The following is a 72089-nucleotide window of genomic DNA, read 5'->3' as shown; positions in this document are numbered from 1 at the left end:
ACAAAGCTATAAATCCTTTCATCGTCGTGTATTACTTGTGGGGGAGTACCCCCTCGACAGAAAGTCTTCGATGTCCCGGTAGATTTCCGACCTCGCCGCGCCAGAGTCAGTATCTGCATCTCTCTCACTCTCGCTCTGGAATCTGACAAGTCTGCGCAGGGCGGCTGGCCGAGCGTAACGCTTCCGGCGTGAGCGGCCGAGTGGAGAGAACTCACAGAGATTCCATCTTGCTCCGCCTATGAAACCTTTGGTTTTTTCTGAGAATATATATATATATATGCACTGGAAAACTAAACACCCACTTCCCTTACAAAGAAGTGGAAAGTTTGCATGTCTGCAACCTTTCTTATTTTTTCAACTTATTCATCTTCCGCTCAATCAACACATCATCCACACATACACATACCTACTTGCTGCCTTTCTTGGCTGGAGTTATCAATTATTCTTCTTTAATTCAAATTCAAAGTGCAGCCTTCTTGGTAACTACTACCCGTAAATGGCAGTGAGTAATTTGCACACTTGCGTCCTTTCTTGCATCCTTTCTACCGCACACTGTCTGTACTTTGTGCACTAGCTTGCTTCCTTAGATGTGGTACTCGTTTCTTTTGCTCCCACTGCGGAATCCAGCACCCTATCTGTGTAATGAGCTGGAAATCAAAAGATCCACTTCACTGACAAGGCAGTGGTTGGTTGCGTGTCTACAGCCTTTCTTATTTTTCACCTTTTTCATCTTCCACTCAATCAACACACCATATACACATACACACAACTACTTTCTGCATTCCTTAGCTGTGATTATCAACTATTCTTCTATTTCATACTCCTATTCAAAGTGCAGGCCTTTATCGAGCCTTTTTTTTGTAACAACTACCCCGGCCGTAGGCACAGTGAAATTTGCACACTTTCTCCCTTTCTGGGCTGGGGTTATCAATTTTTCTTCAATTTCATATTCTGATTAAAACTTAGAGCCCTTTATTGAGCCTTTTTATTGTAACTACTGTTGCAGGGATTCTGCTCCTACACAGAACTGTGCATAAAGACTTAGGACCTCAGCGAATTACGGTGTTCCAAAACCCACCTTAGTACCCAAACCCCCTAACAGACTAGCAATCAGTGACTCATTGGTTCTTCGTCCTATAGCAAAAACACCAATGACTAGTCAACCCAGAACATGCGACTTAGATTACCTCAAGTACGGTGGATAACAAGAGCACTCTTTCGTTATAGTCTTACACCAGTCCAAAACAAGGAGTAAATAAAGACACGTGCAAGTTTGAAATGTTTATTTCTAACGCCGTAATCTCATGCACAGTACCTTAGATAATACAAGCAAACATATTATCAGAAACAAAGTTGTCAGCATTGTTACTATTCCATAAAATACAAAGGGAGAAAGCATCTTATAATGCTAACGGGAAACAGATTTAAAATATACCTAGATTTCACCCTCCCTACCTACCAGGTTTGTTTATAACTACAGAAGGTATCATAGGATTACGTGGGCGGACCCATACCTCTGGTACTCAGCAGTAGTGGATCAAATTGAGTTCTGCACAAACTGTCAGGATACGAATTTTCTCCAACTGTGTGTAATCATGCCTGCACAGTGCATTATTAAACGCGCCAGTATCAGAGGTGGCCACAGCAGCACATGTGTTATGGCTCAAACGTGCGAGGATCATTCCGAATAACAGACACAGTGTCCAAAATAACCTTGATGTTCCATGCTCTCACTATACACACTAAACTAGAGAGGCAGTCTACAAATGTAGCATAACAAATTATTCTCATGTGAAGCAAAATATTCAGCCTTCTCTAAACAATATCGCAAGTGCGTGTCATGTGCAAAGCAGAGCAGGAAAGCAAAAATGACGTTTAAGCTTCTAATATACCCATGCTAACTTAACACGGTGTGAGTGCAAGGCACAGCCCCACGGCACTATTCCTTGATCGAAGCACGTGATATAAACATGGGCGAATTACGAACGCAGAGTCCAAGCCTGAAAAGCAGAGTCCAGTTCAAATTTGCAAAAAAAATGATTCGCTGTTTCATAGAAAGCAGTAACTAAATAATAAAGAATAGGTAGAAAAATCAAAGAGTCTTATTCCAACAGCGTATAAGCACAGTATGTAGCAACAGCCTCCAAGAGGAAGTCATTGTTCTCATCTGAAAATATTTCAACCATCCAGTTCAATAGTGGGAATGTACATACATGTTCCTCAACGACCGGAGCCTCTATCACCATCGGAGGAAACTCGGGTCATCTTCAATGTAACTGCGTGCCAAGACGTCATGCGCCGCTGCAAAAACATTCCAACGTCCCATTATTCCATGTATCGCTGCTAAGGCCATAATCCCGCCGCCAGAACAGAGCAAGTCATGAACCACTAAGGGGCTCATCAGCTGATCATAATCCGCGTTGGGAGACATCGTACTGCAGAGACACAAATCCAGGGCCCAGTCGAAATCGCAGCTCAGGCAATGGAAGACAGGTTGAACGCATGTGAAAAAGGAAAATCGAAACGATAATCCATAAGCTGCACTCAATGTAGCCAGAGGCAGCGCTCCGTAATAACTAAGCATTCAGTTGCGGAGCAGCAACAGCCGAGAAATATTGTCGTGTGCTGCAGGATGTGCATCCATATTTAAGTAAACAAATTAATAGAAGCACACATCAGCAACTAATGCGAGTATTAAGGGGAATCCACCAAAGATGCTGGAAAAATCGAATGAAAAAATGCTGAGAAGACACCAAATATAGTTTGAAAAGAAGTCACAAGGCCACTGCTTATAACTTTAAAAAAGTAAGGTAACTCCGTAGTCGAGGACACATTAAAGATAGTCTGAATTAACTCCCCAAAATGCAGGGGCACGTCTGTATTTAATAAAGCATGCACTTCTGTGCGGGTGTTTGCTACATGAAGGACAAACGTTTCTCTAGCAGATATAAGAGCAACCTCTTTTTGAGACAATAGCGCTCTTATATGGCTCATTTGGTTGACTCTGCTTTCAAGGTCAGAATCGTTGGCCAGATGGAAACATCCAGCTTCCCATGCAGAGGAGTAAACACAACTTTTTTATAGCAAACCACACACTCAGTTACCATAATCATGTAAGCGATACCTGCTAACATCGCACAACAATCTGCATTATTTCAAAGTAAATAACTCCCGTTTGCCAGTAAACTGAACTTTGTTATGATAGCAGGTGTCAGAGTGCTTTTCAAAACTCAGGCCAAATTAGACACATTTTGATTACAAGAGCCATGCAATTGTATGTATCTACAAATTAAGGAGTGATCTGGTGATATTGTGCAATCCTCGCCATTCAGATAAACTTCTTTTCCCTCCCTCAGGCACCGATATGTAAATGGTAATAACCAAGCTTCATGGAGATAAGTGCTGCCTAAAGATCCATATCTGCCTATAGCATAGTATTTCGTGCAAACCTCAAACTTAAACAGGCTGAAAGGTAACGTTATGATACCGTGGATAAGCCACAGAGCTGAATCGGATCTCCAATGAGTAACCACTTGTAACCATTCTCATAGCTCGCCCTGTGCTCTGATTTGACAGTGAGAGAGTGATCGCACCATAGTTTGTACTGCTAATCATTCTCAGCATACGCTACGAATACGCTTTCACGTTACGCGTCGCATCAAAGCTTCCGTGTGACGTCATGTACGGCGCCCCGTACGCGAAAGACGCAAATGTTTTTAATTGTTTAAAAACATATATTTATGTATTTAATGAACATACTAACAGAATACATTATATATGGTAGTTATGAAAATAGTTTTTTTAAACTTTGAACAATCGAATATTTCTTTTAAAAGCAGTTACACAAATCCCAGTTGAACGTCATGCGTACTCGCATCGTAAGAGTACCATAAGCACAGCGTAAGCGTACGCAAAGCCATGTGACTTTAAAAGAAGAGATTTGATTGGTTCATAGCACTTCCTATTCCAACTGTTGAAAGTTCCGTCCCATTTTAATCATTCTACTTTGACTTTCTAAGAAGGAGCATCTCTTCTGAGAATCTTGTCAAATAGAAGGAAGATTACCATAATAACAGCTATGTACTCATCTTCCAGACATTCTTCAGAGCAATATTTCATTCCTGAAGAACCTCCAAACAAGAGGAAAGAAGCTCTAATTTGGCAGTTTTTTACTTTTCCAGAGGGCAAAAAAAGGTTAATGCTCCAAAAGTAACCTGTATAATTTGCCAAACAACTCTTTCAAGGGGGGATCCATCTAAAAAATACTCCTTTGGCACAGCAAATATGGAGCGATACGTGAAGAACTTGCACCCCAACAACTTTGCTCGAGCTGCAACACGGAGGTTGCAGGACAACCCACCAGCTGCTGCACCAAGCACATCAACTACTGCACCAGCATTTTCAGCAAGCAGTCCACCCCCACAAATTTATCCTAATTTTGCTAAAGTTAAAATTCCATGCATTTATTGCAATAAACATTTGTGTTATGGGGAACAGTCTATTGACCTGATAAAACGCAGGAAGCAGGAGCATCGCTGTCCTCAACATTAGTTTTTTTTTCATTCTTTTGGTCCTGTTGGACACTTTTTGAGTTCCAGTTCAATTTTTTTGGTTTTAAAAAAAATTGTTGACAAAACACAAAAAAAAATAGAAAACAAAAAACACAAAAAAACCAGAATTATAACGTTCTGCTCCTAATAACCACACGGACACGGAGTTAAGAATGTGAGGATTTAATGTCCAGAGCGCCGGGAACGCTACTTGCCATTGCTAGACTCGCGGCAACACCCGTGGCCGCCTACGTTCCCAGAATGCACTGGGCGCACGCTCTGGTAAACTATTGCACGTCGCCACATAAATGTTTAAGGAGCTGCAAAGGGACCCCATCCCCTGGGACTCAAAAAATAAAATTTGGGACCATGTGGGAACCCCAATACCCCCACGGTCCCAGCCAGCTCCCCGCGTTGTTCGAGAGCCGGCATTGCTTTGTCAGAGAGAGCAGTTTATATGCTCCTCTCTAACAAAAAGCAATGTGGTTTCCTACTTAAAAAAGACAGCATATTAACGTGCTCTCTCTTTCAAATAGGAAAGTGGTTTGCTGTGTTAAAGTGGAAGCCGCGACGCTCCGCACTACCATAGCAAACAGCAGTGTCCCGGGAGTAGGCACCCCGGGACACTGCAGGAGCTGGCCCTGGGATGTGTCGGACCCCAGGGCCATCAAGAGCTCCAGGAGGGGGCCGCGCGACCCCCTCCCAACATTAAAAAGCCCTGAGAGGTGGTGGTCCCCGGGACTGGGGGTGCGTGCCGTCACGGACCCCCCTATTTTAAATATTACTGCTCCAGGAAGGTGGTGGTCCCCGGGGCATGTGGGGGGGGGCCGTGAGCCCCCGCATACTTCAAAATAAAACCCTAGGGGGTGGCGTTCTCCGCGGCACCTTACAAGCCCCCCATTGTAGGAAAAAATTGCCCCCGGGAGCTAATTAAGAATAAAACGGACTTCTAGTTTTTTTTTCATTTTCCACCGCATACGAGTACCATACGCGTACACCGCGATCCATGTGGGACCCCCTGAGCAGGCCTAGAGGGTCAACATGTTTCTACCCTGCCCCCTTCCCTTATTTTTCAACTTTCTTTTACAGTTTTCTTGTGACTTGGTGCTACCGAGGCACAAGATGGCTGCCAACACTTTCTGGTTTGGAGTGTTGACAGAGAGTTGACATCCAATCAGCATGCAGCTCGTGCTAGTAATTATACAGATATCCGTACGCGTGCCGTACTTCGTCTCTAGATATCACTATGCTTTTCTCTAGGAACTACTGAACGGATTTACACCATTTAACAAAAAGCACAATCTGCAAACCAAACTGTACCTCTGCACCAACTTTGGTGTAATTCCGTTCAGCCGTTCGGGCTGTAGCCCTGGCTAAAGGTTCCTATGGAAAATTGAATGGGGAAAACTTGTTTCGGACACCCGTTTTTTCTCGGCCCCCACTTGACGAATCACCCCCAAACTTTCAGGGAAGGAGCGGAACTAAGCAGGCCATTTTCTTGGAGACATTCGCAAAGATTCGTCCACCAGCGCAAAAGTTATTCCAAATAGAATGTTGTGGATTTCCTATGTAAATTAGGTCCTAACTATAACTACCTACTGGCAACCGCCAGTAGGTAATATATATATATATATATATATATATATATATATATATATATATATATATTAACAGCGACAACAAGAAGAGGCTGGAGAAGAAAGTACATCAAACGAAAAGATTGGTACAGAAACAAGAGGAATGAAACAGAGGCGGGGCAAATGAATGAAGAACTACAAGTAGTCAACTTATCACAAAGGGACATATCACCAGCAGAAATATCCCTATTAAAAAGAGGCATACATTTCTGTCCAACGCAAAGAATGAATATGGCACAAACTAGAATTGACTTCTATTTGTACATACGAAAGATAAAACTGGCGAAACACTTTATGGAGAGAAAAAATAAACCTACAATAGACAGAACCCCCTTGACCCAACTTCAGAATTGTGTGTCAAAGACGCAAAAGGCTATCTTGCATTACTCAATTTGGAGGCGGAAGAGGAACAGGAAATACATCTAGAAACTGTGATACCCCAGTTAGGGGCAGGAACAAGCAAATTAAAGGCCAAATCAAAATTCTATCCTCAATTAACGCCTGGCAATAAAATTGACATCTTCCAGGAGGCAGTAATACATGAAATGTATAAAATTATCAAAACGAACTATAAAGATAATTTGTCCCAACAAGAACGAGAGGCCTTATCCACGTTAATCAATGATCAAGGGATGGAAATCAAAATGGCGGACAAAGGGGGCAATGTGGTATTATGGGACAGGGACCTGTACACCACAGAAGCAATGAGTCAGTTAACGAACCCCCTATATTATGAACAACTACCAACAAATCCACTTGATAAAATCAAAAGAGACATCGATCAGAGACTAACCATTTGGGAAAGGAGAAACCTCATTGACTTTGATGACAAGAAATGCCTAACTGTAGATTTCCCACGCACGGCAACTATGTAGACCCCGCTAAACCACCAGGGAGGCCCATCGTGTCAGCAAAGGGCTCACTATTGGAACCGATGGCTAACTTTATTGACCACTTTCTGAAACCATATGTTGAGGAATTAAGATCATATATTAAAGACACTACAGACTTTTTGTGCATGCTAACCAACTTGGAGTGGCAGAACCATTATCTCCTGATATCAATGGATGTCGTTGCCTTGTATACCAATATTGACAATGATCTAGGTTTACAGGCTTGTCAACATTATCTAAAACACCGGAACATACATTACAAAGACCATAATGATATGTTACTAGAAATGATTTCCTTAGTGCTGACTAATAACATTTTCTTATTCGGGGATCAACTGTATCGCCAACGAAATGGAGCCGCTATGGGCTTTTACTTCAGCCCTAGTTATGCTTGCATAGCTATGGGCTGGTGGGAGGAGGAGGTGGCATGGTGTAGACAAAACTCAAACTTCACCCAACGCATTGTTGCGTGGAAAAGATTTATTGACGACCTGTTTATTGTGTGGAAGGGGAGTGAAACAGAATTCGAACAATACTTTGAGATTCTAAACAGCAGTACTCCAGGTCTGAAATTTACTTTTGTGAAAAGCAAAGAACAAATAACATTTCTGGATACTGAGGTGTACGTGAAGAATAACAGGGTAGAAACAACATTACACCGTAAAACTACAGCAACCAACGCCACCCTGGAAGCTACCAGCTTCTATGAACCTACCTTAATCTCGAGTATACCATATGGAGAGTTCCTCCGAATAAAACGAATTTGCAGTGAGGAAACTGAATGGGAAAAACATAGCGCAGGTACAATCAAAAGATTAAAAAAAAAAATACGGCAAAAAACTCATTGACAAATGTTGGGAGAGAGCCAATCAAAAACAAAGAGCGGATTGCCTGAAAACAAAACCTGAAGAAAAGGCCACAGAAGAACCGATCAGACTAATCCTAGATTACAGTCAGGAATCAAGGAAAATAAAACAAATATTGAGGAAAAATTGGAGAATTCTACAACCTGATCCTACAATTGGTCAAAAAATGGGCAAACACCCAGTGAGAACGTATGGGAGAGCAAGAAACCTAAAGGATCAATTGGTGCATAGCCATTTTATTAACAAAAAGAAGAGAACAATATGGTTGAAAACTACTGGTTTCACAAAATGTTACAACTGTAAAGTGTGCGAAATCGCAAAACCGACAATAGAAATAACGATGGCAAACAAAAAAAATTGGAAAATAAGGGAACTGATAACCTGTAAGAGTCAATATACCATATACATGATAGAATGTCCCTGCCAACTTCGTTACATAGGAAGTACGATTTGCGAATTAAAAAAACGCATACTGGAACATGTAAGGGCTACTGTGGATAAGGACAGAGGAAACGCAGTGGCTAAACATATGGAAAGCCACCACAATAGCAATTGGAAATTACTCAAGTTTCTGGGACTAGAAACCATGTCCCTATCAGAAAGAGGTGGCAATCGGGAAAAACTGTTGCGCCAGAAAGAGTCGCGTCACATTCTGAACTTTCGAACCACGACTCCTTTTGGACTTAATCAGTCAGAAGAACTGTATATACATATATAGAAAATCAAAAACGAACCTCTCTAATTAACTCCAAAAATTGCCCCACCTAAAACTAACACATGAATTGAACCCACATAGAAGTGATAAAAATTGTATAAATGGGACAATAGGAGAACGAAAGCCCACTGGAGGGCAGGAAGAGAACTCTTGATGTATCCAATGACTGTGAGACACCCCGATATTTTGCATAAACGAATCCGTTGGGTGAAGTAACACAACTGAAAGGAACAATTATCAAAAGACACAATTAATTGTGAATTAAATGTTTATTTGTATGCAATTCAAACCAATCATGATAGTATAAACAAAATGTTAAGGAAGGGATGTTTCATGTAATGGACTACATATCCCAGAATTCCCAAAAGAGAAATGAGAATGATGGTGGTCATGTGTTACATGTGGGTGGAGATTTCCCGTTTTTTAAATAACACAGTCAGCAAACACAGGTTTAACAACCGTGATCAAGGTAGTGGGGAACTATCGAAACGCGTTGGTTTGTGCTGTGCTAAATCGCTGATAATGGATTTAAAAATAAATTAACTTTGTCTGAATACAATTTGTGACTGGAGTAGCGGCTTCGTTGTTTTTCCTTTGGAATACGTTGTTGGAATATATATATATATATATATATATTACGGCTTGCCTAAGCCATGAAGGAATGCCCGCTGCTGTTGCAGACCCGCTTCGACATCAATGTGTTTTACGGATTTGGGGAGGAAGTCAAGCCGGTGCTTAGCAGGGAGCTGCCTGCTTGTAGCTCTTCCTGGCATCTACAAAGCACGGCAGGTGCCTACCAGGACAGCGTAGGTTTTTTAAGGGGGTGCAGTATGGACCCTGAACGCGAAAAGACCATTTTTTGTTTTTTGGAGAAAAAAGTTGCGGGGTGCACGCACTTGGTCGCGCACCCCTATTTACAAGACTGTGAAATACTATAGTGGTGAGAATGGAAAGGGAGCAGGGTGGAGAGTGTTTGATTTTGTAGGTTTCTTGAGGGGTTTATTAAGGATGACAAAAGTCTAAAAGTAGCTTTTTTTTGCAAATACGTTACGTGGTGCGCGCACCCGGTCGCGCACGGCGATCAAAAAACATAAAGAAAGATGGAGATAAATTACAAGTTTGAGTGTTTAGATCTAAGGTGGCTCTTAAAAGAGCCCTTGTGTTAATTGAGTTTTTTCTGCACTTATAAGTAAGTTCCGATGCAGAGTCTCATGTTACAGAGGAAATTTCTATTTCCCTCATCCGTGAAATGAATACCATCTCTCCGATAGATGCCTTCCATGTTGAAACGCAGGTTGTTGTTGTATATAGAACCCATGTTATATTCTCTGAGGAAAGCAGAAACGGATTTATTTACATGTTTCCTTGCTTTCTCAATTTGTGGACAACGTTGATTGGACCAATTCCATTTTTGTCTTTGGCATATATTTGAAAACACCAAGACAGTTCGAGGAAAAAGTGACATCAATTGACGAAAGGTGTCTTTTAGAAGCATTTCCAGACCTACCCCTGTTAATGTGCCTAGATCATTCCCACCACAGTGCACAATTATCAGGTTAGGTTCAGGGAGATGCATAAAAGTTTTCACCAATGGTATCAATTGGTGACATCTTAATCCTCTTTGGCCAATCCACGTAATTTGCACATTTGGTAAGTCAAGGTTAGAAATTTGTCTGTTTGCAGCATATTTTTCACTCCAGTGAATATAACTGTGTCCTACAAGCCAAACCTTCATTTTCAAGGCAGATGCAGTAGTACACCGATGGGTTCTGGAAGTGGAATGGCAAGTAGATGGTGAAAGTCACGATAAAAAAGTGTATGAGGTGTCGTGTTGATGAAAAACTGAAAATGATTGGTTGATTGTTATACCTCAAGATTGAAGACTACGTTGTATGTTACTGTTTTTTTTAAAACGAAATGTTCTATTGGTTGTGGAAAAAAAGAAATGTAAAAAAACAGTGGATAGGCAGGTGTGTTTGCAGGGAATTGCGCCTTTTTGCTTTGATTTAGAACGTTGAGATATGAACTTTTGACCTGTGCCTTCAGGCAGGTGCAGAATGAGCTGTTACCATGGTAACAGGCAGAGAAGGCAGAGGGTGAAGGGTGACCGTTATGTGACTTTGAAAATATTGAAAGGATAACCAAATGAAATGTTAATTTGATTGTGAAATTGTGCGGGAACAAATATGATTGGTTGGAGAGACATATATGAGTGTGTATTGACAGGAAATCTATGCCATTATTCTTTGGTTGCAGTGATAGAAGTATTATTGAGAGCTCCGTCAAACGGCTATCGTTTTGCTACTATCATTGTTCTGATAAAGCATTGGTAAAGGTGAGTGTATAAATGTTTGTTTCATGATGTACCGTTAAATGTGGTTTGATCACTATATTTGATTATTTGACTTACAGTGTCTAAGCAAACACATTTTTGACTTTGTTACGGTTTTATATGTTTTCAACTACTGTTCCATTTTATTACATCACTGTTTTTAAACATTGTATCTTTGTAAATATTAGTTTAAAATTACGATTAATAAATTTGATTAAGGTTAGTGGACTTCAGTCATGTTCTTATGCTATCAGCTACTGTTAGGTCTATGAATTAAATGTCAGTTAGAGACGGATCTGCAATGAATTTTGGGGGGGACGAAAAAAATTATTTTTTGTAGGGGGACATGAACGTGTAATCAGTAGGTAGAGTAAAGCTGGAGGGGCTCTTAGAATGGGTAAAACAAGTGCAAGGCCTACTTAATATTGAAATGGTTCTTTATACAGATGTGAAACGTTCAGGTGCGGCTCTGTGTGTATCTGGGATGTATGTTATCTTGGGCTTCCACAGCAGACGTGAGGGGGGGAAGGGGGCTGAATTTCTGTGAAGTTAATGGGGTTGTGCGCCGTTTTTTCACTTTCTTTCAAGTGTGAATTATAGTTTTGAATGTATTTATGGTATACTGAATAAACGGAATATAAAATGTAATAAAATAGACAGAAATAAATTGAGATTTGGGAGCGTTTGCACATAATTTGTAAAGTTGGATACAGATCAAAAAAAAAGAAATTAGCAGAGACACTGATAATGCAGGTAGAGAGAAAAATAGTAGATTATATATGATATCGTCGACAAAAAGTGGGAATGCTTTAGGTATTTTAAACTTTAAGTTTGAGGAAAAAATTACAGTGTGGTTTGCGGCTGAGGGATGCAGTGGTGGGGGTGGGGTGAGAAGGAGAGGTGTCCCAGTACATTCAAATGAAAAATAGTGACCATGAGGTTGTACACAGGTTCGTGGAGTATATGCCTTCATAAATTGATGTAGAAGACCAAATATATATAGAGGTTTCTGTGTTCCGCCGTGTGACTGTATTTTCATCTCACTCCTGCTTTCCGTATCAGTTGCTTTGTGTTATCTTAGTGTGTGTATGTGTGTGTGTGTGCGTTCAGTCTGGGCTGAGGAAGTTTGTTCTGCAGGCAGACACAGATAGTCACATCAAAGTACTTGGCAGGTTTTGAAAATATTATTTATATAATTGAGATGGCTTTTGGAAGCGTTAGTCAGTGTATGTCGAGTTTCAGAATTACCGCTCGGTGGGCTCCACAGAGCTGAGGATTTGTTGTGTTTCTCTTCTTAGTCCGTTTGGTTTCTCACTTTGTTGTCTGATGGCTGGCAAAGAAGTGTTTGTTATAGTGGAGATGAAAGGGTGATAAGTACTGAAATACGAGATAGCGTGTGCTCTGTGGAAGCGGGGGAGCAGTGATTAACAGTCTGAGTGAACCACAACTGCGGCGGTGCTTGGTTACAGTAATAAATTATTTTTTTGCCAGAGGTACGATTGATGCTATGGTTCACAACCCGCAAAGAAAGGCTTGAGTGACCGTCGCAGGCCAGCGGGTTGAACTATGAATAATTCAGGTTGACAAAAGAAAACATGAATTGAGTACAGCTGAGATTACGTCAAACACATGAATACAGTTTTAGTATACATTATTTCAGTTGTGAATATTGGATAAAAGAGGGAATGTATATATTTCAAATTTTTATTCACTGATGCAGTGCTTTGAAGCGAAGTTTTTGATGTAATACAAGTAAACATATTATAAAGAAAGAAGTGGGCATAGTTACTAGTCCATACAACACAATGATGGAAATGTAGTATGAAGCAAAATGAATAACGTTTAAAAAACATATTGTACAGCCCCGCAATCAAATATATTAAATTATATTGCATGCAAGAAGGTGTCTTTTGATTTTAAGTTCAGTAATCATATATGAAAATGCTAGTGGTTAAACATCACCTCATTAACAATTAGTTTTCTGCATACGAAGCAGTAACAAGCTTGTTGTATGGTATTGTGAAAGGAAATGAAAAACGCGCCAAAAGCGAAAACTTGGCTGGAGGTGCATGTATGTTATTTGCAGGGACGTTCGAAAATCAGTACTCAGAACAACTATTGTATTGAGATAATTTTTTGAAAGGTTTCAGTACTCGATGTGACATACAGGTTGATAAGCTAGGGTAATATTAGGGTAATCATATACTTTTCAGTTATGAATCAAAAATCTTTCAATAGGCATAAAACAAAAGTAGCACATGTGTGTGAGGCGGAAATAAGGAGTAGAAAGGGAAAATGGTGATAAACGATATAAAAAGTCATTGTAACTATACACATTTATCAGGGCAAATTTAACCATATTTTACGCAGCCTTGCTTCGAGAATATTTCAAATCAGATAAGATAACATAAGGTAGTGATTTGTTGAAATTAGAGCATCATGAAATGTTTTGAAGAAAATCGAGTAGGTGTAAAAAAAAATTAACTCACCAGCAGGAAATTGCAATGTCCAATGTTAGTAAAGCCAATAGGTCTGTTTATATAAAATATAAAAAAAAAAAATAATAAGAAAAATTAGGAAGGGAAAAAACAGTCAAGATATCAATGGCTTGCATAACAGTTATCCTTCCATTGAATAGGCAAAGTAAGTGGCAACCGCTTCTAAAAGAAAGTCATTGTTATCATCCGAAAATAAGTCAGCCATCCAATTGAAAAGAGGAAATGAACATACATGGTCATTAATTACCGGAGCCTCTAGTAGCATCAGAGGAGAATTCGGTGAATTTTCAATGTAGCTGTGTGCCAAGAAATCTTGCGCCGCTGCGAAAATATTCCAATGACCCAGAATTCCATGTATCGCTGCAAAGGCCATAATCCCTCCGTCGGAACAAAGCTGTTCATGATCAAGTAACGGATTTATGAGATGATTGTAATTCACTTCAGGAGGTACGGAGTTGCAGAGACATAAGTCCAGGGCCCACATGAAATCACAGCTCAGGCAATGAAATACAGGCTGCACACAGGTGAAATAGGAAAATCGAAACGATAATCCATATGATGCACTCAAAGTCGCGAGTGGCAGAATGCCATACTGGTCAAGCATCGTGTGGCGAAATAGTTCTAAGTGTTCCAGCTCGTTTGCGAAGGCAGGACGGACATCCATTTTGTAATAACGAAAATAGGAATACAAAAGTTGCAGCTGCTGGTAGTAGATGAGGAAGTTCAGAAACATAGATCTGAGAGTATGGAGTGAGAGTAGCAGAATGCCTTTAAATGATTTGGTGTAAAAAATCACCAAACCATTGGTTAGTAGTTGCAAAAAAAATAGTGCAGCTGGGAAGTGGAGGAGCGTTAAAGATTATGAGATCACCTTAGAAAATTGTAAAGGAAGGTCACTATTTAATAAGGTATGCAGTTTCTTGCGAGTGTTAGCTAAGTGAATGAGATATGTTTGTGAACAGTTGCTCGGGTAGCTTCATTTTGGGACAATAAGGCTGTTGTTCAAGTCTTGGGATGGAACTTTGAGTTCAAGGCCGTATTTTGCGGCCAGATGGAAACATCAAGGTTCCCATACGTGGGTGGATGAAGTTTATTTTTACAGAGAGGCATATGCAGAGTGACTATTACAGACTAAAGCTTGTCGTTTAAAAAGTCATAGTAATTGACATTGCTTGAAAATAAATAAATACTGCTGAGTGTTAAGGTAAAATTCTGCATTATAGGAGATACCGGTGTACCTTTGAAAACACATGCAACATTACAGCGCTTCCTGTTAATTAAGTCATGCAATTGGTAGTGCCTGGATGTGAACGATTATGTGCAGCATTGATATTTTTGACACTGTGTACTTATGAGTAGTGGAGAAGTGACGCAATGAAATGATGTTAGGTGAGTGTAGTGTAGTTACGGAACGGAAAACCTTTAAAGAGAGTTACATTTAGTATGGAATACTTTTTATTTTTTAACAAACTTAGGTATGAGAATATTGCTATAGTGTCAGCGGGACAGTAAGTTGAAGTTTGATAAACATTAGTGAGATGAGTAAATTAAGGTTTATTTAACATGTGCAGCTAATAATCTGTGAGAAAAGGCAATAGTCTACAGTCTTGTAAATAGGGGTGCGCGACCCAGTGCGCGCACCCCGTAACTTTTTACGGTGAAAAAAAATGTTTCTTTCGCGTTCAGGGTCTATACTGGACCCCCTGAGAAAACCTACTCGGTTAGATAATCTGTACCTTCTCTCCTTTCCATGTTCTAACCCTTTGTTCAGTAGAATACATTCACTCGCCGTTACAAAATGGCGGGCAACACTTTCTGATTTCCTCCAATTCTAATGTTGACAGACGTTAAACAGCAAATCAGAATTCTGTAAACTGTATATTTTTGCAATTTTAAACAATAGGCAAAATAACTAAAGTTAAAGTTCTGAAACTATCTTCAAGTGTCGTCTGCCTTTGCACCATTAAATTTTATTTATAAACCACGTGAATCACAGTCTTGTAAATAGGGATGCGCGACCGAGTGCGCGCACCCCGTAACTTTTTCAGAAAAAAAATGTTGTTTTCGCGTTGAGGGTCTATACTGCACCCCCTGAGAAAACGTACTCACTTAAATAATCTGTACCTTTTTCTCTTTCCATGTTCTCACCGTTTGTTCGGTAGAATATATGCACTCGCACTAACAAAATGGCGGACAACACTTCCTCATTTCCTCCGAATCGAATGTTGACAGACGTTGAGCAGCAAATTATAATTCCGCTAACTGTAAATTTTTGCATATTTGGAAAAAAAGGCAAAATTATAAAACTTTAAGACCTAAAACTATCTTCATGTCTCCTCTCCTTTTGCACCATTAAATTTTAATTACAAACCACGTTTCCTTTTCATTACACAGGATTGTTTCTCGGTTTTGCACATTCAATGCATAGACACTTTTTCTTCCTTTTTAGTCAGTTATGCGGGTGTGCGTGAATGGCATTGTGATTTGCTGTTTAACGTCAGTAAAGATTCAATTCGGGGGAATTCAGAAAGTGTCGACCGCCATTTTGTTAAAAAACACCCTGCACATAATCTATATGTATTTAGGAAATAAATATAGAAAGTAAGATTGTGTAGCAGTGCATATCAAAAATATTGCATGTAGTATCCTGGTAATGTATGGTAGATTATATTGTAAATGATGATTGATTTTAAAAAAATGTGGGTGAAAAATTTGGTAAATAAATGTGGTTCACAAAGAAATCTGAAACTTAGGCTTTACGATATATATTGGATAGAAAGTTAGGGAATGTATATGTTAGGCATGATATTTGGTAGAATGGGTGTATGTTGTCTAATACATATGTCTGTATTATGTTAAGAAAAATTCTGTTGTTTATTTTTTTTAAAGAGTGTTTGGTGCTGAAAAGCAACAACCTGAGGTGAACGTGAGAGTATACAAACAGAAAATCCTTTTTTACAGGTGAGTTGATAATTTTTAAATGATAATTTTATTTTTGAGCAGATTACCATAATATGCATGTTTTTTAAGAAAATTTACACTGCTTCTCTTTTGCAGGAGGATTTTAAATTCTATTATAAACATGTCTGTACATGCTTGTAGTAGATATGTATTTTGAAATACGGTTCCATTGTTTATTGCTACAACCTTTTTATGGGTCGGGTCCATGTGTTATTTTCTATGCAGTTTTGGTTCATCTATTCTTTGACTGTAAGAGTTTGCTGTTTACGTGGATTAATTCTTGCTAAGTCATCATTATGTCTCTAACTTATGCTGTATCATTTGTGTACAGTCATTTTTCTGAAATTATAGAGGTGTATTATGACATAGCTGTTGGCGTGATGGGCATTTCGGATGCATTTTTGTGACTGTACTATCTATTTGCACTCTATTATATGCATTTGTACAGGTGTATTATGATGAGGTCAGTCGGACGCCATGGAGGGACTTACGGTGGGGCAGGGAGGGAGAGAGGGGGAGGTGTAGGGTGGAGAGATCTAAAATGTGGCCTATAGATACATTCAGGAAAGTATACAATTCAATTAATAAAATAAATTTTTTAGTGTACACAGCATCGCATTTTGGAATGCAGTGCACACTGCAAAATTCATTTAAATAATTAAATTATGTTCATACTACAAATTATCTATATCCTGGTTTTTAGGTCCCTCCACTGTAGACCTCCCCCTCCTCGTCTGCCTGTCCCATCATAATTCCTTCCACGAGTTGCGGCTGAATATGGTTTCATATGGTTATGATGAAATGTTTTCCATTAGATGAAATTTACATGTTGAGTATGCTGTTAAAGGTAAAAGCAACTGCCTCTGTGGGAAGTAGCAATCTGTTTAGTGAATGTTTAATTGGTATATTGTGAGTCACTCCTTCAGTTTGCATATAGTTTGAATCAGTTTGTAGTGGTGAAGTTAGAAAATAGATCTCTACAATTAAATTAGAAAGTGTATACATACTTCTACAGCATAGAAATGCAGAAAACAAATTTCACTTTGAAATGTGTTTTTACAGCATAATTTCAATTAAAGAAATTAAAAGGGATAGTGTTAATGTCTAGGATCATAGTATCAGTTTCTTTCTAAAATAAAGAGGTAGGTCCTATATTAATCAATGTAGTTAATGTCTTAAAAAGTATGAAAATGTATGTAGTTGAAAGATTAGTTAAGGTAATTTTTGGTTAACTAATCATAAACAAGATATAATTTAGTCTTTATATTTTTTTAAAAGGACACAGAAGATAGAAAATAAAAATAAAATGGAACATTACTCAGAAAATATGAATGTCCATTTTGAAATGGCAACTGAACTGATTGAAGAATTAATAGAAGGACTATTTGAAGAGGAACATACAACAGAAAATGAGGAGTTTTTGGACAGCACTTTTGATAGTGCATATTTAGAAATGGTGGAAGAAGAAGAGAGTTTGGAAGAGGAAAACAATAATGAAGTATCTGATGAAATGATGCTACATGTGCTTCTGGAATATGAATTATTAAATTAATAAAATTATTTTTGTTTAAAAAACAAACCTTCAAAACATTATTGTTGTACTATTAATCGGTATTCTCTTTTTTGAGAATGACAGTAAAAGTTGTGATGAGGTGCATAAAAGATTAAAGTTATAGAAATAAAAAGCATTAGGAACAACTACAATACTTGAAAGTTAGAATAGTACTTATATGCCTGAAAAATTACATTCATTCAATACATGTGTAATGATAACACAGATATGGAGTGTCATAAATTTAGAAACAATATTCACTATAGGATCTTCTACTCTGACCAGAGACTGTTTCTTTGTCTTTATTCAAGTTATAAAATCAAGCAGTGGTTATAATTTGTATGTTATATGGTAGTAGGGGTCTATAATATTTTTTAACTTTTTTCCAAACAGATTGTCATTTATATCACAAACATCAATCACTATGCCAACGAGAAATGAAAAAAGAAAGCTGTATAAAAAGACATACAATTTGAAGAGAAAAGAGGCACAAGATTTACCTAATCAACAAAGGACGGAGAAAAACAAGAGTGCTCCTGGTAAGAGCAGCAAGGATTTTTTTTTAAAATTGTGTCAATGGAAAAGTCAATTGGATAATGTTGAAAAGGAAAAACAGTTTTCAGTATCTACAAGGAGAAATGGAAGAAAAAAGAAAACGGTGTCTGAAAACAGTGGTGAGGAAAGTATGTACAGTAAAAGACGTACGAATCAGTTTGCGGAAATAAGGAAACGTATGTTTCATAAGAGAGTTGTTATAAATTTATTACAAAAGGAAAAAGTTTCTAAAGGGAAATCTGCTTTTTATAAGAAAAAGAAATATATAGAGGAAGTTGTGGATGATGCGTTTGAGACAAAAAAAAAATTGTTTATTTTAGTGCTTAAAAGAATAAATACACTAAATAAGGCAATCAGAGTTTTAAAAGCTAAGAGTAAATGGAAGAGACACATAAATAGAACAAATGTTTGTAAAACAAATTCTGGTAAATGGGTGCATACTTCAAATTCTGAGCCATTTTTTAATGAAGAGAGTTACTTTCAAAGTAACGATTTGTTGCATGCAGTTGACACCAGTGGTCGAGCGTATGAAGTGAAGGGTGGCTGTCCTATTGAGAAAGAGAAAATTGAGGTCACAAATCCAGAAGGGGAAATAGGTGGAGAAGTTTTACAGGACGTGTTCATGCTCCTGTTTATAGTTGGAAGTGTAGTAGTATTTGCAGTGTACGACAGGATTCAATTGATTTCTTTCGCAATTTCTTACGTAAGTACACTAAGGAAAGTCAACAAAAAAAAATTGTAATGTTGCAAGAATTAGATCGTTGCAGAGTGAGAGAAAAAACTGGTTTGCAAGGCCATTCTCTGGCTTGTCTTTCTAAAAAAATATGCCAGAGTGTTTTTCATCACTTCAGGATGTTAGCAGTGCATCATACCAAAATGAGAAAATTAGTTAGAAAGATGTATTATGCAAAAAGTCCAGCACTTAAACTTAAAGAGTTAAATAGTGCTCTTTTGCATGGATGTGCATTAGATGTGAAGAATATTTGTGCAGAAATTGAGGTAAGTTATTTTGCTCGATATGAAGAGAATGTAGAAACTGATATAGTTATAGAAGGAAATGTGTTAGAAAATGTTGCACAGTTTAATACTGAAGAATTTGAACAGGAAATAACAAAGTTTAAGGTGATTGCAGGTGAAAAACCAAATTTAACTTGTGTGTGTTGTCGACGCATTCATTACAAAAGTCAAACTAGGTTAGTTGATTTATATTTAAAAAGTGAAGATGAAGATAATACTCAGTGGAGAGAGTTTGCGACTTATTTGCTGGTAGAAAACTATTTTGATTTGGGTTTTGAGCAACGTATTTGTAAATATTGTTATAATAAATTAAATGAAAATAGAATGCCTGCTAGAGCTGTATATAATAATCTTGAGTTGATAAATATTCCATCGGAACTGAAGGATTTAAATACTTATGAGACTATTCTGATTCAATGTGTACATCCTTTTCAGGCTATTGTTCGTATGGATATTTACAACAAGGGGTGGTGAGGGACAGAGTCTCTGAATTAAGCAGAATACTCTCACCCAGTCAAGAGATCAGGGCTAGATCCAACACCGTTTTTTAGCTCATTGCACCATCCCAGTTTCAGAACCTGGCTGTATGCAAATTAGTCTGTCCCTGGCCCAGTGCATCATGGGAACAGGGCAGACCAGACTACAAAAGCCAATTCTTACACTGGGAAGGAAACAAGCTTCCGGGGACCGGTTTCTGGCATTACAGCCGTCTTCGGCCCGGCTTGCTTGAATCCTGATGGTGCAATGAGCAAGGGACTCATGTCTGAGTATACCCTTCCACGCTTAGGGTGGACAAAAATATTTACAACAAGGGGTGGTGAGGGACAGAGTCTCTGAATTAAGCAGAATACTCTCACCCAGTCAAGAGATCAGGGCTAGATCCAACACCGTTTTTTAGCTCATTGCACCATCCCAGTTTCAGAACCTGGCTGTATGCAAATTAGTCTGTCCCTGGCCCAGTGCATCATGGGAACAGGGCAGACCAGACTACAAAAGCCAATTCTTACACTGGGAAGGAAACAAGCTTTCGGGGACCGGTTTCTGGCATTACAGCCGTCTTCGGTGTTGGATCTAGCCCTGATCTCTTGACTGGGTGAGAGTACTCAGCTTAATTCAGAGACTCTGTCCATCACCACCCCTTGTTGTAAATAATTTTGTCCACCCTAAGCGTAGAAGGGTATACTCAGATGTGAGTCCCTTGCTCATTGCACCATCAGGATTCAAGCAAGTCGGGCCGAAGATGCCTGAAATGGCAGAAACCGGTCCCCGGAAGCTTGTTTCCTTCCCAGTGTAAGAATTGGCTTTTGTAGTCTGGTCTGCCCTGTTCCCATGATGCACTGGGCCAGGGACAGACTAATCTGCATACAGCCAGGTTCTGAAACTGGGATGGTGCAATGAGCTAAAAAACGGTGTTGGATCTAGCCCTGATCTCTTGACTGGGTGAGAGTACTCTGCTTAATTCAGAGACTCTGTCCATCACCACCCCTTGTTGTAAATAATTTTGTCCACCCTAAGCGTGGAAGGGTATACTCAGATGTGAGTCCCTTGCTCATTGCACCATCAGGATTCAAGCAAGCCAGGCCGAAGACGCCTGAAATGGCAGAAACCGGTCCCCGGAAGCTTGTTTCCTTCCCAGTGTAAGAATTGGCTTTTGTAGTCTGGTCTGCCCTGTTCCCATGATGCACTGGGCCAGGGACAGACTAATCTGCATACAGCCAGGTTCTGAAACTGGGATGGTGCAATGAGCTAAAAAACGGTGTTGGATCTAGCCCTGATCTCTTGACTGGGTGAGAGTACTCTGCTTAATTCAGAGACTCTGTCCATCACCACCCCTTGTTGTAAATAATATTGTTCGTATGGAGCCTAAGACTGGGAAATTAAATCCTACAGATTTACAAAGAGGATTAAAGGGTAGAGTTGTATATTTGCCACTTGATTAAAAAAAATATGGAGACAATTGGTATTGAAAATGTAGAAGAGGAACCTCTAGTTATTCTAGTTAATGGTGTACCTACAAAGAGTAAGAAAATCTGGCAAGATTTAGTGGATGTTAGGAAAGTGAAAAAGGCAACGTTGTATTTAGTCAAAAATAATAAATACTATAAAAATGTGTATGTAGAAGAAGAGGATGTAAGTGAAGAAGAGGATAATGATTTGTCTTTTGGACAAATTGAAAAAGTCGACTTGTCCAGAACTGAAGAAATTTATGAACATTACAGTGTTCATCCACTGTATTCGAAAGAAGCAATGGGGAATGCTATTGAGTTATTTCAGATGAAAAAAGCAGAAGGAAGTCCTATTAGTGTATGGGGAAAAAGTTTGGAAGGTCGTTGTTTTCCACAGTTATTCCCAACAGGTGAAGGTGCGCGATATGATGATCGACCTATGCAGATTCCTGCATCTGAGTATCGGACAACAAGATTATATGCAGAAGATCCTAGATTTCGTCAATGTATTCCATATTTGTTTCATCTTCTGTTTGAGAGTGACTTATCTGGTCTTTCTTATGCAGTAAACCATATCTTAAAAAGTGGAGTGCATCTGCAAAATGTTTCAGCAAAGGACTTTATGGATAAAGTGCAAGAGAAAGATAGTGTTTTGGATTCTCACCTAATTAATTTAATGGCATGTCAGCGTGGTACTAATGAGTATTGGTACCGTCGTCATGGAGATTTAAAATGCATGCTAAGAAACTTGGGAGCACCAACATGGTTTTTAACTCTAAGCTGTGAAGAGTATGCCTGGGAAGATTTACTTGATTTTCTTCGGGAGGCGAATGTAAATATTGAAAATATAAACTACAAGACACCAGGAGAATTGTGTTCATTGGATCCGGTTAATGTTTGCAGATATTTTAATCATAGGTTTGAAGCTATGATGTCTTTTATTACAAACAAGAAAAATCCTCCGCTTGGTGAAGTTCTGGATTTCTTCTGGAGAAAAGAGTATCAAGCAAGAGGTGCTCCTCATATTCACATGTTACTATGGATCAAGGATGCTCCCAAATTTGGAAAAGACTCCGATGACACTGTACTGTCTTTTATTGAACAATATGTCACTTGTGACATACCTAACAGTACAACTGATAAGGACTTAAGAGGAAAAGTGTTACGGTTTCAAAGACATCGTTGTGGAAAATATTGTCTACGAAAATTCAAATCAAAGGATAAATTCTATACTAAATGTCGTTTTGGATTTGCACGACCGGTGCTTTCAAAAGGAAGAGTCAACAATTTGATGTCAACTTTGCGACATAATATCAGAAGAAGATCACCCAAAAATACATACAATTTAAGAAGAGGTGAAGAGTCCAAATATATAAATGACTACAACCCTGTCATTTTGACCATGTGGAATGCTAACATGGATATACAATATGTTGCGGATAACTCTATTGCTGTGGCTCGATATGTAACGTCTTACATCACGAAATCAGAAAAAACGGAACTGAAGGAGATGTGGGAAGATATTTCTCATGAAAAGAGCCTAAGCAAGAAATTGTATACGTACAGTTTGAAGATGTTATCTCATCGAGAAATTGGCGCATATGAATGTTGTGATCGATTATCATCAGCAAATCTTTATGCGAAATCTCGAAGTATCCTGTGGGTGAGTTTAGGTCTTGCAGGAACACGAAGCCGTGTTTTGAAAACTGTGCAAGAAATTGAATATTTAGCACAGAAAGAACCAGACAGTACAGACATTCTGAAAACAAATATGTTGGATACATACTATCCAAATAGAAGTACTCTGCTTGAAAACATTTGTCTGTATGAAGTACTTGAAAAATACACTTTTAAAAGGAATATTAGAGAGAATGTTGAAAAAGGTATATACGCTGTGATTGGACAGGAAGGATGTCTGGTGAAACAAAGAAAAGGACACCTGATTAATCACCGAAAACTGAGTTGTGAAAATCCAGACAAAAGAGAATTTTACTATTTAGCTCTTTTGCAACTCTTTAAACCATGGCGTACTGAAGAGGAACTACTTGGAGACTTTGTTAGTTATGAAGATTCCTTTAACGCATCAAAAAGTAGTATAGAATGTCCTGTTTTTAGTAATTATCTCAAAATGTTGAACGATGAAATAGAACAAGAAGCAACAATTGCAGCGGAGATTGCTAGAGAAAGTTCACAAGACACTCAAAGTTCTGCATCGTTGAGTTAGGATCCACTGGGAGAACCAATTATCCGAAATGAAGCAGCCACTGCCATGGATGAGGTAGAAAGAGCAATGCAGCAAGCTCAAGAGGATATAATAAACTTAGAAGAATTGGAGAAGGAATTTAATCTTGAGCAAAGACAGATATAGGACGAAGTGACAGAGCACATTGAGCATGGTTTTCGTCATGACAAAAAAGAATGCTCATGTATGTCATTTGAACCTATTCGACTATATGTAAGTGGAGAAGCTGGAACAGGGAAAAGTTTTCTTATAAAAGGAATTACTACATATCTACAGCAAAGAACTGAGTCACCATTGTCTTGTGTTGTTACTGCTCCAACTGGATTGGCAGCACATAATATTAAAGGTATTACTTTACATCGCTTACTGATGCTGCCAGTTGAACATGAAAATAAATTACAATATCACAAGCTATCTGGAGACGCTTGTTATGAAGTTTCTAGAGTTCTTAAAGAAATGAAACTTCTCATTATTGATGAAGTAAGCATGGTATCCAATTTAATGCTTGCTTTTGTACATTTAAGAATGCAGCAGATACTTAAAACTGACTATGATGTCTTATTTGGAGGGAAACATGTCATAGTTTTTGGAGATCTACTGCAACTAACTCCTGTGAAAGGACAATCTGTATTTGAAACTGTTACACATGAAGACACCAGAAAGTGTCTTGGCAGTATTGGAAATGTTAATATATGGTCACATTTCAAATATACTGAACTGATTCAAAATATGCGACAGGCAAAGGATACTAAATATGGAAATATTCTTCAAGATATAAGGATTGGAAAACTAACTGAAGATGCGAAAGAAACTCTACGAACTCGATTACTTTGTAATTTGTTTCCCAATGAAGATAATGTACCTGAGAAAATATATAGTAAAGAGGTAAAAGATAAGTCAGTCATATGCTTGATGCCAACTCTAAAAGAATGCTCAGTTTTCAATGAGAAAATGTTGAAGTTGGAAAATCAAGAAATTAAGAAACTGGAAGCTAAAGATAAAATAGAGCATGAAGGAAGTACTATTGTTTTGTCTGAAAAATTAAAGTTAAAATTGGATACTCTTCAGAAATCTATATCTAAAACTGCTGGCTTAGAGAAGAATCTGTATGTATGTTTAAATTGTCGGATTATTTTACGGAGAAATTTACTTGTAGAAAGAGGTTTGGTGAATGGAGCAATGGGTAATATTGTTGGTTTTGTAAATTACCCAAATAGAGATGAGATTGAATTTTTACGAATAAAATTTGATGGAATTGAGGAAGTTCAACAATTCAGTCGCTGTTCAAGTCGTTTTTTACTTGTGAAAGACTTGTATGTCCGTCGGAAACAATTTCCAATTTGTTTGGCATATGCAGTGACTATTCACAAATCTCAAGGTTTAAGTGTAGATTGTGCTTTGGTAAATATTGGAAATAGTGTATTCAAAGAGGGTATGGGATATGTTGCTTTATCACGAGTTAGAACTTTATCTGGACTTTATCTAATTGATTTTGATGAGACAAAGATTAGTGCAGATTTAAAATGTGTGAAGGAGTATAATAGGTTAAGAAGAGAATATGCTCCAAGTTTACCTCAATATCCTTTAATTAAAAAGAGTACAGTTGGTCAGAAAAGGAGAAATGAGGAACAATGTACTGAAGTAGTAGAGAAACGAAGAAAAAAAGATGAGACTGTCATTGGTAGGAGTAAGAAAAAGGTTAGTACTACAGAGATTGTTGGATTTAAATTTGACAATAGGTCTGGTGTCAACTGCTATGCAAATGTAGTGGTTAAGGTGTTTTTTTTCTAAAAAGTTTACAGCAACAGATTAGAGAAAATCAGGAGCAAACATTTTGTTGTTCTTTAAATTCTGTGTTTGAAAAATGTACCAGTGGTAATAGTGAAGTAGCAAGTGTTTCAGAAGTAAGGAATGTTTTAGACATATGTGCAGGAGTAAATCAATTTTCTCAGAATATTCAGCAGGATTGTCAGGAATTTATTATGTATATGCTTACAGTTTTGGAAGAAGAAGGTGTAGGTATTGATAGTCTTTTTGGGCTATCCTATAAATGGGAACATATTTGCAATAATTGCTCATTTACAAGTAGTACTGAGATACACACAGAAAGATTTATATATTTAACATTACCAGATTGTGAAACAGTGTCCTTTAATAAACTAGTTAAAGATGCGTATCAGAACATGGTCTGCTCTCAATGTAACTCAGAAATGTTATCAACCTTATTTATCCACAGATATGGACAGTATGTAATTTTAATGCTTCAACGATGCAGAGCTGATGGAAGTAAATTGTCAACTTCAATTAAAAATGTTGTGGCTTCTCAAATATCTATTTCTAGAAGAACATTTGTAACTGTAGCAATTATTTTTCATGAAGGGCCATCAATATCATCAGGACATTACATAGCTTATTTGAAGTGTCCAACTGGTTGGATGCTCTGCAATGATAGTCAATTAAGTTTTAAGAAACGTTTGCCTTCTGAGTTAAGAAATTCTTATCTGATATTTTTGGAACCAAAATTTCAGTGAAATTACTTGGTCTAGTCAGAGTAATACTGTAAAGATATGAAACTGTGTTGTTTAGAAATATCATGTGATTGAGGGTGTTCAAATCTAGAAATGAAACTTTTATGTGGCAAATTGATAGTATCAGGTAAGGTTTCCTTAATGTTTATGGTACAGGACATGTTGGAATTAACTCATACTAGTTGGCCATGCGGAAAACAATGAGATATCAAAATGTGGAATTGAGATAAATGTTTTTAGAACATACTCACTCTGAAGTTTGTTGAGAGGTATTAAAAAAAGGAATTAACTCATACTATTTGGCCACACGGAAAAGTATGAGATATCTAAATGTGGACTTGAGATAAATGTTTCTAGAACATACTTACTCGCAAGTTTGTTGACAGTTACTCAAAAAATAATGAATTAACTCATAGTATTTGGCCACGCGGAAAAAAATGAGATATCAAAATGTTTACTTGAGATAAATGTTTTAAGAACATAGTTGCACGGTTATTTGTTGAGAGGAAATTAAAAGTTACTGGTATACTTTAATTAGTTTGTAATTGTGGAGTATGTTGTGTGCTTACTCAAGAAATTGCGAATTAGAGAAAAACATTTAAGACATGTTTTTTTCTAGGTATTTATAGTATGTATAGAGATCTTGTACGGGTTTTTTAAACACAATCATTTTGATTGTGTTTTTTTTTTTCCCGCTGTTACATGATGATTAGTATTGAAATCACTGTTTATAGTGAAAATCAATTTATCTGAGGACAGCAAAAATAAACCATTTAATATGTTGTCTAAGTTATTTTGTTACATTGGATTTAGAAATATGTATTATAACAGATTTCTTTATTGTCTTCCACAGATATTACATTTTTAAGGTAAGTACAACTAATCATATCTGAGAGTGTTGTGTACCTCTGTCTTATCCTTATTTCTTTCATCCTCTTCCTTTGTTAGTGGTGTTTAGACATGTTTATTCCCTTTAACTCATGCACATTTTGCATTTTTAAATTTTCTATGCTGTTTCTCTTACATCTCTTTTGTTAATATTCTATTCAGTCTATCTAACTCTTCAGTTTGTTACTTACGTTGTTTTATACTGAGTCACCTTTATTGACCCTTTATCACCTTTGTTTCCTGAATATTAATTTCTTTGTTTTAGTGTTCCTTCCAATTTGTTCCCTTACTCTGCTTTCATTAATTATGCTCAATTTCCAAACTTAAATCTATAGTTTAGTTCTCTCATCCTACTTCATTTCTCTTTATCTGTCTCTCTTACACTCCATATCTGTTTCTATTCCATTCATCTTCTGTTACTGATTCTTTTTCACTCTGTTTCTCTTAGTGTTGTTGCTTTATTTTATCTATCTCTTTAAGACATTTCAGTATTCTTAGTCTGTTTATTTTACAGACTGTTTGTTTCGTGTATTATCACTGATTATACTCTCATTTTGTCTCTCACTTTACTTTTCTTTAGACAGTCATTCTTTGAGTGCTATTATTTCTTTCAAATAATTGTGTCTCGGTCTTTTTCTGTCCCTCAGTCTTCTTTTCTTTCACTTTCTGTTTCAATCACTTCTACTTTGTTTTGTTTCATTAAATGACACTATAACTTTATTTTTACTTTTTTTCAACAGATACCATGTTTTTTTAAAGATTTTAAGTTTTTCTTTATTACTATTTCTTAGGTAAGTATAAAAAATAAAAATACTTTTTCATCACTGTGTCATTTTTTTGAGTATCCTGGTCATACCAGTGTTGTGTTTTATGTGAGCACTTTCATGGAGGATTGGCTGTACGGTCACAAGGAGTCTCTTAAAAATTAATTTAAGAAATCAGCAACATTTCAGTGAGTCAGTTCACTAATGCGGATGTGTCAAAACATTGCAGGTAAATGATATGTGTTAAAGAACTTTGGAGCATATTATCAAGGGGGTTTTATTCTGCTTTTTTGGCTTTAAAAGCCAAGAAAGCGGAGATAAAATTATCTCTCTAGTATGTAGATGATACTAACACCAGTTAGCGACATCTAATAACAGATAATGCGTATCTTGTGATTCGCTTTGTTTGTGTGTGAAATTTATTATTGTTGACATGCAAAATTAGTATTGCAAGATGTTAGTGACTGGAAACAGTTCCTAACATTGCTATCTCCTTTTACCCACTTTTGAAGATATTTGTGCTATGGTCGAAAATGTCCAAATTCTAATAGCTGCCCCTGAGCAGTTCTTAGTTATGTCATGTAATGGTAGGTAGATAACATGACTAAGGCCAATAGCTCGGTAATGGATGAATATTGCTGACTTCACAACAATATTTATGTATTTGGACCGATTTTTATCACTTAGGACAGTGGTTCGTAAACAATGTTCACCTGTGGATTCCTTGACTTACTCAGCAGTTTACAGTGGTTCCTCACCATTTTATTTAACGGTTGGTAGGTGGTATGTACGTTCTGTTACCTTTCTTAAAGTAATTGGGACACATTCTTTCACTCATCCAATCATCCGTTCACTCATCCAGCCATCCGCTCTCTTAACCAGCCACCCTTTTAGTTAACTGATGTATCCATGCTTTTCTCCATCTACCCCCTTTGACTTACTAACTAATCTTTATAATCACCCTTTCAGTTATCCATTCCTTTACTTTTTCACTTATCATTTTATCTATCCACACATTTACTTGCCCATCATCTACCCGTTCACTTTTTATCTATCTATCCTTTCACACATCTATCCACTAAATCACTGATGCATCAGGTGCTGTTCTACTCATGCATCCATCCTTTAACATATCTATCCATTCTTCTAGTCATTTATGCAACCTTCCAGCGATACATCTATCTATTTATCTTTTCTCTCATCTATACTTACAGTCATTCATTTATGCATCCATGTTTTCTTTGATTATGTAACTATTCGCTTTTCATTCATCCATTCATTCTTTCAGTAATCAATCCAGCCATTTAGAGATTCCAAATGTATTTACTCACTCAGCTTTGTACTTTATGACCTGAGTCTTTCTCTGCAGAGTTGTAGGGAGAAGAGGCCTGTGAAGAACAAACTACAGCAAGGGGTGGGGTGCGGTGGATGAGAGTTTACAATGCCTCTGTACATAGGGAGACTGAAAAGGTAGAAGTTATCAGTTATACATGATGTCCAGTAACAGGATGTGAGGTTACTGTAAAATGGTGTTGTTTCCATGGCTTTATGCACTGTTAAAAAAAATGGAGTTTTTTTTTCAAAGGATGTGTTGGATGTAATTCCGAGGGCACTTTAAGACACCTAAGCTACAAATATGCGTCTAGCACAGTGTTGTGCTCGACTGGTGTTATGTTGTATGTCTGATTGTATGCAGATATGTAGAATAGCAACTATCTTTACACAAAGAACAAGCAAAGACTATTGGTTTTGACAATGGGTGCTAGTTCCTTTAAGTACAAAAGCAGTAACCATGGCATTGTTGAATATATTAATGAAAATACTGCTGTTTAAAAATCATGAGAGAATGAAAGAACGTTAATCTGTTTTTTTAATTTTCTTTCATAGCCTTCTTTAAAGGAGGTGTTTTCTAATATGGAATGCTGGTGGTTTTATTTTTTTTATCTAAGATAATGCTTTCTGTTCGTTGAGGCAGGAAGAGCACTATCTGCTTTAAAAAACCTTGACTGCCATATTCTCATTCAGTAAGTGCCAATAAGTTCCATAGAGAATTTCAGTGTGCGGGAGGGGTGCTCCTGTAGCAGTGAAACCAAAGGCCGTTCGACCAGGGGCTGTCAGCCTTCTCACAGGGGAGGAGCGCGCAGTTCTCTGAGATGGATACAGTTACACATAACAGGGTAGTGACGTCTGTGGAATTTATGGACGTTGGTCACCCTAGTGTGCGTTGTGCCCTTGGCCTTTCATTACGGCGGACTGGGGAGCCACGGTGCACAGTTTAGGAATCACAAGTTTTAAAAGTATCGCCAGAGTTTTCCGCAGTGTAACTACATCATTATTAATGTAAATATATATGTGATAGTACCCCTGTAACAGACAGCGGCAGTTAACATTACCGCGTGAAAACAAGCGTTGTTTTTATACAGTAATGTGTGCTTTGTAATTAGGAGAGGGGGTTGATTTAGTTTTATTTTCCACACCTCCATGTTAACGCTGCCAAATGCTTCATCAAAGCAGGCCGTGGCACTCGTACGATAAAGAAGTTTATTTAAAGTGTTTTTCTAACAATAGCCGTGTTTGTGATAGTATTTTCGTCTCCAAACACATTTTGCTTGTGGTTTAACGTACGCCTCCTATGCATGTCATTAACTGTTTGTGCGGCACACATGCAAAGTGCTCTTACCGCAGGCGGTGTTATGACGTTGTCACAAAGGTGTTCAGGAACATTTACAAGGATACGGAAGACATTATCGCTGCCTTTAACGGCAGGAAGTTGCCGATATAGGGACAAAAACGGCGTTCATAATATGCTTTATAAATTGCAGTCGAACGTAATGTTAGATATAAAGACATATAACATACGTTTCGATTGGAATTTGTAGAACATAGGGGCATATTATCAAGGACGGTTGATACATTTTTGCCGCTTTTATCGACAAGAACTTGCCGATAAAGCGGCGTTAATGGGCTTGATAATATGCCCTATGGAAATCCTATCGAAGCCCATGTGAGATGTGAAAACATCTAACATGGGCTTCGACAGGAATTCCATACAGTATATTATCAAGTCCATTATCACCGCTTTATCGGCAGTTTCCTGCCGATAAAAGCGGCGATATTGTATCGCCCGTCCTTGATAATATGGCCCATATTATGAAGGCGATTATCGTCGGTTTTAGAGCAGCGTTCTGCCGATAAAAGCGACGATAAATGATCACGTCTTCTTCATAATATGCCCCAAGTATTGCCGCATTCTTTAATAATTGTTCTGAAAATGCGGCGATACTTTAGCTTATGAATAGAGCTCTTTTTGGTACAATGAGGTAGTTCTGAAAAGAACTTTTTGTTTTTTTTGAGTTTTGTTGTTTTTTTACTTTTTTTTATTTTTGGACACGTTTTTTATTCTTTATAATTTGTTAAACTGGAGCCGAATTTTTGAACTGTAAAACAGGAACATAAAAAGTTGTTAAAAAATTAGATACATTCGAATCTTTCATGGTCATGAATTCTTCTTTCGACAAGAGTGAGGCTCTGCTCCCCGTACACAATCATTCCTTCACACTTGTTGCATTTCATATGCACTTTCGACAAAAATGGTTTCAACTCCAACTGTGCAGTAGATGGAGATACAGGTCCTCTTCTCGATGAAGTACTGGCCACAGCTGGTGGTAGTTCTGTTGCCAGAGCTCTTGTCGCTGCCTGTGCATATTGCACAGGATGGACTTGGCTCACATGTCTCTTCATGGTATGAATCGAAAAGGAATACTTTTTGGAAGAATTACCTCTTGAAAGTACTGTGTCACAAATTGTGCAAGTTACTTTCGGAGCATTTACTTTTTTTTGATCTTGAGGATAGGTGAAAAATTGCCAGATGAAAGATTCTTTTTTTTTCTTTAAAGGTACACAAACATTTTCTTCAGATTCCGAGGATGAATTGTGTGCGGCAGCCATTTCAGCAAAGTCTCCGGAAAGATGAAAAAGGTTCTTCTCCGTTCAGCGCCAAATAGATAGTGAGGGAAGTTGGTGGTTTCTGGAAAATTGCAGAATAGAAACTACTATGAACCAATAGGAAGTGTTCTTTTTAAGTCACATGATTTGACATGCGCGTATTAAGACGTATAAGTGGTGACGGAATCCGGACACGTACGTCATTTGGAAGTATCGGTCTAATTTAATGAAGTTTTAAAATGTGAAAAGGAGGAAAGGTAGACATTCTCTGATGTTGTATACCTTCATATGGGGTCTCAAGAACAATACCGATAAAGTATACATCCTTTTTTTAATCTTTAAAAATACCGGGGCGTGCGCACGCGGTCGCGCACAACCGTACGTTTTCCAACATTTAGTGAGAAGTCTGAAAACGTTAAATAGAAGGTAAGGTAAAGACTTCGTAAACCACTAAAGATTTATAAGGAGTCCCGAAACAATTCTGACAGTGAAGAAAAGTTTGTAATCCTATGAAAACATTTCTCGAAATACTATGATAAAACTAGAGTACATTGAAAATATAGTTAATAATTCGCATTTTAAAAACCTTTGAAATTCACTGAAAAAACCATAGGTTTTATACACGTTATAGTTAGGAAGTAGCATTTGAAAACCCTATGAAATTCACTGAAAAAACCATAGGTTTTATACATGTTATAGTTAGGAAGTAGCCTTTAAAAAACCTATGAAATTCACTGAAAAAACCATAGGATTTATATATGTTATAGTTAGGAAGTAGCCTTTAAAAAACCTATGAAATTCACTGAAAAAACCATTGGTTTTATATATGTTATAGTTAGGAAGTAGCCTTCAAAAAAACCTATGAAATTCACTGAAAAAAACCATAGGTTTTACACACGTTATAGTTAGGAAGCAGCATTTAAAAAACCTATGAAATTCACTGAAAAAACCATAGGTTTTACACACGTTATAGTTAGGAAGTAGCATTTAAAAAACCTATGAAATTCACTGAAAAAACCATAGGTTTTACACCAGTTATAGTTAGCTGGAAATTTGACTCGCATAAAACCATTGAAATTCCCACGTTATAGTTAGTTGGACTCACTATAACTTGCGCGTGCAATGCACTGCTGATGACGTCACATATTACATCACTCAAGACATGGTCAGTGACATAACTCATGACATCACTGATGACAGCATCCAGTGAATGTATGTCTTTCTGAAAAATAAATATTAGTGAGTAATGTTTACATTTTTAAATATATGTATTATTGTTTCACTTTGTGTATAAGTGGCTGCATGGGTTGGTGAGTAGCTACATGTGTATGTATATGGGTTATTAGATGCTTTTCTTAGTATCAGTATGAGTGTTTGTATGGTTTGGTGGGGGTATTACTTAGCACATAGATGCATGAATGACTGACTTTCTCTTTGTATGTGTTTTGAAGACAGCATATGTACAGGACTGTATGGGTGGATGAGTGTGTATATGTGTGTGTTAGTGTGTGTGTTAGTGAGTGAATGACTGTCTCACTAGTGTCTTTATCAGTAACTACATATGTTTTAATCTAGTATATGTGAATATTGATGTATATAAGTGAGTATATGTGAGAGTAAGAGATTGTAAGAGTTCCTGTTTAAATAAGTATGTGTTTTTATAGGTGATTGTTTAAGAGAGTAAGGATGTGTACGTTTCCTTAGAAGTAAGGTGGTAGTGTGTGTATATCTGTATATGCAAGTAAATAGATATTCAATAGTTTATTTGCATGTGTGAGTATGTGTGTGAGTAAATTTTGGATGACTGTCGGTTATTTAATTAGTTGTTGTAACTGATAAAGAATCTACAATTATCAGCTTTGTGAAGAAAGACAAGAATCCAGAGGAGGTAAATTCATATAGACCAATCAGTCTATTGAATTCTGATTACAAGGTTTTTATGAAAATCTGGGCCCAAAGATTTGTATCTGCAGCACAGGAAGTAATACATCAAGACCAGACTGGTTTTATAGCTGGTAGATTTATGGCAGCAAACACAGAATATTTGATTCAGGCCTTAGATTTTTTTAACACTAATTCAACTTCTGCATGCATCTTAATGATTGATGCAGAAAAAGCATTTGATTTAGTTAATTGGACAGCGTTATTTTTCTCCTTGGATTATTTTGGATTTCCGGCCCTGATTATTAGTATGCTACAGAACATTTATGAAGGGGCATCAGCTCAGGTCATAGTTAATTCCAGACAAGCAGGGAAGATTAAAATAAATCGCGGGACTAGGCAAGGCTGCCCTTTATCTCCCCTGCTTTTTACTTTTTTTATTGAGCCTTTGGTTATAAAAATAAGGAACAATGATGCAATAATACCCCCTATTGTCGGAATGTCAAAGTTAAAATTGTTCGCCGACGATATTGTTTTGTATCTAGCCCCCGAGAAAGAAAATATTTTACATCTTATGAAAGAGCTTAAGGATTACGAGAAGATTGGGGGGTACAAGATCAATGAGAAAAAAACTGAAGTTCTTATTTTAAATTCTAATTTAGATTTTCTTCCACCACATCTTCAGTTTCAAGCCGAAAAAAGGGATCCAATAAGATATCTAGGGATTTACGTGACTAAAGAGTATCAAGAACTTTTTCGGCTGAACTATATTAAGATGAAGAATAAAATTAAGAACATGTTGGAACAATGGGATTTATTGCCCCTGACCTTGATCGGTAGAGTCGCATTGATAAAGATGAACATACTCCCTATGGTTTTATTTTTATTTAGTAATATTCCAATTAAAGTTAATATGGTGTATTTTAATGAACTTGAGTCTATGATGAGAAGATTTATCTGGAATAAAAAGGCCCCAGGAGTTAAGCTCTCGGTCGTACAACTTTCTGTCATCCAAGGTGGGCTGGCTCTCCCTCATTTCAAAACATACTATGAAGCAGCCCTTTTCGATATAGTGGCAGGATTATTAAGAACCAGACAGTCTAGAGACAATTTCTTTTTAGATAAAATGCTAGAGGAAGCAGGCTCACAAATGTCTTTTTTTTTTAAAACTGCAAAGCTGCCTAAGAAAACAAGATATAAGACATTGCTTGTATACTCTTCAAGATTACGGCTTTTATATAAAAAAATGTGGCTCAGATGGCTCTAGATTTCTGAAATTATTAGAATGTGGTAAAATGGGACTTAAGATATCTCGGAGTCACCTGCAACAATGGGAATCAGCTGGATTTGTGGAAATAAGACATTTATTTACTCAACATGAGATAATTAGCTGGCAAACGGTGGTAGATAGAGCATATCCTAGGCGGCTTACGTTTTTTGATTATTTACAATTGGTTTATTTGATAAGAAAAGAGATAGGGGGTTCTGATACTTCATCTAATGCCTTGTTATCAGCCTTATACGGGGAAAAACATAAGGGTACAGGATTCTGGTATAAAAGGCTACTCCCTTCAGGACCTTCTCAGGTTATTTCTAATCATCTAGATAAAATAAGCCTCAAGACACAGTGCGTTTTGTCAGATAAAGACTGGGAAGTGATATGTCACCTAGGAAACAAAGCACTCCGGGCAGCTAATTATAAACGAATGGCCTTTCTCTCCCGTTGGATGGTGTATTATACCCCGGAGGCCTTGCAGAGAATATTCCCTGAATATGAAAATAAATGCTTTAGATGTAAAATCAGTGGTCAGGGTGGTTGGCATCATATTTTTTTCTCCTGCCCAAAGCTAGAATCTTTTTGGAAGGGGATTTTTGCTGACATGGAACTGTCAATTGGGAAAATATTATCACCTGAAGCAGAAGTGGCTCTTTTTGGTATTTGCAAAGACAGGAATAGGTTCAATAACTCAGAAGAAGCATTTATTTTTATTTCTACTATCGTAGCATGGTCTATGATTTTACAAAATTGGAAATCTGAGGAAATCCCATGTCAATTAAAATGGGTCAATAAAATGAAAAGAACATATAATTTTGAGAGAGCTTACGCAGGCAGGGTGGGTGCGATCACAAGATTTGAAAGGACTTGGAAATATTTAGAGAAGTTGGAATCTATAAAAGGAAATTGATATGTTATTATTGTTGTATTCCAGCTGCTATTGTAATTTTTTTTTTTTTTGCACTTTTTTCTGCTATTTTGCACTGCACTTCACAGCACTTTAATGAACAGGACTTTAACAAATGTAATAATAATTGTTCCTGATTTAATTGGCAGGTCTTGTATATTTTTATATCAGCATTTTATGAACCATCTCGCATTATTGACGTATGTTGTTTGCACTGGCACTTTAGAATAATATCTCTACTATATTTGATGCTTATGTATTTTAATCCAATAGGGCTAAAGGAATTAAAATAGAAATCAGATTGTTTTACCTTAGCCTTTCTTGTATATTGCCAATTGTTGCACGATTTTGCACTAGCACTTTAGTATGGCTAATGTATTTTTCAGTTCCAAATTAGTAGCATATTGCACTTTACTGCACTTGTATTTGAAGAATTATATAGCAATTTCTTTGCTGTTTATCAATTTTCTATTAGTGGTTTTTATAATGGTTAACCTTTTATGTCTTTGCATCAGCACTTTAAAAAAAGGGTAAAGATATCAACCTCCCACGTCTTTGCATTAGCACTTTAAAGAAGGATAAAGATATATTTGTTGTGTTAATTTGCTTTGTTGTTTGTTTAAAACATAACAGGAATCTTGATGTATTGGATTAATTGCTCTCCTGCTTTTTTTTGTGTTTTTTTTTTTTTTTTTTTTTTGCACTATTGTTCACTAGCATTAGCACTTTAAGATTGGCTTACCATGCCGTAGTAATGTATACTCTTAGATTGTCTCTTGTATATTGTATGAAATCTTGTCTAATGTCAAAGAATTAATGTACCAATGTCCTCCGGCTGTCATGTTCAATAAAAAAAAAAATTAAAAAATAAAAATAAAAAGTAACTGATATGGGTATCTCCATTGTTTTGAAAATGTTAGTTTCTATTTTTGAATATGTGTTTCAAGGGTTACATTACAGTGAAGGGAGGTCTGTCACTCTGTCACAAGGATGGTGTCATCAGTGATGTCATGAGTGATGTCACTGACCATGTCTTGAGTGATGTAATATGTGACGTCATCAGCAGTGCATTGCACGCGCAAGTTATAGTGAGTCCAACTAACTATAACGTGGGAATTTCAATGGTTTTATGCGAGTTAAATTTCCAGCTAACTATAACGTGTGTAAAACCTATGGTTTTTTCTGTGAATTTCATAGGTTTTTTAAATGCTACTTCCTAACTATAACGTGTGTAAAACCTATGGTTTTTTCAGTGAATTTCATAGGTTTTTTAAATGCTACTTCCTAACTATAACGTGTGTAAAACCTATGGTTTTTTCAGTGAATATATAAATATATATTTCCTGGTACACTTCTGTGTTCGCAGATACGGAGTCCGCTCAGTTATGGGCTTACAGGCAGCCCACCTACTCAACGCTGAATCCAGGGGATACTGCTCAAAAGGCAACCCGTGACTTCACGGGAGAGTTTGGTGCAATCTCGCCAACTCACAACCCAGAGGTCCGGCGCTTTGAAGGTTGGAAAGTTCGACGGGGACTCGAGGGGTCAAGGCATTAAAAAGCACTTCATTAAGTGTGCCCGGATTTGTACACGCCAACAAACGAAAAGAAACAGCTTTGGTTTCCCACAACACGCATTCCAGACACATAGCCTTCTGGGAGTTGGAGTTTCACATTGGCTGCAACTCGGCGGTTGATCACATGGTTGTGGCGGCGTTTACAAATGGACTTGTCATAAAGCCACAAACATTGCAACAGGGCACTACGGACATGAGGAGCGGCAGCAAGGGGTGTCTGAGGAAGGTGTCATTACCGAAATGCATAATGCCCAGCTGCCTTAGTTTCCATTAAAGAACCTCACCTGTTAAATCCCGACGTGTGGCTCCTTCCTTTTATAGCTTTGAAGGGTGGATGGTGATATTACGTGCCGGCCAGAGACACATTAAGGGGTGCACAGACATAATATCGACTCCAAAATATCGTTTGGACAGAATATCGAGTTTTAAATATCGTTTGGACAAAATAACGACAGGACAGAATATCGACTGTCAAAATATCGTTTTTAAGGTAAGTGAAGTAATATCGACTGTAAATAATATAGAAAGTGAAAATATCCAAGTATATAATCTAGATAGTAAAAAATATCGTTTTTTAAATAATATTTAATTATTTATAGTGTTTTTATGTTATAATATGTGTGAAAAGTGTCATTTTATGTTATAATTATTTTTAATTAATGATTTTTTTGTAATTATTGTGTAATTTTATTCTGTAGCGGGTTGTGGGTTTATAGGGGAATAGGGTGGGAAGTAATTTAATTATAATTAATTAAATATGTAAATTTATTAATTGGTAGTAATAATTAATTAATTGGTAATTAAATAATATTTGTTAATTATTTAAAATTTAATTGGTAATTAATTTAATTTAATTGATTAATTGCTAATTATGTAAATTAAAATAATTTATTTCCTGTAGCGGGTTGTGGGTTTATAGGGGAATAGGGTGGGAAGTAATTTAATTATAATTAATTAAATATGTAAATGTATTAATTGGTAGTAATATTTAATTAATTGGTAATTAAATAATATTTGTTAATTATTTAAAATGTAATTGGTAATTAATTTAATTTAATTGATTAATTGCTAATTATGTTAAATTAAAGGGGTATTTTTAGGGCTCAGGGTCAGTTTTTGGTTTTTGGGTAAAGGGGTATTTTTAGGGTTCAGGGTCAGTTTTTAGTTTTTGGGTAAAGGGGTATTTTTTGGGTTCAGGGTCAGTTTTTAGTTTTTGGGTAAAGGGGTATTTTTAGGGTTCAGGGTCAGTTTTTAGTTTTTGGGTAAAGGGGTATTTTTAGGGTTCAGGGTCAGTTTTTAGTTTTTGGGTAAACGGGTATTTTTAGGGTTCAGGGTCAGTTTTTAGTTTTTGGGTAAAGGGGTATTTTTAGGTTCAGGGTCAGTTTTTAGTTTTTGGGTTAAGGGGTATTTTTAGGGTTCAGGGTCAGTTTTGGGTTTTTGGGTAAAGGGGTATTTTTAGGGTTCAGGGTCAGTTTTTAGTTTTTGGGTAAAGGGGTATTTTTAGGGTTCAGGGTCAGTTTTGGGGTTTTGGGTAAAGGTTTTTTTTTAGGGTTCAGGGTCAGTTTTGGGTTTTTGGGGTACCGGGGTACAGTGTAAAAATAAAGTAAAATTAAATTTACATTAATTTAATTTAATGAAATTAAATTAAATTAAATTATATTAAATTAATTTTAAATAATTTAAATTATAAATATTATTATATACTTACCAATACTTACGTTGTAATGGTAGTGCGTTGTAAAAGTTGCGTTGTAACGTCATATATCCACTGTTGCACTCCTTGGAGTGGGAATAGTAATTTTAACCCCTACGCTATCCAACGCTTTCCCTACTGTTGCACCCACTGGAGTGGGAATAGTAATTTTTACTCTATTGTATTTGTACGTTAATAATATTGGCTATTATTTAATTAAATGTTGTTACTATATATATATATGTTTTAAGAAATATGATTAAAAAAATATTATTTTTTTACTTTCATTAACCCCTTCGACGCTGATGACGAGCTGGGCTCGTCATGAGGTAGCCTCCTCGCACGCTCATGACGAGCCCAGCTCGTCACGTAAAGTGCGCTTTTGAAAAAGTCAGCGTACGAGCCGAATTCCGCCCGCACGCATGCGGTTAATTATTTAATGATTAAAAGTTATTTTATGTATTGTTAAGTATATTTTAGTAATTAATTTTTTATATTAATGTCATTAAACATTGTTTTTATTAAAGTCGATATTTTTTACAACGATATTTTTTACAACGATATTTTTAACTCGCTATTTTTGTACTTACCTGTTTGTAGATAGAAACTCGATATTTTGTCTCTCGATATTTTGTCAACGATATTTTTGTCGGTCGATATTCTGTCCCTCGATATTATTTCAGTGATCCAGATTAAGGAGCCGCCGTTCCGCTAAGAGGCTGCCTTTTTTCCTGGTACACTTCTGTGTTCGCAGATACGGAGTCCGCTCAGTTATGGGCTTACAGGCAGCCCACCTACTCAACGCTGAATCCAGGGGATACTGCTCAAAAGGCAACCCGTGACTTCACGGGAGAGTTTGGTGCAATCTCGCCAACTCACAACCCAGAGGTCCGGCGCTTTGAAGGTTGGAACGTTCGACGGGGACTCGAGGGGTCAAGGCATTAAAAAGCACTTCATCAAGTGTGCCCGGATTTGTACACGCCAACAAACGAAAAGAAACGGCTTTGGTTTCCCACAACACGCATTCCAGACACATAGCCTTCTGGGAGTTGGAGTTTCACATTGGCTGCAACTCGGCGGTTGATCACATGGTTGGGGCAGCGTTTACAAATGGACTTGTCATAAAGCCACAAACATTGCAACAGGGCACTACGGACATGAGGAGCGGCAGCAAGGGGTGTCTGAGGAAGGTGTCATTACCGAAATGCATAATGCCCAGCTGCCTTAGTTTCCATTAAAGAACCTCACCTGTTAAATCCCGACGTGTGGCTCCTTCCTTTCATAGCTTTGAAGGGTGGATGGTGATATTACGTGCCGGCCAGAGACACGTTAAGGAGCCGCCGTTCCGCTAAGAGGCTGCCTGCTTTCCTGGTACACTTCTGTGTTCGCAGATACGGAGTCCGCTCAGTTATGGGCTTACAGGCAGCCCACCTACTCAACGCTGAATCCAGGGGATACTGCTCAAAAGGCAACCCGTGACTTCACGGGAGAGTTTGGTGCAATCTCGCCAACTCACAACCCAGAGGTCCGGCGCTTTGAAGGGTGGAACGTTCGACGGGGACCTCACCTGTTAAATCCCGACGTGTGGCTCCTTCCTTTCATAGCTTTGAAGGGTGGATGGTGATATATATATATATATATATATATATATATATATATATATATATACATATATATATATATATATATATATATATATATATATATGGCGAACAATTCCTTTCACAAGAAATCAGAGGCCAGAGGTAGGTTCAGGGAAATGTCAGTGGCGGCGGATGCATTTCGGCGGGTGAGCCTTCGTCAGCACCTCACACTACAAATGTCTTTCACTTCTGGACCCCGCCTGCTATCAAATAAGTGCTTGCAGCCAAGACTCCTCCCTCTGTTGCTGTAGGCACACCTGTGCCGGTTCCCGCTGAGTCCTGGGAACTGCACTGCCCATCATTGGACCCTCACTCGGACACCTAGTGTGAATTAGTGGGCTCGATGTGTTTGTAAGCGGAGCTCCTCTAAATAAATGTGCAGGGAGTATGCATGAATTAAAAATGCCTCTAAATCCTATACAGTTCATCTTTATTCCGTAGGGTCTAGGCCAAGATTAAAAACGTGATGTCGTTTGGATGCAGTGTTCCAGGACATCTAAAAGGTCAACATGTTTCAGTCGTATCTCTGCCGATCATCATTCCATACTGAAATCCCTTATTGGATGGTAAGTTTATGGTTAATTTTTACAAAAAATGAGTTATGAGCTCCTAAGGTTCTGTTCTGTAAGGTTCTCTCATTCAGTAAGCGTAGGGAGAGGGGCCGTTGGGTCCTTAGTCCTACGTCGGACTATATGTTTACTACCCTAACCCAAGCGCCATAGTAGTATTGCGAAAGGTCTAGTTGGAGAAGAAGTTGTCTATCCATGTGTAGACTGGCTCTATTATTCCATTCACATTCTCCTTATTTAGATGATACTCATAAGGTTCGTTATTGCAAGTCTTGAGCTATAAGCTCTTAAGGTTCTTTTGCTTTTTTATGAAGGTTATAGTCAGTTTTTATTCTCTGATGTCACGGTGCGATATACCTGCATGTGCAGAAACCAAGGTACATGTGAAATCCCTTCTTACATTTCTGAAGGAATGCCATGCACGAGATGAAAGGTCCCAATTTCCCCTGGCCACGTATCGTACCCAACTGAGTCAAAGCAACAACAGTAGACCAGGGGAAGAAGGGAAAAGAGGGAAGGAAAAAAGAAGTGTCCCACAATGTACCCCACTCTTGGACAGGACCAGACAGCCAGAAGAAATATCTGTCATAGACAGAAAGTGGGAGTATGCACTGAAATGCCAAATCTAAAAGGTAATGCAGGAAAATATGTGTGACTCTAAAGAACCTGAATAATTCCCTTCTTCCACTGAGTACTGACAGGTTGTTTGAGTGAGGTGTATTCTCTTGTCTGTAAAACGCGAAAGGGAGAGCATAACTATCCAATACAATGAAGTTATGAAAGAAAGATGAAAGGAAAGCACACTGAGACCCACCTATGCATTCGAAGTAATGACCCACGAAAACAGGACTCCTTCTTAAAGAACAAAATCCTAAACAACTATCTAAGGTAGTGTTCATGTAGACGAGTGATTAATCTATACTTATTCCAAATTGATCATCAGGTAGCACTTATCAGATATGCCTTGTGGCCTTCAGGAATAACTTTATGAAAAAAATAGAAAAAAACAGGAAAAATCAAATCTACATGGACCTAGGATCTCAATCAGATAAGTATTAGGCAGAGATACATATTATATGCATTGGCAGCGCTGCCAGCGCAGTTACCGTAGAGTAGATTGATAGCTGTTTTCTCTTTGTCTTTGTAGTGAAACTGAGGCCTCTCCAAACTACTGTAACGCGGGAGCCAAGGACCAGGATGGGCAGAAATACGCCAGAAGATCCAGCGAGACCCCAGGACGCCGAGAACAGAAGGCGTAATGTAGTCAGAAGCAGGCACGTCACCCCAAGATGCCACAACAATAGCAGGAACACAGCATCCCAATGAGGGAAGAAGGGTAGGTGAGTGACCCGGAAGCACAGGAGAGTGTGGCCAGAAGCGAATATGGCTGATCCCGAACATTGGAACACAAAGGGGATCCGAGGAGCTTTATGCTCCTCTGCCGGTGTCCGCGCATGTGCAGCAGTGGGAACAGCATTCATGATAGTTTGCGGGTGACGCTGCGTTATTCCCACAGGACTGTCTTTCTTGACAGGTCACCCCCCCATGGCCTCTCCCACCGGCTTAGTTTTCTCAGGATAACGTTCATGAAATAAACGAAACAAACAAGGGGCATGCACATGACTTGCTGGTTCCTAAGTGCTATCCTCAACACCATAGTCTTTCCAGTGTATGAGATATTTTAACCTGCGTCTCACCCTCCTTGAGTCAATGATAGCTTTGACCTCATATTCTGGCTCATTATCAATGACCACTGGAGTTGGTTGAGTAGGTATGCGTGTGCCAGCCACTACAAGCTTCGGTAAGGAGACGTGGATAACCGTGTATATTTTAATTGCAGCAGGGAGGTCTAGCTTAATGGCTACAGGGTTAATAACCTTACATATCTTGTATGGGCCGATAATTCGAGATTTGAATTTACAGGATCCCCTCAAGGCAAGGTTTTTGGTAGATAACCATAATTGTCTCCTATGTCATACACAGGTTCAGTATGTTGATGGAGATCCGCTCTTTCCTTATATACAGATTTAGGGGGTCATTAGGATGACGGATGGACTTTGTCCGCCCGCCTTCCCGTTGGTATGCGGGACCGCCCGCCATAAGGGCGGGGGTCCCATGGGGGGTATTAGGATGTGCCCGCCACAGTGGCCGGCATATCCTGTATTTTTAGCATTGTGGCGGGCGGTGCTCTCTGCACCGCCCGCCACAATGCTAAAAATGCATTTCAGCATTTGCATTTACAAAGCGGCAGGCACCCCCGTGTGCACCCCCCACCTCTCCTTCAGTCTGGGGGCCCACAGGGGGCCCCCAGACTGAAGACCGCATGCCTTTCGGTGGCGGAATCGCCGCCGTGGAAAGGCACCTGTAAACAACCATCATAATATGGCTGGCGGTGTCTGATAGACACCGCCACCATATTATTCCTTTTCCGCCCCAGCCGCAAGGCGACCGGAGCGGAAAGCGGCGGACGTTCTTTCTGTCTGCCGAGGTCCCCCCGCCATACTAATATGGCGGGGGGGGTACGAGTGTGAATGTCGGGCAGATTGCCCCCGCCAGGCTGGCGGTGGCCACCGCCAGCCTGGCGGGAGCAATCCGCCCGACATCCTAATGGGCCCCTTAGTTCTTTCTCAGATTTCTGTAGCTATCTTCTGTATGTCATGCAATTTTTTCACAAATTCAAGAGCAGCAGGCAGGAGCAGGATGAGAAAGGGGAAGGGGTGATAGCAAGGACTGGGGGTGAAAACCATAGTTGCAATTGAATGGAGAACAGTTAGTAGAAGAGTGAAAACTATTATTATAAGAAAATTCAGCTACCCATATGGAGGTGTCCCAATCTGCTGTGGAATGTAGAAGCCAACATCTTAAATATTTTTTCGAACATTGATTTACTATTTCAGTCTGACCATCCGTCTGAGGATGATGGCCAGAGTACAACCTGACATCAATCTGTAGTAAGACACCTATCACTTTTCAAAAGTTAGAAATAAACTAAGAATCCCTGTCTGACACCGTAACGGAGGGAAGGCCTTGAAAGCATACTATATGCTGCACACCCAAGGAAGCCAACAGTTTGCCTTCAATGGAATGAAATGGGCCATCTAGGTTAATAATCCACAAAAACAAGAAGAGCAGTGTTGCCTTGTGAGGTCTTTGGCAAGTCAACAATGAAATTCATAGAAACAGCATGCCATGGGCTAGGTGGAGTGGGTAAGGGTTTTAGTAATCCCACGGGAGCCTGATGCAAAGCTTGGCCTTGTGCACACACATGGCAAGTTTGAATGAAATGTTTGCCATTGTTTGCCATATTAGGCCACCAGAAATGTCATGTAAGTAGCTCTATAGTTATTTGTAGCCAGGATGTGCATGGAGGGGATGAGTATGACACCACTCTAAAGCTTGTTGTTGGAGCCTACGTGTAGGTATCACCAATCCCCCCTGAATGTACAACAAATTTTGGATCTTAGTAACATTATGAGTTTGAACTAACACCTCCGTTTCTGCAGACCCCTGAGCCTCCTCAACTGCCTTTAGGAACTCCTCTTTAGAGCAAACAGCACCTATTATACATTCCCTAGCTATACAGGGAGGGATCACATTGTGATTCCTCAAGTTCGTAACCTGGAATGGACAGGGCATCTGCTTTCCTATTCTTCTTCCCTGCCTGGAATTGAATAATGAAATCATAGTCGCTAAAAAACTGTGTCCATTGTAGCTGTCTCATTGACAAGGCTCTAGCTGATTTCAGGAACTGCAAGTTTCGATGGTCAGTTAGTTCTGTTACCTTGTGATTAGTTCCTAATAGGTGTTGTAGCCTTGCATCCTCAGGATCGTATGTTGCTCTATATGGTCCACCTCCTGATAGCCCCATGGTCTGATTGAGTATACAGACTTAATGGAGTGATCAAGTGGGGGAAGGGAAGGATGGGAACAGCAGGGAAAGAGACCTGTAACAAGAGCAATAACGTTTAGAACACAGTACACCAATACATGCACAATTATACCTTTTTTATCTCCTATTTGAGTATCTAAATATACCTGTAAAATAACATTCTTCCTGATTCATAGACAGCTTTTCGTGGTGAAAGACTCCACTAAGATCTAAGGATGAAACCACATAATTAATAACCTTTCCTAGCAAACCAATCCTGTTATTAAGAACCCTAACTCTCGAGAAACAACACCTACCCAGGATTCTGCAGGGTGGATCAAAACAGGGGTGAAGAGATGTCTTCCTGTATGCTCAAGTAGCCCTGTTGTGAAAGAACACCAAGAAACAAATAAGTGCTCCAGCACTCTTAATGATGGTGCATAAACAGTGGTATAACCCAAAGAGAAATGCAATCATAGAAATCCATACTTGACATCAATTCTTCTGGGTGTTAGCTAGATTTCTCTCTTTTTAGAAAGACTCATAACTGCGGCTCCATTATTCCAAGGTATATCAATCATTACAGTCAGCGTGTACCCTTGGTAGGAGTAACCAATGCGTAACGATATTACAGAACACAACGTGCCATAAAAAATTAGGAAATTCCAAATAGTTCCTTAGATAGCGATACTTCTTCACTCAGAATGTATACGCCAGTATTTAGCAGATTGTCCCGGCTGAATGTGTTCTATCTGCATGAGTTGGGACTCAACTCCCCAACACGAGAGAACACCAATGGAGTGCCTTATCAGTTGGTAACAGCAGCTGCGCAAAACCGCACACTGCAATTAAACGAGTGTAGTGAAAGCGGTTTGAAAGGACGGCATCAACCACACCTTTTGGGATTAAACAAATCTCCCACACAAAGTAATTCTGTTGAAATAGCAGGATATACACGCTGCTCGATTTTTCCCCGCAAGAACCGGGAATACAGGTTCAACCAACAGGGCTAAATAGCAGACTGAAAATGACTCCAGAGAAACCAGGTCACTGCCTACTGAGCATACAACAAAATAACAAAAGGACATGGAAGTAGCAGTGCGTGTAGAACCCTTACCGGACCTCCTCTCGACACGGATGAAGCTCAGCAGCAATAGTAAACGGCACCCACCCGGTGCTCAGGAAGTGATTAAATGCAACTCGTTCCTAGAACAGGATGACGTCAGCAACGTCGAATACCCATGGAATCATGGGAGATGTTGTTCTTCCGGGTTCTGTGGCAATTTTCGATACTACCCCTGAATCTGCAGTGTTCTACGGACACCCATCCGGTGCGACTTGACAATAGGTATTGCCGCCACTCTTCAAAAACCTTTTTAATGGCTAACAGTTCTCTATCCCCCACAGCATAATTTTGCCCAGCAGGATTCAATTTATGCGAATAGTATGCAATTGGATGAAGGCATCCCGTACTTGGATCTATTTGGGAAAGAACCCCACCTACTGCCATTTGTGAGGAGTTCGCCTCCACCACAAAGGGATGAGAGGATCTGGATGTCTCAATATAGATGCTTGAGTAAAGGCTTCCTTCATCTTGCACAAAGCCTCTTCAGCTGCTGGGGTCCTTAGAAACCCAGCTCGCTTTTTTAATAGTTTGGTAGTGGGGGACTAAATCGGAGGAATTTTCAATAAAGCATCTATAGAAGTTGGTAAAGCCAAGAAAACTCTGTATTTCTCTTATATTCTTTGGTGATTACCAACGTGTTATGGCCTTCACTTTCCGAGGATCCATATTGATTACATGGGGAGATAAAATGAACCCAAGGAAACACACTTGAGGGGTATGGAATTGGCATTTGTCTAATTTACAGTACAGCTAGTTGTCCCAAAATCGCTCAAGCACACTCCTAACATGAACTTCATGTTCCTGCACTCAAGAAGAATAAATCGGAATATCATCAATATATTCAATAGCATAAACGTCTAACATGTCCTTGAGTGGAGAAGTGTGGCTCAATGGTTAGAGCAGGCAGACCTTGATGCAGAGCTCTGGCCAGGGACCAGGGTTCGATTCCCGCCTCGGCGGGTCTCCAGCTCATTAATTCCCCAGACGGGATATTCTCGCCTCAGTGCCTGTTCTGATCATGGGTCCCACGCTGCAACTCTGGGCAATAGCTTGCTTAGTCTCCACAACGGCCCCAAAAGCGCTGGGATGCCTGGCTGCACCTGGGGGGTGCACAGGAGTGGACATTTCCCAGAAAAGCCAGGAAGGGTTCCTAAGCGGTATACGGACAGCGCCGGGACACCTCCGGTGGAGGTAGCTGTGCGCTTTACAAATTCCGACATTTACATTTACATTAATAAAAAACTGAAAGGCAGATGGGACATTGCACAAACCGAATGGCATTACTAGATATTTGTAGAGACCAAACTTGGTACAAAAGGCTGTTTTCCACTCATCCCCTCCTTGATTTTTACTAAATGGTAGGCTCCACGTAAATCAAACTTAGTGAAAATGTTAGCATTTTTCATTTGGTCAAGGAGAGAAGATATGAGTGGCAAAGGGTACAGGTTCTTTAATGTTACATCATTGAGGGCTCGGTAATCGATGCAACACCTGAGACCTCCCTCCTGTTTCGGTATGTAAAAGAGGGCCGAGGAGGCAGGTGATCGGGGAGGTCGAATAAAACGAATCCTAAGCATCTCATCTAAATTGTCACAAAGGTATAAATTCTCTTTTTCTGTTAATGTGCAGAGTCTACTACAAGGTATGCGGGCTCCAGCCACTAAACCAATCTTACAGTCATAAGATTCATGAGGTAGAAGCGTGTTGGCCTTTTCCTTGTCAAAAACCTTCTTCAGATCTTGTAAACAGAAGGGAAATTCTGGGATTTCTGGGTTTGTGATCACCGCTATCTCCCTCTAGTTATTCTCTTCACTATTATGGATTCTTTTACAGTTATCAGAACTAAAAAGTTAATGAAAACTCTTTCCAATTAATAAAAGGGTTGTGGTGGCATAACCTTGGAAGGCCTAGTATAGCAGAAAACTGGGGAGACTGAATGAGATCAAAAGAGATAATCCCATGATGTGATTCTTGTATCACCAGCGTTAATTCAATGGTAGCATGAGTAACAGGACCTGACTTAAGGTTACTGCTATCAATGGTTTTAACTTCCCCTAAGAGGACTTGATGACAAAAGGAATATTATTACTTTTGGCACATCATAAATCCATAAAATTGCCTGTGGCAACTGAATCTAAAATTAGTTGGACTTCTATAGTCTGTTGTCCCCATTCCAGCTGGGATGAAAGGAAAAAAATGATGAAAGGAGAAAGATACTGCATCTTTCTGAACAAAATGTTGTGAGACGATTAACCCTTACCCACGGGAAATCTTTGTCTGGCCAGATTTCGGGCTTGTTAGTTTTCCGGTTTGTTTCTTTTCTTTGGTTTCGCTGGGCATTCTCAAAGAAAATGACCCTGCTTTCCACAATACAAACATAACTTTTTATCACGCCTTCTCTGTCTTTCCTCTTCACTAAGGGGACCCGTATGCTCCCTATCTGCATAGGTTCTTGTTCCTCTACTGCCTCCTCCGAATCTTGTTTTCTCTCTTTGTAGATTATAGCATGGTATTGTTTGCGCCCCTTGTCTCTTTTCCTTTCATTAATTCTGTGGTCTAATTTTACCACCAAGAGACACATGCATCAAGCTTTTTACCGGTCGTGGTTGCGACCGGTAAAAAGCCTTTTGGGATGCATCAACCCAAAATGCATTTGCCAAATAGGTAATCACAATTTTAGCGATTACATATTTTGCGAATGCAGTTAGGGAATTGCAATTTAAGATTCCCTAAATACAATGCAAGAAGCATTTTCAGAATATGACTTTGCATTGAGGAATCACCAATTACCATCAACTTCAAGTTGATGGTAATTTGCAATTCCTTGGAAAAATGCGCAAAATGTTTCTAAGTGCCATGTGGTGCATACACATGCCCTTATGGCATGTGTTTGCACCACATGCGCATACATACAGTTTTTGTTGGTGCATCAGGACGGCCTTATGGCCCCCTAGCAACCTTGAAATTGCATTTGCAATTTGCGATTACCTATTTGGTAATCACAAATTGTGAATGCTTTCCCATTCATTCCTATGAGCCGGCCCATAGTAAGGAATGGGAAAGCATTCCCTGATAGGGAATCGCAATTTGTGATTCGCTGTTAGGGAATGTGTAGGAATTGCTAATATTTTAGTGAAACCTACATACATAAGGAATTGCGATTCCTTAATAGTGATTCCTTAAATATCGCTATTAAGGAATCGCAATTCCTTAGTTTGATCCCAGTACATAGATCTGGGCCTAAATCCATCGTTTTTTTGCTCACCATGCCATTCCAGTTTGGAGCCAGCCATATGCAAATCAGTTTTGACTCTGTGCCCAATGGGAAGAGTCCAGCCCGAACCGCCAGGCCAGATCCTCCCTGGACTTGAATAAGCATCCTAGGACCGGTTTCGGACTTTCAGCCCTCATCAGCCAGGATAGCTTGACTCCAGTGACATGGAGAGCACGGGACCCACGTCGGAGCATACTCGTCCCACTCGCGGTGACAAATGCAAAAAGAACAATTGATGGACACAATGCAGAACAATGTCATACATTCACCCCAGTACAGATATGTGGGCCTAAATCCATTGTTTTTTTGCTCAACATGCCATTCAACTTTGGAGCCAGCCATATGCAAATCAGTCTTGACTCTGTGCCCAATGGGAAGAGTCCAGCCCGAACCGCCAGGCCAGATCCTCCCTGGACTTGAACAGCATCCTAGGACCGGTTTCGGACTTTCAACCCTCATCAGCCAGGATAGCTTGACTCCAGTGACATGGAGAGCACGGGACCCACGTCGGAGCATACTCGTCCCACTTGCGATGACAAATGCAAAAAGAACAATTGATGGACACAATGCAGAACAATGTCATACCTTCACCCCAGTACAGATATGTGGGCCTAAATCCATTGTTTTTTTGCTCACCATGCCATTCCACTTTGGATCCAGACATATGCAAATCAATCTTGACCCTGTGCCCAATGGGAACAGTCCAGGCAGAAGTGCCAGGCCAGGTCCTCCCTGGACTGGTTAAAAGCATCCTTGGATTGGTTTCGGGCTTTCAGCCCTCATCAGCCAGGTTAGCTCGACTCCAGTGGCATGGAGAGCAAAGGACCCAGGTCTGAGCATACCCGTCCTACTCGGGTGACAAATGCAAAAATAACAATTGATGGACAGAATGCAGAACAATGTCATACATTCACCCCAGTACAGAGATCTGGGCCTAATTCCATCGTTGTTTTGCTCACCATGCCATTCCAGTTTGGACCCTGCCATATGCAAATCAGTCTTGACCCTGTGGCCAATGGGAACAGCCCAGCCTGAACTCCCAGGCCAGGTCCTCCCTGGACTGGAAACAAGCATCCTAGGACCGGTTTTGGGCTTTCAGCCCTCATCAGCCAGGACAGCTTGACTCCAGTGGGATGGAGAGCACGGGACCCACGTTTGAGCATACCCGTCTCAGTCAGGGTGACAAATGCAAAAAGAACAATTTATGGACAGAATGCAGAACAATGTCATACATTTACCCAGGTACAAAGATCTGGGCCTAAATCCATAAGGGCATTACATGACTCGGGGATCAACAACATTTGCTAATGGATCTTTCAGTTCATCTTTCAGCCCCTATAGAACAATGCACTATGTTTTTCCTCTGGCCATCCAGCTTCAGCTACCAATCTGTTGAATGTGGAGATATAAGTCATCAAATCTTTTGTTCCCTGTTCCAAGTTTTATTGTTCTGTATACACCGACAGCATGAAAGAATGTCTATCAAACAGTTTTTTTAACTCTTCTTTAAAGGCTATGTAATTATGCAGTAATGGATCGTTCCTTTCTATAAGAGGTATAGCCCAGTTTGCTGCGGTCCCTCCTGAGTAGGAAATCACAAATGCCACCTTAGCTTGCTCATCAGGAAAAAAGGAAGCTTTACACATAAAATGGAGTTGGCACTGACGAATAAAGGTGGCAAATTTAGCGGGATCCCCCCTGGACCTCTCTGGTGGGGCCAAAGGGATAGGCGGAGGTGTAATTAGCTGGATTACCGGAACACTTGGGCTGAAGGACTGGGAGGGAAGTGGAAACTGAACCCCTGCACCTCCTGCCATGTTCCCTAAGCTAGACTCGGGTCTCAAACCCCGCTGAATTGTATCTACTCATGAAGAAAAGGCTTGGGTTTCTTTCTGAAGATTTCCTAGCATACGAGCTAAATCCGTAAGTGTCACCTGACTCATTTTCATGGCTTTCGGATGGAAGATAAAACATGAGCTTTGCGTTCTGTCCAATTCCTACTTATGTTTCCCAGGAATGCCATGCAAAAGATGAAAGATCCCAACCTCCCCTGGCCACGCATCGTGCTGAACTGAGTCAAAGCAACAACAGGAGACCAGGAGAAGAAGGGAAAAGAGGGAAAAGAGGGAAAAGAGGGAAGGAAAAAAGAACTGTCCCACATGTACCTCACTCTTGGACAGGACCAGATAGATAGGAGAAATCTCTGCCAAACAAAGACAGAAATTGTGAGTATGCACTGAAATGCCAAATCTAAAAGGTAATGCAGGAAAATATGTGTGACTGTTAAGTACCTGAATAATTCCCTTCTTCCACTGAGTACTGACAGGTTGTTTGAGTGGGGTGTATTTTCTTGTCTGTAGAAAGCGAAAAGGAGAGCATAACTAACTAATACAATGAAGTTATGAAAGAAAAGGTAAAAGGAAAGCACACTGAGACCCACTTATGGACTAGGAGTAATGACCCATGAAGACAGGACTACTTCTTAAAGAACAAAGGCCGAGATGCATCAAGCTAAAAACCACTCGCAAAAATACCTGTCGCAAAGGGGCAGATTCTGAGAATCTGCCCCTTTGCGACAGGTATTTTTGCATTTGAGATGCATCATCCCAAATGCAAAAATCGCAATTTAAGAAATCGCAAATAGGGGGCGCAAATTACCATGAAGTTGAACTTCATGGTAATTTGCAAAAACTTTGAAAACTGCACTAAAGTGCATTTTTCTAAGTTCCATTTTACACACAGACATGCCCGTAGGGCATGTGTGTGTGCAAGATGTACCCATATGTAGATTTCAGGGGTGCAGCAGGGTGTCCTTTTGACACCCTGGCACCCTTGAAATTGCAATCTCAATTTGTGATTCTCTAATTGAAAATCGCAAATTGAGATTGTCTTCCCATTCATTCCTATGGGCCTTTAGGCCCATAGGAATGAATGGGGAAGTATTCCTTAATTGCGAGTCGCCCATAGGAATGAATGGGGAAGTATTCCTTAATTGCGAGTCGCAAATTGCGAGTCGCAATTAAGGAATTTTAAGAAATCGCTATTTTTTAAGCGAGTTCTTCATGCATGGCATTTTGCTATTCCTTATTAGCGAATCCTTATTTATCACTGATAAGGAATCGCAAAATGGATGCTTGATGCATCTGGGGGTTAATCCCAAACGACTATCTAACATAGTGTTCATGGAGTTGAGTGATCAATCTATACTAATTCCACCTTAAACATCATGTAGAACTCACCAGATATTCCTTGTGGCTTTCAGGAATAACTTTATGAAAATAAAAGAAAAAAACTGGAAAAATCAAATCTCCATGGATCTAGGATCCCAATCAGATACGTATTAGGCAGAAATATATATTATATTCATGGGCAGCACTACCAGCGCTTTTACCAGAGAGTAGATTGATAGCTGTTTTCTCTCTGTAGTGGAACTGAGGCCTCTACGAACTACTATGACTGGGGAGCCAAGGACTAGGATGGGCAGAAATGCGCTAGAAGAACCAGCGAATGCAACAGCCCGATGAGGGACCAGAAGAATGGCAGGTGACTAACCCGGAAGGACAGGAGAATGTGACCGGAGGCATACAGGGACGATCCCGAACACTGGAATGTGAAGCGTTCCAATAGGGGATCCGAGGAGCTTTATGCTCCCCTGCCGGTGTCCGTGCATGTGCGGCAGTGGGACCGGCATTCATGATAGTTTGCTGGTGCTCGCTGTGTTATGCCCAGGGGACCGGCAGCTTGGTTGGGAGCATGTGTTGTCATATGTTCTCATCACTGGTGTTGTCTTATAACACCTCAAGCTTGTTCATAAAATATTGCCCCATGGAGTATCATTGTTCAGCCCCGTAATATGTGTAGATAATCTATAAATCCATCTTTGTTCTCCTTCAAACAGGATTCGGTTTAGGTTTCTGGTGTCTGATGTGACTTGTTCTAGGATGATCCATCTTATCTTATTGGTTGTATGGTTGGTTGTTTAGAAAAGTTCTGCCATTTTTGTGTTGCTGTGTCTGCAGTGTATGTTACTTCTGTGTTCCCCAAATTATTTGCTCACTTTTTATGGTAGTCATTCCTTTGTATTTTAGATTGCAAGGACAACTGATCATGTAGACTACTTGCTTTGTGTTGCAGTTCAATGTTTTGTTAGTTCCCACGGGGTGTGTAGACCTAAATCGACTTCTTTTGTAACTGAAGTAAGGTATTTGAACAGAGACGCATATGGCCTGAATCACAAAAGTAAACTTGCACTTTTCAGTAAGTTTACGATTATTTTCTATTCACAAAGGAATTTACTAGTAGTAGGTTTATGGGGCGGGGTCTCCGCACATAGCAACATACATCGTTTTATGTGCAGAGACTCCGCACTCATAAAGATCCAACTCGTAAATCCCTTTGTAAATTGCAAACAAACATAAACTTACACAAAGGTGTAAGTTTACCATTATAAATTAAGCCCATAGTGCCCTGGTCCTGATAAGACCATATCCAAGTCCCTGCCAATCTGATTAATTTTGGCCAGAATAGCAGACCTCCTTAAACGAAGTACCCTTTAGTTCAATGAAGGACAGACTCCTTAACTACAAATGGATAGCACCATATCTGCTTCAAGGCCAGACACTCAGCACGGCTTTCTTTGACCTCTTTCACAGAAGTTGGGGCCTGCACAGGGGTATTTATTATTGTTTGAACAAAACGTGGCTATTTAGACTGACTCTACCGGGTGGTGGTCGCCCTCGCTTCTCACCTTCAGTCAGAGAACTCCATCCTGGGGAACCTGACTAGAGAAAAACTCCCAATCAGAGTTATAGCCACAACTCGGCCATAGATTCTCCCATTGGTGTGGTCTCTGATAACTTGTAGACTGTAATGTAAAAGAAAAAAAAACACTTGCCTTATCGACGTATCTCACGTCTCTGCTCTGTCGGACTTGAGCCAGGAACAGGAACCAGGAAGCACACCCAGGCTCCCCTGAGCAATCACAACGCTACAATGCGACATTGTGATTGGTAAGTACCCAGGCGGCCCTGACCTATCACAATGCAGCAAAGCCGTGGTTCAGCGCTCAGGCTGGGACTGGGGGCCTAGGCATGTACTCCACACAGACTGTAATGCAACCAGCGTGGAGAACATGCAAAGTGCACTTAACTGTTTAGCCGGCCCGGCCAAGCATTCATGCACGCTTGGAGTGGGCAAACTACTCCTCCCATGCCCTGCTCTGAGAGCAGAGCAGCGCCGCCCGCCTGCAAAGCAGCTAGAAACAATAAAGTGATAATAAAATTGAGTTATTATAAAAAAAAAATCCTTTAGTCACACTGCTTAAAAGCAGTGGGCCGATGCACCTTCGCCTTAGCGGAGGAGTCACCACTGCTGAAGATGAAAACAATTGAGGTTTGGCAAATCTTTGAGCGCTATTCTTTGACTTGAAAAGAGTCTCAGAGAGCACAGCCAAATCAAGCCTTCCTGACTTTAATCCATAAAACTACTCATTACTCATATTTTTGTAAAAATTACATTGATTTTAATATATTCTGTTTAATATGCCATTAAAACTGAACAAATATTTCCAAACATATAAATCTTTCAAAATCAAATCCACATTGTTTGTGACAATCCATCCATGTCAATTCGATATCACTACATGAAGGTTCGAAAGCACATGGTATCCCCAGTGCATTTCGGCCCTTTCCCGATCTTCGCCAGGTGGAACGTACTGTTAATCAGTAAACACATAGGGTCAGATGTACGACCATTTCATTGAGCGACTTTCAATTTGCGACAAATTGCAAGTCGCAAATTGCGAGGCGCTAAATGAAATGTACAACAGTGTGTTTAACACTGTGTGCGATTCCCAATGGGGTCGCAAATTGTGAGTCTCATTAATATTAATGAACCTCTCGCAATTTGTGAGCCCATTTTGAATGCCAGCCCACCAGGGATGGTGGCGTGCTGAGCTCAGCAGACCACGATGTTTGGGACTGCTTTCAAATAAAGCATTTTTTTTTAATGCAGCCCGTTTTCATTAAAGGAAAACAGGATGTATTAAAAAAAAAAAAATGAAACATTTTCGTTAAATTTTTTAAGGGCAGGCAGTCCCTAGGACCACTGCCTGCACTTAAAAAATAATTTTGCATGCATTTGGAAAGGGGAATGGGTCTCCTTCCCATTTGCGAATGCATTACCACCCACTTGAAGTAGGTGGTAATTGCGAGTGTTTTGCGACCGTAATTGCGGTCGCAAAACATTAGTATATGGTTCTGAGACTCGCTATTTGGAAGGGAACGCCTATTTAGCGAGTCGCAAAAAAATTGCGACCCTAAATAGGCTTTGTACATGGCCCATTATGTTTTTGCATGCGTTTGCGCATTCAAAAATGGGTCATATATCTGGCCCTTGATTCCGACAAATTACTAAACACCGTGAACAACAGGCATAGTTGGCAATGAATGTTCTTTCTGCAATTTGTATTCGTGTTATTAAAAACGTGCTAAAGAATTCGGACGGTCGTAGAATCATGTTCAAAAGCAAGCTAAAAACACCCCAGCGCCAACTCAAGGCTGGGTGTCAATTAACAGCTTTACCACTCCAATCAATGTTAAAAAGATGCTAGAAATTTTAAGTAGCAATTTCCATGTTGCAAGATGGTTCAGTGACGACTCCCGTCAAGCCCAACACATTTAAATCAACGTTATTTTTACAATGATGCGAGTAACGAGCTGATTCATGGGACGTAAAGCCGTGAGGCTTATTTGGCAGTGCGCCCAGCAATAATTCATTCAGTTTTGTGCGTGGAGACAGAGAACACGCCGAGACAGCAAGCCTTGACTGGCATTAATCAGAAAAAAAAGAAGAATACTGTCAGTGTGCACTGGATCGTCTTGTAAACCTAGCAGTGGTCCATTCTCTAGTAAGCAAGAAAGAACACTATATTTGATGACAAAATCCAACCCAGTAACAACTGTAGGGCAACAATAGATGGGGACATATAGCTTCGTTTTGCCCTGAAAATTTGAGAAGAAGAACCTATGGAAATCGAGGCTGTCAGTAAGACTGTTTATTATATGGGAAAACAAACTCTTCAATGTTTCTGTCCCACCGGAAATCGCAATCTAGATGTCAAATCATCGCTAGACATGCGGTGCATGCAATCCGTGATTCAACTTAAGTATGTGGCACTGGAGTCTGTTCTTCCTCGGCAAGTACTAAATATAAGATGACTACATGGAGACCAAAAAGAATTTCCAATGGGAGAGATAGTCATTAAAAAGGGAGCTGATATACAAGAGTCGGTTCGAGTGGGAGTTGTCCCATTTTTGCCAGATGCCTCAATTCGACGTACTAGCTGTTTTAATACTCTACTGAGAGAAAGTTTGAATACTCGAACAAATGTTGGCGAGAAGCATTGTATGCCCTACAAGAACTGGACACCCTAATGGGGAAAACAAGAAAAGCATTTGCAATGAAATAGCCTCATCCCTGAAACCAACTTTTAGGGATGAGGCTATCGGTGACAACTTGGTGCCTCTTGACATCAGGTCTTGTCCTCCAAGCTCCTCCAACATGAATTTTAAGTAGGCAGGGTCATTTTCTAACTTGAATACTGTTTTGCACTCCGGATTGTCCATCTCCCCTGGCACTTTGGGTGACAACGATTGACTTCTGAGTTTAACCCATACTTCCACATAACATATCTTGTTACAACTATCAAACGTCGATAATTTTCCCATGTCAGAGGCAATAAGCGCAAATAAAACTTTATTCCTTCCCTTGCTGTCTTAGGTCCAGTCTACCTCTTACTCATCTACTAGCCTTGGGGTCATATCCTACTCTGGTACTCTTGTTAGCCGAGCCATTGCATCTGGCGACTCGACCATCACAATAGATCCCCCCACCCCCAGGTTCATCGTATTGATAAGGCCCTTGTTGCACAGCAGCCCTCCAAGTTAACATTTCTGTCATGGAATGTGGCTGGTCTTAGGTCTAAGCTGCGTCTACCTGACTGGTCTAAATCCATTGAAGAACATGACATTTGCTTGTTCCAAGTGACATGGTCCGCTGACCCTATAATTAAAAAAGTCTTCCTCCATTACTTTGTCCCAGCTAAAATCCCAGACCTTGTGGAAGAGCCTATGGAGGTTTAACCACATGGGTTAGAGCCTCATTCAACTGCAGAATTCGACTCCTTAACATTGATTGCCTGGATATTCTGGACATTTTGCTTACTAAGGATAACAATGTCGGGGTTGCCATTTTTAATATATAAGCCAGAGGGGTTACAGTTGAGTTGGCTTCTCACACTTTGCAAGCACTTGAGGAATTTCCGGAAAGGCTCTCTCACCAATATCATCTTATCCTCTCAGGTGATTTCAATACAACTTTTGAGCCCCTTGACACAAACTATGTCCAGTTAACTTGCGAAGAGGACACATTATGGGCTGCTCCTCATCTGGATATTCATCCCATAAACCAATGGACACAAGTTGCTCTTCAGCTCAAGCCTCTCTACATTAAATATAAGCTGAGGGCCACTACTGGTTGAACAATATCGGATCCTAAAGGGGCCTATACATTCAATAACTAAACCAAATGAGCCGCATTGACTGTATTTTAGTCAATTTAAGGCTTTGGTCAATGGTCATCGATATGGCTATCAAGGAAAAGTTGGAGAGTGACCACAATCTATTGCCCCTTACCATGACGACTTTCTGTGATAGCCACCATCTTGACCACTGTCCTCCTTCCCTTACAAGGGACATTGAGCTTAAAACTGCCATGAAGCATCTAAAATGGCGACAAGTGGAAGCCTGTTCCGATATCATATCGGCTATAAGCGAAGACCTACCAAATGTCCTTTTCCAAATTGAGCAAGGTTTTCTGAACAATGAGGATTTGGCTACTTTAAGTGATTTGCACTAAGCCTTCTTGGAATGTATGTTGTCATACTTCACAATACCTGGGACGCATCGTAAGAATCCTGACCCAAAACCTAGTCCCAGGTTTAACAGGCAGTGTCGTGATCTCAAATGCACCCTGGTTTTGGCCAGAAAAACAAGGGATGTTGTGCATATCCCTGTAATCAGAAAAGCCTATTAAGTACCTTTAATTAAAGCAAAAAAAGGAATGGGATTAGCAGAGGTGGTGGGATCTAAAGGACGCCTGCTTTGCCAAAGGCTTCATCAAATTCTGCAGATTGGTTTCTTGGGATGGAAATTCCTCATCGTTGAAACCCACCAACTTATATCACAATGGCATTGTGGAACCAACCAAGGGGGACTCACCGGCAATACCCCTTCTGAGCACTGCTACCCCAATGTTTGACATTTACAATATCATAGAATCTTTTTACAGCACAAAAAGGGCAGGGCTACTGGGCCTGACAGTATACAAGCTGGCATATTTATGCTTGACATGGAAGCATGGTCCAAATATGTCCCTACCATTGCTAACGCCATTGCTGAGGGTGCCCCTATCCCAGATTCTTGGAAGGGTTCTGTAGTGCTCCCAATCCACACATAAGGTGACAGGTCCTAACCAGGCAATTACAGGCCTATTAACTTAATTGACTGTATTCCAAAGATCTTTTGCTGTTGTGTCTTATCTAAAATTCAGGAACTTTCAGGCTGGGTTCTGGAAAAAACTTCCACAATCGATCAGACTTTTTGTTTTATACTAATTTACTGGAAGACGGTAATCAGCAGATGCAATCTTTATGGCACCTTTGTCGATTTAAAATCCGCCTTTGATTTAGTTTCCTGCCAAGTCTATAGCAAGTACTCAAAAACATGGGCATGCCCCCTGACATCCTGTCCGTTGTTATACGTTTGCACATGGGCAACTACACTTGAATCCGATGAGGAGCTCAAGGCCAGCTGACTGAGAGGGTTCTGGTTTCTAAAGGTGTTCGCCACGGCTGCATCCTGGCTCCAACATTGTTATTGTTGTACATAAATTACATTGTGCACTTTTTAACTGAGATCCACACTAACTCCTCTTCACTTGCAAATGTTAAAACCTCTATCCTCCTATTCGCTGATTACACCTTATTGATCTACAAGACATCAAGCGGGCCACAGAAACTTTTTACTCATTTCGACTAGTTCTGCCATGATCATGGCTTGGAGTTCAACACAACAACAATGAAACTGTCTTTCAATTGACACAAATCTTTTAAAGGAAGTTTAGTATCAGGGGAAGCCCCACTAGAGAAGGTGGATTCATCTTCTTACGTGGGTGAAATGCTTTCTTCTGGCTCCACATTAACAAGGTCGTCCGGAAGCATAGACAGATTGTGGGCGCAGTCATCAAAGAGCATTGTGCTTCTTTTACCAAGCCAATATCACCTGCTCTCCAGATCTATAAAGCCAAGGCCCTGGGCGCAGCCCTTTACGGGGCGGAGCTTTGAACCTTCTCCAATATCAATGCCCTGGTAACATCGAGGAACAAATGTTTGCGATCCTTTGACCTTTTACTTCCTAGCACCCCTTTGTACCCCCTATCTCTGGACTTCAGCGTGAAAAGGTTGGAGGACGAAGCTAGTTTGTGCCCTCTCCTGTTTTGGAGGAGAATCTGGACCATTCCTCAGCTTGCCTATTATGCTGCCACATTGTAGGATGTTATCAAGGCAGACTGCTTTAATAAAATCTCCAGGCATTTGCACATAAAAAGTATGATCTTTCCCTTTGGAATGCCTGATTAATGGGAGACACCTACCGATGGCCACTTTCCTTCTAAAGAGTCTTTGAAGCAACAGGTGTGGCTTAGTACAATGACCAACGATGTTCGAAAAGCTGAAAGTGCCACCTTATCACGAGAGTCTTGTTGCCTTGTGCTGTTCTGGGACTATATCACTGTCAATGGACAGGAAGTTATACTTCCATATCAGAGTGGCAGCACTAACGCTAAAACATTTCACATTCCCCAAAAACTGTTCCTCATGTTTACTTTGCATGCCCTTGCGCTTCTGGCTATCACCCATCTGCAAGCAACTGGGAACACGCAGGCGCTCTACAGATCTGTGAATCTTCAGATCAGGGTCTCAGCCTCTACATACCTGTGCAGTTGCCATGTATTTGTGTGCTATGTGAATGTTAAGAAGGAAGGCTCTTTCCTTCCAACAGTGCAGGGTGACACGTTTTATCTGCTGAGGGTTATTTGTGCAGTCATTGCACTTAGTTCTTGATTTGCACTTTCATGACGGTCTGTTTTCTTCTGCTGCTGTTGCCTGTGGCCGCCTGGCTCCCTCTCAATCATGACTTGTCTTATTTTATATTCATTTTCAGTAAGAATATCTTTTTAAGTATGAATTTGATGTTTTAACTCAACTATGCTGGATTTGAGCTATTTATTATGTATTGTATGTGTATTATGCATGTTTTTATGGCTCTTGTGGCTGAAATAATGACTAATAGTTTCCCATTCAACCTCAGATACTGTCACTATAGAGGTACTGCAGAGAGTCTTAATCTGCAATTGCCAATCACCCCTTTTGCAAACTCGGAACAACTAACTCTACTGCTCAAGGATGTACTTATTGATTCGTCCACTTCATCTTTGTCTTCTTCATTGAGTACTTAAGCTCTTCAGCGAATTTCGACGGAAATCTTTGAAAAGAACACTTCCCAAAACAAGGTGTATAAAGAATTCAGTGAACAGCTAAGTCTATCAATGAGCGTATGGCCAAATTCATTGACTGTATGGAACAAGCTCCGCAGAGAATATTAGATATTGAGGATGATTGTAAGAGTCTTGATAAACTGACCATGAAATCTAAAACTGAATTATTAAAGCTCAAAATTAAATTGGAAGAAGTTGAAGATAGATTGCGTCAACGTGATCTATGCTTTGTGGGTAGACCTGAGGACTGTCAGCATGGTCAAGATGTAGTAATTGCGTTTTGTTGATATGATCCAAACGTATGTCACTCTTAAGCAGCTGGAAAAAGACAAATATCTCAAATTATGCAGGCTCACAGAGTTCCTAGTCATCAGATGTCCAGTGCAAAATATCCTTGAACAATTTTGGTTAATTTTGGGGATTTTGACATCAAGGAACAGATACTGACCAAAGCTATGCAAGGGAAATCCTTTCAAACTTCAGGTAGTTATTCTTTTCAGGTCTTTTCCGACATGACACTGACTGTGGCATACAGATACAAAGAATTAAAAAGTATTATTGATCTGTTCAAGAAGGCAGATGCACAACTATTGACGTAGAAAGTTATTCTTATCGGACGATTCCAGATTCTCTCCTCAGTACTACAAGCCACTGAATGTTTGGAATGTATAAATTCCTCACGAGACAAAATGTAAGTACTTGTATTTGCAAGACAAACTAAGGTATTTATTTTCTCTTCTCCTTTTCTCCTTTTCATTCCCCAATTGCCTTTTTTTCTCTTGCTGTTCTCTATAATTTTTCATATTTTTTTGATCAATGAAATCTTGAAATCTTGTTGATGTTATGTTTAAGATGCTCTGCCAAGATATAGTGAGGAATCTAGTGGAGGAAATTATTTTGCCTACACGAGCAAGCCGTCCTGAGTTGACTACCAAGGCACTCAGCTCAGGGGAGGTCCAAAGGCAAGGCACATTATGGGAGGTCCAAACTGGGAGGGTCGAGTGGTATTACCCTTAGGAGCCATGATGGGTGGGGCTCCCACGGCACTCACCTAGTGAGGATTTAGGGTCAGGACACAGGGAGGGGGGTTTCACTTTTGCAATAATAAATAGAAAATATTTATTGAGTCATATCAGATAAGCAGAAGTTAGAATTTCTTTAGATGCATCTAGAAAGCCAAGAGTTCATAGTGAAATATATTATGGTAGTTATGGTTTGCTCAATTCACAAAAGCAAACTATGACACTGCCACAGATTCAGCTAGGGTGTTCTCTTGATACGATGAAGGGGCAAATTATAACTTTTAAATCTATAAAGGTTGTTGTTTGTAATGACAATGGTCTTAATAATAAGATCAAAAATAGATCAATTTAAGCCTGGCTAAAAGCATCCAATGCAAATGTAATTTTCCTCCAGGAAACCGATTTCAAAAGCATTTCGCCTCAGGTGAGAATCCTGGGCTATATTACCCTTGCTTTTTTCGCATCTGCTAATGCAGCAGTTAGAGGTGTGGCCATATTGATTTCAAAAGACCTGCAATGTGAAATTCAGCAAGTAATAGGAGATCTAGGGGCAAGAGGGATCTGGGATAGAACCCTGGTTCAAAAGCAGGTAATTAATTGTATAAGCTACTTAAGAGTGACATACGTTTGGCTTTATTTAAGATTCAACGATAGCGTTGGAAGAAATATATAAAATCACCATGAGATCAATGGACTATTTTGTAATAAGGAGAGATTTTACCATATTCAAAATGTCAGAGTGGACAGCTCCCGAAATAGCAAACAACAAAATAGGCCGAAGTGTTTCAAAGTTTTGAAAAACTCATGCCTGATTTGACTTTAGTAGACCCAAGGTGAGTCGACCATCTGCTTGACAAACAATTTACCTGCTTTTCTCACGTTTCAATTCAGCCTCTTGAATTGATTTCTTTTCAATATCACACACAATGTTTTAGGGAAATGCAGATATTTAAAAAAAAGAAAAACTAGGAGAGTGTGAACAGGAAGTCTGTGCTAAAGAGGAGTAAGAAACATCAGACACCATATCCTATTTTGTGAAAATTAGAAGACTACTTTACAGAAAAAGGAGAACAGCCTTTAAAGTTGGTAGTACCCCAACAATTTAGAGATGTCAAGCTTTTTCTAGCCTGAATATAGTTGCTAGGGGCTCGGTTTGGGTTGGAAAAAATGAAACAGAATATGCTTAACAATTGTAATCGACAAGGGATTTTTAAAATTTTGGCCAGTATCAGCTGCGGCCTGTGTAGGTAAGAGCGGTGGGGTGGTGGGACCGGGTGAGGAGGTATTTCAACGGACGATGACGAGGGAAAATTAAACAAATATTTAATTTTCCCTTGTCATCATCTGTTGTAATCTCTCCTCCACCCGGCCCCACCACTCTTACATGCACGGGCCGCTTCTGGCCAGTATTGTAAGGAATATTTCATATGTCAGAAAAACAATCAGTATATGCTAACAAAGGAACCTTTATATCCTATGCCTATTATAGATGAACCTTTTACAAGGATTGTGTGATAAGAGAGAACTTTCTGATGTATGTGTGACATCATGAAAGATTCTTTCTAAAGGAATTGAAGCTGAAGGTCTTTGATAGCTGTATCTAAATAAACCAGCTCTTCAATCAAACTGGGAACCAAGCGAGATTACTACATTTTTCATGGCGACGAGGACAACTGGTTCACTGCGCAGGGGGTAGTGTATGCAATGACCTTCACCCCTGGATTCAAGCGGTAAACTGAACAATTCTTGGGAATTACATTGAAAACCGTGAGTTTCTATCTGGTTATATGGTGCTTCATTCTGGATAATGTATGGACTAATCTGGCTTAAAGCAATAGATGAAGAAGAATTTCGAAATTTCCGAAATTACTCTCTGGGGACTTATTGAGCTTTTTAACTTGACTTGCTTGACTTCGTTTTCCTTCCTGCTTATTTTTCATTTAAACTGCATTTAATTTACTCTTGTCTGGAATAGTCGAGTGATTTAAACTTTAAATTGGCCTGAATATTGCATGGCATGTTATCCTAAGTTCAGGCGTTTGTAAGGAGTCGTGCTGTTTCGCCCGCTGTTAACTACATTTGAAAATAAACATCGCGTGCGTTCGAGCACGCTCATGTTGGAAAAGGTTTGCCGAGACGCCGATTGAAAGATAAACACCGCGGATGGAAGCTCGTGTCAGAGCACAGAGCCTGCGCATAGACATAAACGTAACTCGTGCTTAACTGCTCGTGCTCACTACGTTACCTTACAAAGTATAACCAACTCATGTTATCACACATTCATTAATTACTTTACGTGGTTGCACCCAGACACGTTACGAATGGCACGCTCTTTCAATCGCTGCTTTACCTGTATTGAGGAATTCAAGGCGGGTGACTTTTGCCGTGTTGAAGCGCCGCTGTGAAGCGCACAATATTATCTGGAACTCCACTCGTAAACCAGTTCTCCTGAGAAAGTCATTTCCTGCTCCTAAAACAGTGGAAAGGAAAACAGGACTCGTTTAAAGGAAACAATAGAAGGACTGCATTCTACATTGACGAATGACTCCCCTTTAGAACCAGAGATTTTACAATTTTTGCAAAAAAGGAAGTAGAAAAAATACAAGGAATACAAGGAATTCTACAGTCATTATTTTAGATAATTATTTTAAATTCTTATTTTAATTCATTGTTTTAGTTTATTATAATAGTTTGTTGTGTTAATTTTTTGTGGTATTTTATTGTTTTAGATTTATTACAGATATGTCTGATCAAGGGATGTCAGCACCACCAAATTTTTTACCAGTTCCGGGTGAACCGTCTATTCCCTGGAAAAGGTGGAAAAATATATTTTTCACTTATTTATTAGCGATTGGTGGGGATAAGTATGGTCCTTTGAGGAGACAGGCGATTTTATTACATCATCTTGGAACGGAGGGTAGAAGAATATATGATGATCTACCAGAGATTCCATTAGGGACTGGAAATGGACATCCTATTAATGTGTATGACATGTCCCTTATGATGTTGGAAAAGCATTTTACTCCTAAATTAAATGTCGTTTTTGAACGGCATAGAATTTTCTGTCGCTCTCAATCCCAAGATGAAGATGTTATAAACTATGTGGCTGCTTTACGAGGACTAGCAGTAACTTGTGAGTTTCAAGGTTTAATGGAATCTTTGATTCGTGATCAAATTGTTAGATGCACGAAAAATAAGAAGATCAGAGAAAGACTTCTATCTTTGGATCCTAGTCTTGATGAGGCTATTCAAATCGCAAGAAGTATGGAGAATACTGATTTTTGGTTAAAAGAAATAGATGTTGGGAAGCCAAGTAACAAGATTTCAGAAAAAGATGTTGTTGCAATTGATGTAGAAGAAGTAAAGGTCATGAAAGAAACTAAAACCTTTGAAAATAAAATTGGTACAAATAAATTACCTGAAAGAAGAACAATTACTTGTTATAGGTGTGGTGGGCCTGGGCATATTGCCACGAGTCCAACCTGTGGTGCAAGGAATTCAATTTGTAGAACTTGTGGTAAGCGTGGTCATCTAGCTAAGATGTGTAGAACAAAACTACGTCCTGTGCAACAATCTAATGTTAAAGTAGTAGATGATCTTGGTGAGATACATGAAGATGTAATAGTAGCAATTGATGAATGTGATATTTTTAATGAAACTTGTAATGATAACGAACATGTCATTAATAGTACTAAAAGTAACGAAGTGAAAAGAGAAAGCACTGATAAACTTGAAAAACCACATTGTGATGTCATGATTGGAAAATCAACTGTAATGGTTTTAGTTGATTCTGGAAGTTTGTTCACTATAATTAGTAAAACAGCTTTCATTGAACATCTTAAAGGACAAATGGATGATCTTCTACGATCTGACATAAAAGCGGTTGGGTATGGAGGAAAGACTATCAATATTGTGGGTATGTTATGGAATGATATTGTTTTCAAAGGAAATTCTGTTCATGGGAGAGTATACATATCTGAAGATGGTTCTAATTTATTAGGTTGGCGGTACCAAAAAGACCTGAATATAATTCTCAATCCCAATAGTCAAGAACCAGTTATGGTTGTGGAAAGAGTATGTGAAGTTGACATGGATTGGGGAGAAAAATGTATGTCTAGATTTCCAAATGTTTTTACTGACAGTTTGGGTTTACTAAAGGGTTTCACACACCGCATAATCTTGAAGAAGAATGCAGTGCCAGTGGTGCATAAAGTTAGATCCATTCCTCTGCTTATGAGGGAACCTCTTCAACTAGAACTGAATAAATTATTAGAATGTAAGATCATTGAACCTATAGAATCATCAGAGTGGCTTTCCCCCATAGTAGTCGCCCCTAAGGAAGGTAATAAGATTCGTTTGTGCATCGATCTTCGTGGCTTAAATAAAAACATCTGGGTAGATCAGCAGCCTCTTCCTAATATTGGAGAGATGTTGAGTGGCATGAGTGGTGGTAAAGTTTTTTCGGTTTTGGATATGTCGGCTGCTTACCACCAGGTAAATTTACATCCTGAGTCAAGAGCCCTAACATCTTTTGTTACTCCACTGGGTGCGTTTAGATATTGTCGAATGCCTTTCGGATTAGCTTCTGCTTCTGCAGTTTTCCAAAGGATTATGCACAATATTTTTAAAGGGATAGACAGAATATTGTGTTCCCAAGATGATATTCTGGTAGTGGGGGAATCTTATGAAAAACATGATGAGCTTTTATATGAAGTTTTGAAGAGAATTGATGAACATGGGATGACTATTAAGAGAGAGAAATATCAATTGAGGAAGGACCAAGTAAACTATTTAGGACACGAGATATCTGGTGAGGGTATCAAACCAAAGAACAGCATTATAAAAGCTATTGTTGAGGCTCAGAGACCTGGAGACAAGGACTTATTAAGATCTTTTCTGGGCTTAGCGGAATACTGCTCGAAATTTGTCTCAAATTTTTCAGATTTGGTTGAGCCGATGAGGGCCTTGTTGAAAAAAGGTGTTGAATTTGTGTGGAATCAAAACTGTGAAGTAGCGTTTAGGAAGGTCAAAGATTCTTTAATTTGTGCTCCCGTGTTGAGCCATTTTGATATCCATAAGAAAACAGTGTTGACGACAGATGCTAGTAATGTTGGGTTGGGTGCCATTTTAACACAGTATGTTGATGGAGAAGAGAAGATATTGGATATGCATCTCGTCGTCTACAAGGTGCTGAAAAGTTTATTCAACAATAGAGAAGGAAGCATTAGGTTGTTGTTGGGCAATGCATCATTTTAAGTTTTATCTCTGGGGGTTGCCTTTTATACTTAGGACAGATCATAAGCCACTGCTATATATCTTTAAAGGTGGTAAAGGCTTAGAAGGAAATGTGACTCCTTGAATTTCTAGATGGCTTTTGTCTGTAATGGACATGAGTCTTACGATTAATTTTGTGAGAGGGAAGAAGAACATTGTGGCTGACTGTTTGTCTCGTATGCCGATTTTGGAAGAAGAAAAGATCTCTTCTTTGGTTGAAGTAGACGTCATGTCAGGTGGTTCTGAAGATGGTTTGGCCCTGAAAAGTGAAGATTGGACTGTGGCTTTGGAAGGTGATGAGTTATATGCCAGTCTAAAGGCTCCTATAACTAATGGATGGAGAGATATGTTAAACTTGGATGGTGAGTTGAAACAATATGTTAAAGTAAAAGATCAGTTGAGTATTGTCTCTGGAAAGGTTCTAAGATGTAATAGGATTATACCACCAAAAATGTTGAGACCAAGGTTGATTAGTTTAGTACACTAAGGTCACCTAGGAAGGAGTATGTGCAAAAGAAGATTGAGGCAAAGTTTTTGGTGGCCAGAAATGGACAAAGAGGTTGAAATGGTAGTTAAGGATTGTTTTCCATGTAGTAACAGTGACAAATGTAAGGTTATACATGAACAACCTTTGGGATATGTAAAGGTTCCTGACCGTCCATGGGAAAAGTTAGCCTTGGATTTTTTAGGACCTGTTGAAAAATTGGGTACAAGAAGTAGATTTTTGATTGTTTTAGTTGATTATCACAGTAAATGGTTTACTTTAAAACCGGTTGAGAATGTTACAGCAACTAAAGTAATTGAGTTTTTTGAAAGAAGTATTCATGGAGGAAGGAATTCCTAGAACACTTGTTACTGACAATGGAGTACAATTAGGGTCTAGCATGATGAAAAGATTTCTTAGTGACTTTGGAATTGAACATGTTCAGGTAGCACTGTTCAGGCCACAGGCTAATGGTCTTGTTGAGAGAGTAAATAGAATTGTAATGGACAACATTCAATTATCTTTGGCAAATAGTCTAAATTGGAGAGAGGAGTTAAACAGGATGATGTGGGCACATCGAGTAACTTCCCATTCTGTTACAGGAATTTCACCTTTCATTGCATTGAAAGGGAGAGAACCTGCCACCAAAGAATCACCTATTTGGTTAAGGAGGTAAGATCAAGTTTGGGTGGATCGTGAGTGCATGGCAGAGAGAATGGAAGATTCTTATGTTAAAAACAAGGAAAGTTATGATAAAAGGAAAAGCGTGAAAGTTGTGAGTATAGAGGTTGGTGATTGGGTCGTTGTGAAGAAGTCTGGGTTTGTAAAAAAAGGAGAAAGTAGATATTCCCAACCTCGTAAAGTAATCAAGGTCATGGGTTCTGTTGCAAAATTAGATAATGGAAAAATCTGGAGTTTGGGAAGAATATGTAAAATCAATTCTCAATTTTCTTAAGTGCATCTGAAATTGTATATATAATTTAGAGTTTATAATTGTAATATTGTTTGTAACATTTATTTGTTATTCTAGGAAATTAATCAATTGTTTGGGGAAAAAAATCAATTCTTATTTTTCTTATGTACATCTGAAATTGTATATGTAGTTTAGCATTTATGATTATAATATTGTTTGTAACATCTATTTGTTATCTAAGAAATTAGTCAATTGTTTTTAATTTGTTATGAGGGGGAGATGTGTGATGATGTCTCCTTTAAGAGAGAACTTTCTGATGTATGTGTGACATCATGAAAGATTCTTTCTAAAGGAATTGAAGCTGAAGGTCTTTGATAGCTGTATCTAAATAAACCAGCTCTTCAATGAAACTGGGAACCAAGCGTGATTACTACATTTTGTCTTAGATCTTATTGGCTTGCTACCTCCTTTGTCTTACTCTTAGTTAGTTAGACAACTAATTATCATGAAGCCATACCTTTGAGTAAGGCAAACACTGTTCAAATTGCCAATGCCATGATCGATGTATTTTACATAATAGGTTTTCCCACAAGAAATTCTTACTGATGAAAAAGGCTCTTTCAATTCTAATATGATCACTCAAGTGTGCAGTGAGCTAGGCATTAAACAGATCTATACTGCAGCAGGATATCCCCTAACTGATGGGTTGGTAGAGTGTTATAATTCAACCCTCACACTTAGGACTCTTAAAAGGAAACGTGGACAAAATGTACCCAAGAGCCTGACTTGTCATCAAATGCCAACAGAAGACTTTGGGTTTTCACCCTTTGAACTTTTATTTGGTTATAAACCTAGAACTCTATTGGACATGACCAAAGAGGTGTGGGACAGCCAACCAGACACCGGGAAACCACTTATAGAATATGTATTTACATTGAGAGGTCTTTTTGGAAAGTTATGAGAAATTGTGGAAACAGCTAAAAAACGAAAAGCTACGGTAAAAAGACAACAATAAGAGATTTTCTTCCAGGGTCTTTTGTACTTCTCCTCTTCCCTTCTCTGATGAAATAATGTTAAGTCAACTTCAGGGTTATAAGATTCTAAAAGGAAGAGATTCAGGTAACTTCCTATCTAGAATTAGAAGAATGACAAAATGAAACCCAAATTTATCATATGAATTTATTAATGAAATTAGATGGTCTTTTCCCCAGTAGATGTAAGAGTGGCAGATCCATCAAACACATAAAGAGAAGCTCTCAATATAGATGATCAGTTAGCAACCAAAGATTGAAAAAAAAGATATAGAAATATTGTTAGAAAAGTTTCATAAAATATTCTCTCTGAATCCCAGGTGCGCTCCCATTTTACTGCACTAGATGGTAACAGATCCTGCCAAAATGTATTAAACAAAAATCACATAGGATTCCAAGAGCTAGAATGGCGGCTATTCTAGAGGGGCAACAGAAAAGTTTGAAATTAGGAGTATATGAATCTTCTAATGTTAATTGGATCACCCCTACCTGTACTTGTACCAAAGCTGATGGATCAATACATTTCTGAATCCAACTAGGCAAGTTAAACAGCTATCCAAATTTGATACTTACCCTTTCCCTCCTGTAGACAAAATGATTGAGAAACTTGGGGAATCCCAATACATTGCAACTTTAGATCTCAGCAATCAGTATTGGAAAATTCGTTTAAACCCTAATGATAAAAAAAACAAGGCTTTCTCCACCCTGACAGGTTGTTTCACTTTTCAGTGTTACCGTTTAGCCTACATGGGGCCCCAGGCACTTTTCAGTGGTTGATTAATTATTTGCTGAAACCTCACCAGGAATTTACACCATCTTACACTGATGATCCTATTATATTCAGCTCTTCCTGGTCTAAACATATCATTCATCTTGAAACGTTTTTTACCACTTTAAATCAAGCTATGTTTTAAGTTATTCCAAGACAAGGTAGATTATCAGCTCAGGAATCCAAATATCTAGGGTATATCCTAGGACAAGGCCTTATACAATCTCAAGAGGAAAAAAGTGTCTGCTATAGAAAATGTCACCTACAAGAAAATTCAAAACAAATCTTAGAACATTCCTTGGTCCTATATAATATTATTGCTGTTTTATCCCTGTCTTTCGCACATTGAAACTACAATAACAGATTTGCTACATAAAATATAACAATAATTATAATATTTTGCGAAATACAAATCCAGAAACCATTTAGGCATTTGAACAACGAAAATAGTTAATCTCATCACAACCTGATCTACAATCTCCAGATTTCTTTAAAACTTTTCTGTTATAGACTGAGAATTCAGGAATACATTTAGGGGCAGTTCTTTCACAAAAAATAACAACAATAATGAAGACCCCATTCTATGTATTAGTAGGCAACTATTTATTTGAGCCAAATGCACAATAGAAGAATCAAGATATCACCTCGAAGGATGTAAATATGTTCTCTACACTGTTCATGCTCCCCTTTGTTGGTTAGCTAGGAGTAAAGGCAATAGTCCTTGCATTGGACTATTACTTTCATTTCAGCCACTTAAATTTCAAACGTATCATAGGCAGAGTAAAGAACAAGGAAATGTAGACTTCTTGTCCAAATACTCAGTGTCACAAATATTTCCCTAGTGGAAGATTGTAAGTGGAAAGATATGCCTTAGTGAACAGTGACGAGGCAGAGCAGTCCCTCAACATTCTGGCTCAGACAATAGGTGAGGGAACTAGAAAGAAAGAGCAATAGCATGAGTACAAGATAAGTAGGAAAGAAATGCAGAAGCATCAATAAAGCTAAAGTGAAGAGAGTGCAATTAAATGGGGGAACATTCATTGACGTTTAGAGCAAAATCCCTGATATATACTACAAAACATGGTAATCATATTAAAAATTAAATAAATGAAAGAGCACTAACTTGCATCTCTCTAGTTGCAAGGTGGTCTACTTTTGACAAGCACATGAGGACGTATCTACTAGTCAAGGAGAATTGCAAATTGCCTCCAACAGCTAACGTTTATTACTACTGCAAAAGCTGCAGTCCTTATCATTCCTCTTCAATAGCAGGTGAGGCTG

Source organism: Lissotriton helveticus, chromosome 6 (assembly GCF_964261635.1).
Source record: "Lissotriton helveticus chromosome 6, aLisHel1.1, whole genome shotgun sequence".
Lineage (NCBI taxonomy): Eukaryota > Metazoa > Chordata > Amphibia > Caudata > Salamandridae > Lissotriton > Lissotriton helveticus.
This window is presented reverse-complemented; position numbering follows the sequence as displayed.